This window comes from Nannobrachium achirus (genome assembly GCF_963921795.1).
Source record: "Nannobrachium achirus genome assembly, chromosome: 1".
Classification (NCBI taxonomy): domain Eukaryota; kingdom Metazoa; phylum Chordata; class Actinopteri; order Myctophiformes; family Myctophidae; genus Nannobrachium; species Nannobrachium achirus.
The window spans coordinates 76,430,006-76,502,094 of record NC_137810.1 but is presented as its reverse complement, the minus strand read 5'-3'; the positions used below and the strand labels follow the sequence as shown (position 1 = coordinate 76,502,094).

The window sequence follows — 72,089 nt, the reverse complement described above, 5'->3', positions numbered from 1 at the left end:
AACATTTTAGATTTTTGATTAATTTGCGAATTTCTCATGGAAGAAAGAAATTAAGTTGGGAGGCTTTTATTTTGATGCAGGTGGTTTTATTTTGGTAGGAAGGAAGCTGAAGCCATCTTGTTGCTGAATAACACATAATTGGGGAGGTTGGTTGGCAATCCTTATCCACCTGTCTTCTGTTGTCTGGTGACATTGCGAGTAAGTGTGATTTCTTTTCTGCAGTATCTGAAGAACAAATAGATCATAATATTAGACATACATCAAATGTGTATATTCGTATTATCGTAACGAAAGTGCCTATTGTATTGTTCTTATATCTTAACCAAAGTGGCCATTGTATTGTTCTTGTATCGTAACCAAAATATGTTTGTGCACACTGACATTTGTCAGCTGACATAATGTACAAATGGTGCATTTGTTCACATTGTTAAATCTTTATTGCCAAATGTATGATCCTGAAATAAAACCATGGACGATGAGTGCTAGCTTTGTTTAATTATTTAATTACTATTTTATTAGATCTGTTATGAATGCTTAATTTATTATTTTAGACATTTTTTTTTGGGGGGGGGGGGGTTATATTTAGGGATGCGGTATCGGTACTCGCGGTATCGGTACTCGCGCCGATACAACCCTATTTTGCTGTACTCGTACTCGCCCGATACTTCTGCCGGCAGCGGCCGATACCGAACAGGGGCGTCACAAGGGGGAGAAAAGTGGGACTGGGTTACTGGGGCAGTGGGGCTCAAGGTGAAAGCCAGGGCCTTAATTATTTTATACTTTTGCTATTGAAAAATAGCAGATATGCAAGCTCACAGTGCCGCACTGCAAGCTTGCAGATCTGCTATTTTTTAAATACCCCATGAAGAACATTCATGGGGGGCCAGCAGTGAATCCTTGTACCCAGGGCCCAGAATTTGGTGCGACACCCTTGGTGCACGCTGAGCGGAGTGAACGCTGGCATTCAGCGGCAGTAGGCTGTCTGTCTGTCTTTCTGCAGCTTCAACATGAGTAGGCCTACATTGAGTGATTTAGCAGCATCATTCATCATTCATTAATCTTAAAACTTGCTACGATGCAAAGTTTGTCTGAGTGCTTTGCCTTAGATGGAGAATTCAAATCCAAAAAAGGCGACTGGATGTGAATCACTCACTCATTACCTCGGCAGCTCGGCTCGAGCCTGTTGCATCAGTGTGATCCGTTCATCTGAAGAATAATCCATTTTGAGTGAGATTTTGAGAACATGGAGAAAGTAGTCTCAGTCATAAGTTGGCTGCGAATGCCATAAATAATGGTTTAAAGTAGGCCTAACAGTGATGAGAGATGAGCGAGATGAGAGATGTCGCTTAACGAGGAGTCCTGTCAGTCCAGCTGCGCTGCTGTGCGCTGTGCTGGGGAGTTAATTGGTACTTGCCCTAGTTTTACGTCTTTCACTGGTGATGTAATCAATTATTTTGGAGCAGATTCCAATAGTATAAACATTATTAAAAGGCTTTCATATACTCTTGATATCTTTTTCAAATGAGGTTTAGCCTAATAGATTGAAATGTGCTAGATTTTGGCTATTTTCTGCTTGTTAATGTCAATAAATAAATGCATCAATTAATTTTCGGTTATCCCAATAGGTTTCAAAACTGTCGTGTACATGTCAGTGAAATTAGTCGCTAGGAACATCCCTAATTTTAAGATTTGTGAGGATGACAACACATTGTTTTGTATTATTAATTGTACTCGTATCGGTACTCGGTATCGGCGAGTACTCACAATGAAGTACTTGTACTCGTACTCGGTCAGCAAAAAAGTGGTATCGGGACATCCCTAGTTATATTAACAGCATTAAAGTATTTTTTAAGACATTTTTGGGTGTACAACCCAAACCCAACAGTAGGGGCACATGAACCCAACAGCCAGCCTCTATTTTCACAAAACCTCTTTTGCCCGGAAATAGCCAATCTACAAGCTCACTTATGAGCTTGTAGATCAGCTATTTGTTGTCTAAAGTTAGAATAGGGATGGTGGGGTTCAAGTGGTTATTGTCTATTTCCACTATCAATGTTCTTTTTATAGTGTAAAGTTGTCAAATATGTACTTAATTTCTTTGTATATTTGTGTCATATCTGCCATGTGCAACTTCAAAGTCTACAAGCCAAACAGATATGTAATTGCCAACGACAAAAACACAATTAAATCGTTAATCACAATTATTTGAGTGACAATTAATCGTCATGTAAAATGTTATAATCGTGACAGCCCTGTATATACAGTACATCACAAAGATTTGGCAGGACCTCAGTAGAAACTCTTGACCCCTTGAATACCCTGGGTTTAGACATAACCATCAAGATCAACCTGTGTACTGGGACCTTTTACGGTCCCACCCTAATTTACAGTACACTAATGTTTTCCTGTATAAGTTAAGCCATGACCATCAGGTCACAATGTGCTTTTTTACGGTATAAGTAAAGCCAGCAACATAAAATCACAATGGTGTTCAGCATGTCATTGCAAAGAACACAACCCAAGATTGAACCAGGAAACTTTAGATCTAAAGTCCAATGCTCTCCCAATCGAGCTGCTTTGGCTTGCACTTTTCCTACCCAGGATTTAGTTTTTCCAAGACATAATACTACACAGTAGCCTACACACTACAATACATAATGTAACCAAAACAGACTAAATCAGTGTTGTAAACTTTAATGTTTGCCATTAATCATTTGTGAATGCTTTCATGTTGCTCTCTATTCAGTAGTATCTGCTGCTTCAAACATCAAATTATTTTGTTCGTACATTTCAGTAGTTCAGTCATGTCACCTCAATCAATGTTTTTTATTAACAGTAGGCCTATACAACATTACATTTCAGCAGGTCAATAGTTGTGTAATATCCAAGCGAAGCTTGAGGATATACATATACTGTATATTACAGGCTACATCTTGAACATTCTGTGGAATTACTGACAGTAGTTGAAGGTTTAGACAAATGAACCTGGCTTGGCAGAGCTGTCCTACCAATACACACATGTTGCTTAGGAATATAGATTAACAATATGCAACACTTGACACTTGAGCCGATAGAGGTTAGGTTTCTTGACACTTTTAGTAACCTTCCAATTCCGCAATGGCCACCGACAATTTAATGTTACCAAATTCAGGAACTTCATAGCAATCTGCTGCCGACCCCGCTGCCTGGCTTGTTCTTCATGACAGACTCAGGGTTGTGTTGGTACATTTCATCATCGCTAGGACCAAGTCTGTGACCTCGAGAAAGAATGAGACTGGAGAGAACGGGGGAAACTCGAGGGGAGGGACTCAGCAATACTGTTCATAAATATAGCATGTCTCCTATTGGGGAAATGACCTCCCTCATGCACATAGGTGGAGGAAGCAGAGCAGCGGCTGCTACTCTTCGTTCACATGATATAAAATTCAAGTTTGCACATGCATTCGGCGTGTCCTGAACTTCCACAGCAATGCCTTTACTTTTCAGAAGGGCTAGGACTTTGGGATCAATCGGTTCCACCCGAGCCCATGTTCCTTCGCTGCTTTATCCACTGACGACAGGCTCTTCCTCATCCTCTTCTTCGCACTCATCATCTGCCATGTACTGTAGAAAATGTGTGCATATAAAGTTATAAACATAACACGGAGCTGGTTAGAACAGGTTCACTTGAGTGTATTGCAAGCTATTCGATGTTGCTTGTTGGCTTGCTCGAACTGAGATACTACTGCAAGTTAAGTATCGGGTGCCATACCTGTGGATAGTGAGGTAGAGGGGAGCGTGTCGTGTCGCTGTTACTACATCTCATCTTTTCGACACCCGACTCTAACCCTCACCCTAACCTTAACCTCCGTAGAGTGAGTCGCTAACCCTCCTGTCGAAATGATGGGCGTCCGCAAAAGCGAGATTTCCCCAGGTAGAGTCTCATGAGCTCAGGGAACTGGGCATGCTATCAGTGTAGCATGTTGGTGAAATTGTGGGACCAGTCCAGGTTGGAGTCAATAGGGAATTTAAGAAAACCATTTCTACTACGTTAGAGAGGCAGGGTCTGGAATTTCCAAAAGAGCCTTTTGGTGGAAGCACTGAAAATAGCAGACCGCAGCGCGACGTGAGGCGGGACTACGGCTGCTATGACGCAATCGCTGTTGCGGTCCAAATTGTTAATGACGGGGTCCCACCCCTTTTACTGAACGCCTTGGTTCCGATGGCGACGCGTCTATGGAGCAGATATTTTAGGTGCTAGGCCTACGTGGAAAGGGACCTTCTGCGGTAAAACAGACGGCTGCTATGGCGGCAGGTTGATCTATCGAGCTCTGATCATTTACGGTTGCCGTTGCCGTACAAAGCTTAAATAGTCTATTGGCTCCAATGCTGCTGCCTTCATGGTACAGGTTGTGGTAGATCTTGGCAGCGACGCAGGGCAGCTTAGCGATCAAATACTTGGAATCTTCATAGACAATCTAGGGGAACCAGGAGGTTGAAAAATTATTTATAACAATATTAATTCTGCTTTGTTTTTTTAAATGAGGTGTGGCCAGCAAGAAGGAACAAATACAGACTGAATCATTACAAAGGAATAAAGATGGAATAGGTTCAGATCTGTACCTCCCAGTACTTTGCCTTGTTGACACCCTCAGAATAGGACCGGGCAAAGCTGCTCTCGCTGTTCAGACTCAGAGCTGTGATATCGGCACTGAACTGAGACATGGGGGAGACGTGGGGAAGTTATCCAGCATGGGGCCAAATGTATAATTACACCCCAAAAGCACCCAACAGCCAGTTGCGAGTCAGGCACCAAAAGGCCTTGGGTCGGCCCTGCCTTGCATTCATTTGTGACCACACTGTTGGCCAGGTGGAACACATCCATGGACAACTGATCTGTCTGCAGGCTTATCTGTGCAGGCATACGGGTACAGTAGAGGAACAGGAAGACACACATAGCCAGGTTGTAGACCTGCTCGATGTGCCTAATATGACATATAAAAAAATACGGTGAAGCAGCTTTCTGCTTCTACGGACGGACAGTTTGGAATAAACTCCCACTACACCTAAGACAGGCAGCCTCTATGGATAGCTTTAAAGCACAGCTCAAGACCTATTGCTTTACTCTTGCTTTTAGCTGAATTTGTCATTCCTGTGCTGCTATTGAAGTCTGCACTCTTCTTAAAATGTTCTTAAAATATTTTACATATTCTTCAATGTTTTTGTTTTCTTTCTGTTAAGCACTTCATTTTCAGCTCTGTAAAGCGCTTTGAGCTGCATTTCACGTCATGAAAGGTGCTATACAAATAAAGTTGTATTATTATTACCCTTATTATTATTATTATTTCTGAGGGCCCCTACATTGAAGGTTGTGTCAGTGAAGAAGGAAGACCAAGGCCCCCTACATTGGAGGTTTGTATCTAGTTTGAGTATTGAGCAGGAGACCTATTCTGTAAAGTCCAGTGCTGTGCTGATGGGTGGAGGGATCAAAGCAGCAGCTACTACTCTTCGTTCACTGGATATAAAATTGAAGGTTGCACATGCATTCGGCGTGTCCTGAACCTCCACAGCAATGCCTTTACTCTTCAGAAGGGCTAGGACTTTGGGGTCGATCCGTTCCACCCGAGCTCCTGTTCCCAGCACAAGAATCTCTATTCGTGGCTCCAGCATATGAAAGAGTGAGACACTCTCTTCTGTGATGTCTATATGACTGCCGACATTCCACTGTAGGATAGCTGGAGGCAGCAAAGCGCAGGGCCCAAACACTTTGTTACCATCGATGTTGAATCCTCTGGGGCTGTATCTATGGATCATGACCCCATCACCTGGCTCCTTCTGCATGAAAGACACAGTGGTGCGCTGGTACATCTCATCATCGCTAGGACCAAGTCTGTGACCCCGAGACAGAATGAGACTGGAGAAAAGGGGGGAAGCTCGAGGGGAGAGGTTCAAACTCTGGGCTGATCGTTGAAGGACTCTGGCACCCAACATGCTGTTGTTGATGGAGTCCTGTTCCCCTTCCAGCTAGGAGCAAAGAGAAGAGGCAAGACATGGCAATGTAGGCATTTATAGAGATTTTGCTTAAGTATTGTAGTATATGTACATATAAGGTGTTGCCCGTATATGGGTATGTATAGCGGTAACATACAAGGGACATGGACAGATACTGAGATCTCCCTATATGGCCACAAAAGGGACACAAAGGTTCATACTCCACATCAACCATGACCATACATGGAGTTTTTTTCTTCTTTTTTTAACATGTTAATAGTTTAATAGAAACAGTGAAACAGTTATCTAAAAAGTGCAATGTTAGCTCATTGAAAATGTGCATAGAGGTACCAACACACACACACACACACATGTTTTATATCAGGATAAGAAAAGTCAGTTGAATAAACTTCATATTAGTACACCAAACGTCCCTTTTGGAATCAGAAGTCTACTCGTCCACTGTCCCCGATTTCAACTCTGTCCTGTGTTCAGCATGTGCTTGCACATTTCAGTGTTTAGTATGGTCTTATAAGGTTGACTTTAGATACAGATAAACTCTCATCCTTAGTCCCAAACCAACTGATCTGCAGGAAACCCATGATGTTGAAAATCAGCGGAAAAGACTAACATTCTTACTGTGCTAATCAATCGCTAAGGCAGGCTTTGGTTTATAGTTTGGAGAAGGGTACCGTCTTGGGACTCTTCTTCTCCATGGAGGCCTGAGCTGACTTCATTACATCATGTGTCTGAAGCATACTCATATTCCAGGTGGCTATGTAGTCCAGTCCCTCTGCTACACTGTGGTCTCTGGAATAAATGAGGTTGACTTTGGTTCCCTGTACAGCTACTGGGCTACGACCGGCAATCTCTCCGGCCATTTCCAAGGCTCCGGCCATCATGGCCTCCTTGTCAGCAAACACGCGGCTGACTAAGCCACTGCTCTTGGCCTCATCCGCATACAACTTTCTAGCAGTCAGAGCAAGCTCATTCACCAGGCTGCGACTGCCAATGACTTTAGGGAGTCTCTGGAGAGTCCCGACATCTGCTGCCAGACCAATATCCACTTCCTTGACTTGGAACCAGGCGTCCTGGGTACATAAACGTATATCACAGGCTGTGATCAGGTCAACTCCTCCTCCTACACAGGCTCCATGGACCGCTACCACCACAGGTTTGGGGCACTTCTCTATAACAGAGAAGGTCTCCTGGTATTTGGCGATGACTTTTCTCATGTTCCAGGAGGTTCTTGCCATGTCATCCCCCTCTGGCTGAAGAACATCACTGGCCATGTCCATCAAGTCAATACCTGCAGTAAAAGACCTCCCTGCTCCAGAGAAAACCACTGCTCGGCATTCTGGATCTCCAGCTATTTGGTTGAAGCAGTCCACCATCTCACTCCAGAAGGCCCTGTTCATAGCATTGCGTTTCTCTGGCCGGTGTAGTTCAACATGAGTGATGGACTCAGCTGGACGATAGATGGCTAGGGTGGTGAAGGGAGGGGTTGGGCCCCCCGTGGAGGACATGCTTCTGACTGCACTACAAAGTGGGAGCCACAGACGCCTGTTTTTCACGAGAGCTGAAATGACAGTATATGACAACATTTCCCTTTCAATTCAGGTCTGAGTCCGACTGTCTGAAATGAAACATTGAGGTCACTGCAGGGCAGGTTGCAGTCAGGTTCCTTCTGTCAGAGATGCTAAAGCAGTGTGAGCTGAAAAAGTCACTTCAACCTGTCCAGCTTTCTTGCTATCTACCCTGTAAACTTTAACCTACATCCAGCTAACTGTAGCTACTGCAGTAGAAGCCTTGCCAAACAGCTATATATGGTGGTAGTGGCTGGGTTATTCTGGGTCCTAGCTAGAGGCTCAAGGCACTGACATAAATGTTGTAATAAACGTACAATTAATTATAACAATGTATATCGCATTTCGCATGTCTAACAGCAACAATTACCTAAAGGTGTACGGTCCATACATGGAGTTTTTAGCTCCATATATGGAAACCCAAGGTTGGGACCCAAGGTTTCAACTCCATATATGGAGATCCAGGTGATGTAGAGTCGATGATGTAGTACCAACTTGGACGGTGGTAACCAGACAAACAAGATGACGTCAAAACCGCTGTAACACGGACCAACATACACTGTGTAACACACCACCGGTATCCCGTTAATGTGGAACAGTGTCACGGCGGACTGACAGACATACATTTTTATCAACTCCACATACAATACAACATTTAATTGAAATCTACAAAACAACAGTGTGGATGTGCACAATATGTTATCCTGCAACCTCTCAGAAATCTGCTTAAAGCTCTGATGAATGGCGGAAATCACGGAAAGAATAAATCATAAATGAAAGAAATATTTGCACTTACATTTTCGTCACCTTGATGAGGACAAGTATCACTGCCAAAGGACTGACAACCGAGAGAATTAACTGTAGCAGACACCGGTGCAATGAATCAAGTCAATTATGTTCACATGTAAAGGGCCATTTCACTTCAAATCCCTGTTTTTGTGGCTATATTGGTTACCATTTCAGTGTTTCCCTGTCTCCAAGACAAAATTCTCCCAAGGGAGACACATAAAGCTCATGTTTGTATCCATATGCCGCATGTTTTCTCTGTCTTTTCTTCCAAATTCTCAATTGTGAATCAGGTCTAATGTAGTGCACAATTCTGTTGTCCAGTACGAATGGGGGTTACACTCTGAACACAAACGTTCAGAATAAACATAACAGAAACATAACGTAAATATAGAACAATTAATGAAATGTAACAAATCCAATATAAAGTGTCCTTAGAGGCAAGTGTAAGTAACATTATAAACAAATAATATTTGGTTTAATATGGGTAGTTCCAGAATCACTTATCTGATTGCAAATGAGGAAACTTCATTTATTTCAAGTTGTAGAAGACAAATATATACAGAAAACCAAGACTAAATTAAAATGTGCAAAATATATAAATTGTATGGAAATGTCAACTTGATTCAATATAACTGGTCCATGGAATGCGCCACAGCTTTTTCTTGTCATCAACAAGGGCCAACATCTTCTTGTACGCCTTCCTATGGCTCACCATTGGTATATTGGCCTTGGTGTAAAATGGTCGCACCTGCTCCAGGACGACCTTGGCTGCCATGAACCGTGACAAGGCTGCATTCAAACCGGGTCGCTTTTCATGCAGTTGTGCATCACAGGTGCACCGCAAGATCTGACGACCACTTGGCAGTTTGGCGCCAGTAATGATGCCATCTGCATTGTCTGGCTCTAGTAATAGTCACAGTGATCAAACAGAAAGAAGCAGACATGATAGTATTCTTTTTTAAAAGGGTGAATCTCGCTTTTTCTAACGCACATCATTTCGACAACGGAGCGTCGGCACTCAGCAGGTATCGCTACTCACCCGACGGAGGTTAGGTGACTTGTAGAAATAGCGACACGCTCCCCTGGTAAAAGTCCTGCTTGTTGTTGGAAGCAGGGGCGTCACAATGGGGGGAAAAGTGGGACTGAGTTACTAGGGCCCAGGGGTGGAGGTGCCTTAATTATTTTATACTTTGGCTATTTTTGAAAAGTCGTGAAAATGTTTGCAAATCATTGAATATATGTATTTTTTAAGCAAACATTTGAAACTCAAATGTTGCTTCTGGGGGGTCCCTGGAACTAAACATTTTGAGATGAGGGTCCGTGCCCAAATACATATAATTTTGGGGTTCCTTCACATGAAAAGGTTTGAGCACCACTGACATAGAAATATAGTAAAAAAAAAAATAGCAGATCTACAAGCTCGCAGCGCAGCACTGCTGTGAGCTTGTATAATGCGGGTTAAACCCCCTCCCCCTATGAAGAACATTCAGGGGGGGCCCGTAATGAATCCTTGTACTAGGGATGTCAAAAATGGACTTTTACCAAAATCGATTATTCTAAAGTACTAATCAATTTATAATCGATTACCGGATTTCTTTTCTTCTGATTTCTCTTTTTACTGGAATGCAATGCACCTTCACATGCTTTTTCAAGTTACACATATAAAATGGTTTTCACTTTTTAAGGTAATGATAAACATTAAGCAACAGTTCAAAACAATACAAAATCAATAGCCATCATGTAGCCTGCATTAGCTAAAGACTTAGAGGCAATGGCAGGCACTTCAGAACAATAGGCCAGAACACTCTTTTTTTCTCTTTTTATTTTATTTAGAGTAGCCAATTATTTGTAACCCCACTTTATCCCCAATGTAGTTGTTAATTATGTCTAGAATAAAATGAAATACAGTAGGCCTAGCCTAGTTATTTAACAATTACAAACAAAATGAAATACAGTAGGCCTAGTCTAATCAGACAAAAATAACAAAAATAAAAGTGTCAGTTGCTTTGTTTAAGCATGCATCAAACAACAATAAATCAAAATTGCAAAGCCATCAGTAACAACAAAACGTCTCTTGACTCTTACTAGTTTTTGTTCAAAAAGATGAGCTGGTCAACATGTTCAGGGAGTAGGCGTGGGCGCAGCCGATTAACAACAAGTCCTGCCGCCGGAAAAAAAACCTTTCCGAGGGCACAGATGTGGCTGGCACACACAAGTATGCCCTCGCAAGTTGTGCCATCCTCTCGTAACTGTTCTCATTAACTTCCCACCAGCGGAGGGGATCCAAATTGAGAGTGATGGATTTTTCGTCGCAGTAACGAAAAATCAACTTAATTCCATTTCAGGCGTTAGCGGTTGCTCCGAGTGATAATCGTCGCCAAACAAAGTAAACATTGCAGACTCGTTCTTGTCATATCGTGGTCTCTTCGTGGCTTCACCAGATGCCCCTTTCCCCGTTGAGTCAGTGTCCTCCTCGATGACCACTGGGTCGTCTTCCTCGGCTGCTGCAGCAGCTGCTGTTAAAGGACCTACACCATGAATTTTCACTTTTTCTATTTTAAAACCTTTTTTTGGGGTCCCACTGGCACCTTCTATCCTCACAAAGTCCTATTTCTGACCGTTGTGTCTTTCTCTGGTTTTGGGCAGACAGAGATGAAAAGCTTTCCACGGGTTCTCAGAACAGTGCTGTTCTGAGAGTTGACGAGAGTGACGTCACGTTTCCCGTTTTTTTTTCAGTCAAAAAAAAAAAAAAAAATCAAAAAAAAATTTTTTCAATTTTTTTTTTCAAAACTTTTCTTTTTTTCAAAAAAATGCAATGCAGAGTCAAAAAAAAAAATTTTAAAAAAAAGTTTTTTTTCAAATTTTTTTTTTCAAAACTTTTCAAAAAAAAAATTTTTTCAATTTTTTTTTTTCCAAAAACTTTTTTTTCAAAAAACTTTTTTTTTTTCAAAAAATTTTTTTTTCAAAAAACTTTTTTTTTCAAAAAACTTTTTCTTTTTCAAAAAACTTCTTTTTTTTCTGGAAAAACCCCACTAGATGCGCCCCTGAGCAAACAGAGGCCGTTTTGGTATTGCAGCTGGAGAGCCTCATTATAGTAGAGCTAGAACAAACAAAAAGAATGGTCAGAGTGTTTTTTGAGGGTTAAAACCTGTCTAAGACTCAATTTTGAGCATATATTTATACAAAAAATATAGTTTTAAAAGCATGGTGTAGGCCCTTTAAGGCTGAAAGCAGTGCGGTGACTTTGGCCGTGACAGCATCATTGAGCACACTGTTGGCAAACTTGAGGTGTTTATGCCGTGGGTAGAGAAATGATGCAATGAAAGGTACTTTCTCTGCACTCTCCACATCGTCGGGTTTCATTCTCCTTTCCAGTGACTCCGTCACGGCTTGCTTGAACTCCACAACCTTTTTCGACTCTCCTGGAGTAAGAGGCAGGTGTGTGTGCAGCAACGTTGATGTAACGGGATAAACCATAGAACAGGAAACTCCCGACTCTCCACTCATATCAGGGCAGTGGTTGCAACTTGCAGGGCGCGCAACACGGACAGCAGCTCTTCCATCAACGGTCAAAGAGTCGTCAGCCAGCTGAAGTGTCCTGGCGTCTGCCAGCTTTGTGACACTTCGGTCCGAAAGGACAGCAGAAACAGCCCAGCGCTGCTCCAGCAGGCGCCCTTTTCATTACATGTGCAGCAGAATCATATTGGGCACACAATAAATTAGGTCACTAATTAAGTCACTTTCACGATCATTTCAAGTGTTTTGAATTATATATAGGCCTATATATATATATATATATATATATATATATATATACTGTATATATATATACTCACGAGGAGTTCAAAACTATTACTCGTTCTCTCCTCTGCCAGAAGAATCCAAGAATCCAAGATGGAATAGGTTCTGCACCTCCCAGTAATTTGAGTTGTTGACACCACAGAATAGGCAAAGCTGTTCAGAATCAGAGCTGTGATAGAAGGCTATTTAAGCTTTGGACGGCTACGGCAGATGACAACGGCAAATGATCAGTGCTCGATAGATCAACCTGCCACCGTAGCAGCTGTCTGTACTACGTCAGAAGCTCACTTTCCAAGTTGCGCCTAAAACATCTTCTGTATAGACGTGTCGCCATGGGAACCAAACCAAACCGCAGTAAAAGGGGTGGGACCCTGTCGCCGACGGCTGTTTCCTTAACGATTTGGTCCGCAACGGCGATTGCGTCATAGCAGCCGTAGACCCGCCTCACGTCGCAGTAGAGAAATTCCCTATTGGCATTGAACTGAGATATGGGGTGCAAGATTGTGGGGAGGTTATCCAGTGACCCGTAAGCCAAATGTATAATAAGATATGCAGTTGGACACATGTACGTACCAGTGCCTAAAGTGGCCTCCATGCATTTTTCAAGCTCCTCTTTTTGCTGTAGCCTAGCATTTGTTCTTGCAAGCTCTGGATAGGCATTTCTGATGAGATCTCAAAAAAGTTAATAAAAACAGCTTACCTGGGGTGATGTTGACACTGTCATGTTGGTCACTGTAGGGTGGTGTTTGATGAACTCAAGCCACTAGAGTGTTCAATGTGGGGTGACATTCTTTTTTCCGCCTGCATCTCCACTTTTCTTTCCCTTCATCCTCTTCTTTGCTTTATTACATTTAGCCTGAAGGGTCTGCCACTTGCCATGGAAAGCTTTAGAGATGTGACGTTCGTGAACAAATTGAATCTTTTGAACGGTTCTTTGAAGTGAACGATGAAAGTCTTGGATAGCTGTCTCCAAGAGTTGTTGGTCATTTGTTTATATCTATGAGATATAACAGCCCATTCTCACCCCCTTTGTGTCACCCTCCCGACACGTTCGCAACTCACTTTCTGCTTCACCCGTGCAACGCTTTGGAACGTCTACTGCGTCTACGGTCTGACGAGAACGGAGAGTTTTGGGACGAGAACGGAGAGTCTTAGTACGCATGCGCCGACATGTGTTTACTGGAATATTTTCCGCTCACGGAGTCACGGGGAATCGATCCCCGGTCTCTGGTTTAGCTGGTTTGTCATCATGCTCTACCGACTGAGCTAACCAGACGACTGGGAAATTCCTTTTTTTTGTGCTTTTATCTTTGACAACGTGGATGATAACGTAGTCCCTTCTTTGAGCCGTATTCGGACGCGGAAGCAGTCCCCTGGTCAAAATTTACTATTCTGTCCATAACGGCACATAATTCGGTAACGACGCTGAGTCGGCTCATGCGCCGTTCACACCGTTCGCCACGGCGACTCGGTCGCTACCGCTCCCTCGGCGGCGTCTCTCGGCGTTCAACGCCGCCTGAGACGGCGCAGCTCCGTCGTTTATAGTGGCGTGAGCGGTAGCGACGGGTGGCTGGTAAACCCGTAAGCTCTTCATAGCGGTATCGAATCTCGCTTCGGGAACTACTTTTTTTTCTTTCTTCTTAGACCACCCAATGCGTCCAACCCTTGACACAGTAGGCAATCCCAAAGCGTCTATCGTCCGACGCAGTACAGTACTTCACAACGCGTCGGACGTATGACGCTTTAGAGGTGAGAATATGTTGGATATAATCTTATTCAGCAATTCCACATGTGTCTCCTGTGTAGCACTGTAGCTTGAGACGATTTCACTTTACGTTCGTCCCTTACCCAAAGCTCTGCTTATTTTTTGTAGCTGTATTACATGTTTTTGATTATTTCGTCTCTGGTAAGCACATTCTTTGCACTTTCACACACAGAGATTGCAAACGGGATTGTCTCTGTCAGCAGGGCATTTTGTGCAAGCACCATTTTATGTCTGACTTCCTCAGCATGCCCATTAGGAATGTAGCCTTTGTAGAATGCCTTCACGCCTCCTTTCTCAAGGAAAGGGCTCTGAGCAAAGCCGCAGCTTTTTCTTGTCATCAACAAGGGCCACCATGTTCTTGCACGCCTTCCGATCGCTCACCATTGGTATATTGGCCTTGGTGTAAAATGGTCGCACCTGCTCCAGGACGACCTTGGCTGCCATGAACCGTGACAAGGCTGCATTCAAACCGGGTCGCTTTTCATGCAGCTGTGCATCACAGTTGTACAGCATGCACCGCACAATCTGACGACCACTTGGCAGTTTGGCACCAGTAATGATGCCATCTGCATTGTCTGGCTCTAGTAGTAGTCACAGTGATCAAACAGGAAAGAAGCAGACCCGATAGTATTCTTTTTTTTTTATCTCCTTCTGGGTGGATGTTTGAGGAACCCCCAGGACCTGGTAAAAGTACTTCTTGTTGTTGGAAGCAGGGGTGTCACAATGGGGGGAAAAGTGGGACTGAGTTACTAGGGCGCAAGGGTGGAGGGGCCTTAAAGTTATCCCTGACTAATACGACAAATATGCCTTAATACATTATAATTGTCCTCTATAACTACAATGTAAAATTAAAAACACCTTAATTATTGTATTTCTTCTAGAAATAGCTAATCTTTCACTCAACAGGGGAAATGCCCGTCGCAAGTTGATGATGTCATAAATGTCATGTGTTATCTATCCCTATGGAATTTATGGCATGCATGTGCAAATAAAAACAAACTTAATACTTCATATGGTTAATATGAGCATCAACTCAATATTTCAAATGTGTTTTTTGCACATGCATTCCATAAATTCCATAGGGTTAGATCACACATGACATTTATGACATCATCAACTTGCGACAGGCATTTCTCCTGTTGAGTGAAAGATTAGCTATTTCTAGAAGAAATAAAATATTGAAGTTGTTTTTAATTTTACATTGTAGTTATAGAGGACACTTATAATGTATTAAGGCATATTTGTCGTATTAGTCAGGGATCACTTTAATTATTTTATACTTTAGCTATTGAAAAATAGCACGGCACTACTCGGTGCCGCGCTGTGAGCTTGTATATCTGCTATTTTTTAAAAGTCGTTAAAATGTTTGCAAATCTTTGAATACTGTATATGTATTTTTTAAGCAAACATTTGAAACTCAAATGTTGCTTCTGGGGGGTCCCTGGAACTAAATATTTTGAGATGAGGGTCCGTGGCCAAATACATATCATTTTGGGGGTCCTTCATATGAAAAGGTTTGAGCACCACTGACATAGAAACATAGTTTTTTTCCAAAAAAAGATATGGGGTGCAGATTTGTGGGGAAGTTATCCAGCATGGGGACCCGTAAGCCAAAAGTATAATAAGATATGCAGTTGGACACATGTACGTACCAGTGCCTAAAGTGGCTTCCATGCATTGGCGTGCATTTCTCTGGGGAAATCTCGCTTTTGCGAACGCCCATCATTTCGACCGGAGGGTTAGCGACTCACTCCACGGAGGTTAACTCTTTTACAGCCACGTGGAGCCACTTAATATTAAAACCGGATTAAACCGTACTTCATCTGTACTCGAATTAGCCGACCAGAATTTTCCGTACTAGGTCATTAAAACCGAAATAAATGATAATTATCAAAAAACAACGGTCGGCAGCTGTCCTCAGTCTCTTCTTCGGCTGGTCTAAAAGGATCATTCTCTCAACCCTTGCACCGGAAGTGCTTCTGGTCACTATCCCTTCTCTATACCCAAATTCCTGTTTACTTTCATTGTAGGAGAAGGCGTTAGCATAGCATCTCTCGGTTATGTTTTCGACCAGATACAAGTTGAGATCGGGGCTTCATACGGACTGGATTACATTTGTTTATCTCCATGTGCACGGATCGTGCACGCGAAACGCACGGGGGGGAAGACGACTCGGCCAAAATCCCCACTATATGCCAATGGAGATGAGACACTTCTGGTGACGGAAGAGAAAAAAAGAATGCTGCCATCCTAGAAGGCTAGTCCACAACAAGCCATTCTGGCCAGGCAGGGAAAGTGTTAAGGTTAGGGTGAGGGTAAGGCTGGCCATACACTAACAGATAATCTGGCCCGACTGAATCGGGTAGAATTAAACACTACAGGATAATTTTTTCTGATTCTCTGACCAGATAATCTAAACGGGCTCACACTTGCCGTTTTGAACAGTCGGGCGCTCCGCACGCTACAGGATTCTATTCAGATTGAGTCGGGCCTGAACAATGCAATAATACATAATATAATGAATACAAAATGTCACAGGCTGTTCTGAGAGCTTCGCCTTGCAACACACGCACGCACACGCACACACAAACACATTAACGTATTATCCACACAACACACCATCGCTTCGCGCAATGGAAGAAAAAATAATAATAAGGAATTTGTGTCCCATTTTGACGATGAGTTCACTTTGACACGTTTCCATCCATGCCTCTGTTCCTCTCTCTGACTTTTATACCCTCTCTCTCCGCTGCTAAACTGGTCTGCGTGCTGTCTGCTTCTCATGGTGCCTGATTTATGATTAGTCGTATGACTGTGTGGCGCACGGAACAGTAGATTTCCAAGATCAAACTGTGTCCCTCCACGCTACGTTGTAGGGTTTGTAGATCAGGCAGTGGGCGTGTACTTGCAAGAGCAACATATAGCGAGTCAGTCAGTCACCCGTGCGCTGTTCCCATGCTGGTAGTGACTATTTCTGCTGATATAAAACAAACCTGTATTGAGTTTTAATTCCCATCGCAAGCAATCATGATACAACCTGGGCGGATGGATGTGGACGGTATGAAAAGTGTGTGCGTGGCTGCGTGCGCGCGCCTGTACATGTGTGTGAGTGAGAGAGAGAGGGAGGGAGGGAGAGATGGAGAGAGAGAAAAAGAGAGAGAGAGATCTGTCGATCAGCAGCTGTCTTTCTCTTGGTCACCCGCTGCTGTTCCAGACGAGGGATCCCAGAAAAATATCAAACATGTTTGAAAAGAGTCGGGCTGGTCCCGATCGCCCTCCGAGCCACTCGCGGTGCTCAGATTGAATCCGTGAGCCCTCACGCTAGAAGACATTTATGCCCGATAGTCGGGCCCGTTTCAGTCTGAGGCAGCCCGATTGTCGGGAGGGTAATTAAAATGCCCGATTGTCGGCTAGTCTGCTGCCGGCTTTAGAGTCAGTTGTCGAAAAGATTAGATGTAGTAACAGCGACACGCTCCCTTTCTCAAGCTCCTCTTTTTGCTGTAGCGTAGCCTTTTGTTGTTGCAAGCTCTGGATAGGCGTTTTTGATGAGCTTTCAAAAAAGTTAATAAAAACAGCTTACCTGGGGTGATGTTGACACTGTCATGTTGGTCACTGTAGGGTGGTGTTTGATGAACTCATCAAGCCACTAGAGTGTTCAAGGAACTGCTGTGGGGTGACATTCTTTTTTCCGCCTGCATCTCCACTTTTCTTTCCCTTCATCCTCTTCTTTGCTTTATTACATTTATCCTGAGGGTTCTGCCACTTGCCAGGGAAAACTTTTTCGGGTGTGTTCAAAGTCTTGGGATAGCTCTCTCCAAGAGTTGTTGGTCATTTGTTTATAGCTATGAGACCATTTTATGTCTGACTTCCTCAGCATGCCCGTTAAGAATGTAGCCTTTGTAGAATGCCTTCAAGCCTCCTTTCTCAAGGAAAGGGCTCTGGACAAAGCTCTGATATTTAATATTCGGGCCGCTATGTCGGGCACTAAATGGTCGATTGCTAAAAGGTTGATGCCTTTGTCAGCACTGTACACTGACTTACCACACCCCATCAAGAAAGAAACAAAGTCATAGTTTTTGTCATGTCTTATAATGTGATTTCTATTGCATGCTGTTTTGTTGCTTAATATGGCTTTACTTTGAAAGACAGAAGTACCTATATAGATGAAAGGCCCTCTAATTGAGTGGAGGTCACTGTGACTAGCAAAGGCAGGTGTGTGAGTTTTGTTGATTGCACTTTTCTTTTTTGATTGATTGAAGAATGTATTAGCAGTTTGCAACAGAAAAAAGTACAGTTTCATTACAGTACAAATCACTGGTACAAGGTCAACTAAAAGGAGATCCTAGAAAGCCGAGGCTTATTTCCACAGGAACCACACTTTAAGTATCTCATATAACATTGAAAGACAGACGGATAGAACATAGTACTTTATCTAGGATAATATCAGTTTCAAAAGCATAACATCAAATACAAAGGCAGAAAAAAAGTTGCCTGGCTCCAGCCAATAGACCCGCCCACTCTCTGAGTGAACTGCTTCAGCGTAGAGTCTGAAATCAGGCTAGAAAAAAAGGGTGGGGGGAGCATGGGGGCTTAGTCTATTTACAAGTCACGGGTAGCAGCCGTCTGAAGGTGACTTTTCGACCCGTAAAATGCTCAGTGGTTTGGTTCAAAAGTAAAGCTGTCATCCCTCCACTATCACCAGAAAATGACAATAAAATCGGACAACGGCATAGGGCATAGATTTGGCTCCTGCTCAGTAAAGATATTAATATTAAAATGTTTTACATCCATTTGTGATCTGACTTGATAATGTCGCCGTGGTCCTGAAGGTCAACGGTCTGCTCTCCGGACGGCGCTACGGCAGACTGTTTACTTGTCAACGACCCTCACTATTTACAAGCTACTTAACCCTTAAGTTCTGTTCAGATTCACTACACCTTCGTTCTGTTCGGGTCATTTTGACCCGGTGGATATTTGGTTTAAAAATAACAACACTAATATAAATTTTAACTTAACAAATCATCATGATACATTGACTTTGACTCAATACCAAACAATTCATATGATATATTTGGTAAATGTTTGCATTTCTGCTTTGCTATATCACATTAAACACTGAAAGAGCTAGGCGTTTTTACTGATTTAGCTGAAATCCATGTAAAAAAAACGACTTCATTTAATACTGGGCAATATTGCTCATGCTTATAGGAAGGGGGGGAGGGTTCGGAATGGGGCTTCGGAAGGGGGGTGTTAGAAGTGGGGGTGACTGTGTCTCTGTGTTTTGGCATAATACTGTGTATTTCTGTGCTTCCGGGTCAAAATGACCCGAACAGCACTTAAGGTTCAAAAAATATGAGGGGGGTGTAGCATGGGTGTAGTGCAAAAATATTTTTTTTACATGTTCATCTCAGAAGAATCTTTAAGGCCAGTGAGTTTCAGGTGGAAACATTTTTAACTTCTACCTTTTTTTTCCAAATGAAAATGTAAAACGGGTCAAAATGACCCGAACAGCACTTAAGGGGTTAACAGAGAAACAAGCCCGACGTTGCTTATAATAAGCTGACTTATTGGATATGGCTTGGATATATTGTGGGTGATTTCCCCCAGAGATTGTAATTGGAACCTACAACGTGCCCCCCTATTTTATAGGGGCGCACATTTCAGTCCTATTTTATAAATCACCATTTTGGTCTGCTGACACTCCACATCAGCGCACTGGATAAAGCTCCACACATGTAATTATTTATAGCAATATAATATTTATAATAGTTATTGTTCTTTTTAAAATTATATTAACATTTCCAGTAAAATGCACACACTAACACATGTATGTACTAATTCAAAGTATTTAGTAAATTGCCATAATGTTTTTCATTAAATAATTAATTCTCTTTTCATAGCATTCATTAACACCTTCTAAGCCACGGGGAGCCCCTTAATGTTAAAACCGTACTATATCGCACATCCCCCCAGGGACTCTCAGCCACGTCGTACATTCCCGGACTTTGTCTTTAAAACCGGAATAAAAACTTTTGATCCGAAAATCGGCGATCGTCTAACCTTCCCTAGTCACCACTCGTGCACTGATAGCTCATGCAGACCGTGCATGAAGCAGAGGTGACGTCAGCGCCTCTCCTTCTCCAAGGCTACTCCCAGCCATCCGTTTGCTGTCTGCACACTCGAGCTCCTACAGCAGCCATGCTTGGGGCTATGCTAGCGAAACCTTTCAGTTCTGTTCTTCAGTCACACATGGACTATTTGCGGGGACATTTACGTGAAAGGATCGCGCACGCGAAACGCACGGGGACATCGACGATCGGCCAAAACCCCCATTCTATCCCAACGGAAATCGAGAAAATCATGGTGAGTTACTGGCCTGGGGAAAAAAAAAAAGAAAAAACAGCGGCGCTGTTCAAGATGGAGGGGCTGCGGGGTCATGTTTATAAACATAATATTATGTCTCAGATCACAATACAATAATAGAAATTTCACGGCTAATCTACCAACCACCATTCTATTTCGGACGTCAAGGTGTTAATACTCATGAATACGTTTTTCATCAAAACCAAAGCAACTCAAAATGTATACCTAATATTGGTAATCCAATTCACTTGAGTGAATAAATAAACTCATGACAATTCCAGCCTTGTAGATCTGCCCTTTTGGTGAGCTCCTGTTAGCATCCCGCTAGCATTACAACAAGCATTTAGCATCGGAAATGGGAAACCCCATGTTAACTCATTGTTTCGCTTTTTTGCTAAATCTGCATGCACAATGTCATGCAGGGGTGATCACAAAAGGTTTTATGCTAGCACAATCCATGGTTAGCATGCTATAAACTCACACGCTAGCAAAGAAATGCTGCAGGCCATGTGACAGGATCTGGAAACAGAGAAAAGCAGGATTGCAAGCTTTTGAATGGGAGCCAATCTCGCGTGGCCAGACTGTTGACTCCTCGATTTGCAAATGCTCCCGTCATACAGTCTGGGGTAACGTAAAAAGAATGATGAGTACCCGGTTAAATTGGAAGTGAAGCCGCCTCGTCACTTCCAATTCCGTCTCACATCGCGCACATTTATCCTAATATAAATAAAAATCATATATAAAAAAAATGCATATAGCTTGCTGCTTAGCAGAAATTATATTTTACAATATATTTTCATGAACGGAAATGCCAGTTTCCATTACTTGCCATTCAGGAGCTGTAGTTCCAGACTCTATAGGCCTATAGCATTCGGAGATTGTGGAATAGTTATCTGGCTACGCGAGACTAAATGGGAGCCAATGCAGATCCAAATCTTGTTTCCGGCCCTGACAGGGAGCATTTTATTTTCTGCACTTTTTTTTGGGGGGGGCGATTATTTTCTAATACATTTTATGAATATGATAGTTAAGCTAGCCACACACTAGCCGACAATCGGGGCATTTAATGACCCTCCCGACAATCAGTAAGTGGCCAGGACAGTTCCTTTTCCCCTGTAAAATTAAGAGAGAGAGTTTTTGAGAGTTGTTCATCAGTTTGTTGTACCCCTTTGAGTGCATAATGTAAATTGGGGTGTATTGTGAGATATTTTGTACTTTTGTATGTTATATTTTGTGATGCATGGCACGGCAGTGTGTTGGTGGAATCTAACCCTCACTGCACCTTTGCTCTGTTTGTGGGTAATTTTGCCCCGGGGGATATTTTGTTTAAAAAAAACACACACACAATATAGGCCTAATATACATGTTAACTTAACAAAATCATGGTCATACATTGACTTTGTCTCAATTCCAAACAAGTCTTATGATATATAGGGTAAATATTTGCATTTATGCGTTGCTATATCACATTAAACATTGAAAAATCTAGGCATTTCTTACAGATTTAACTGAAAATCTTATTTTCCTTTCGGCTGTTACCTTCAGGGGTCGCCACAGCGAATCATGCCTCCATCTCACCTTCATGCTGCCCTCATTGGATAAAAGTCACTACTCCCCCCACAGTTAGAAGGTGAAATTGGAAATTGCAAGTGTGGTTGCCATTGACTACTCTAGCGCAACTTTATTTCTTTCTAGATAAACTTTTAGCCAATGAGGAAGCAGCATTCTCGGGGACATAACCGTTACAGAGTAACCCCATTCAACGGCAACCACACTTGCAATTTCCAATTGCATCTTTCTTATCTAGTTGGAGGTCAGTCTGGAGTCACGTGGAACTCCATATTTGGGCAAAGCTGACATCATATTTGAGGTGCTCTCACTTATATCCTCAATTATATGTGAGTATATTATACTGTAAGTGAGAGAGGGGTGGATCTCACAACCTCTGTTTGTAGCTAATGGAGTGGGCAGATGAGAAGAGAAAGCCATTAGAACCATGGCAGCAGCCACAATGTTGAGGTCGCTCGGCAGATTAGGACGTCCTTCAAAAAGACTCCTATTAAACAGCTCTGTGGTGAGTGCTGTGCCACAGAACAGGCAGAAACAATGGCAGCCAGACGTGGAGTGGATGGAGCAGTACTCCGGGGCAGTGATGTACCCCACGGCCCTCAACCAGAAGTGGGTCCCGCCTCCGTGGAACGACAAAGATCCTCCCGCGGAGAAGGAGGTCTCCAACCTGACCATCAACTTCGGTCCCCAGCACCCCGCCGCCCACGGCGTGCTGCGTCTGGTGCTGGAGCTCAGCGGCGAGTCCGTCAAGAAGTGTGACCCTCACATCGGCCTGCTCCACCGCGGCACCGAGAAGCTCATCGAGTACAAGACCTACCTGCAGGCGCTGCCCTACTTCGACCGCCTGGACTACGTGTCCATGATGTGCAACGAGCAGGCCTACTCTCTGGCCGTGGAGAAGCTGCTCAACATCCAGGCCCCGCCGCGAGCCCAGTGGATCCGCGTGCTGTACGCCGAGCTGACTCGCATCCTGAACCACATCATGGCCGTCACCACGCACGCCCTGGACATCGGCGCCATGACCCCTTTCTTCTGGCTGTTCGAGGAGAGAGAGAAGCTGATGGAGTTCTACGAGCGGGTGTCCGGCGCCAGGATGCACGCCGCCTACGTCAGGCCCGGCGGCGTCCACCAGGACCTGCCCCTGGGCCTGATGGACGACATCTACGAGTGGAGCAAGAACTTCTCCATCCGCCTCGACGAGGTGGAGGAGATGCTGACCAACAACCGCATCTGGAAGAACCGCACGGTCGGCATCGGGGTCGTCACCGCCGAGGAGGCCCTGAACTACGGCTTCAGCGGCGTGATGCTGAGGGGCTCGGGCATCAAGTGGGACCTGCGGAAGTCCCAGCCCTACGACAAGTACGACGAGGTGGACTTCGACGTCCCCATCGGGAGCAGAGGCGACTGCTATGACAGGTATCTCTGTCGGGTGGAGGAGATGAGGCAGTGCCTGCGCATCGTGCTCCAGGCCCTCAACCGCATGCCGGAGGGCGAGGTCAAGGTGGACGATGCCAAGGTGGCCCCGCCCAAGAGGTCTGAGATGAAGGCGTCCATGGAGGCTCTGATCCACCACTTCAAGCTCTACACAGAGGGCTACCAGGTGCCTCCAGGGTCCACATACACAGCAGTGGAGGCACCGAAGGGCGAGTTTGGCGTCTATCTGGTGTCGGACGGCTCCAGCAGGCCGTACCGCTGCAAGATCAAAGCGCCCGGATTTGCCCATTTGGCGAGTCTGGATAAGATGGCCAAGGGACACATGCTTGCTGACGTGGTGGCCATCATTGGCACACAGGATATTGTGTTTGGAGAAGTTGACCGTTAGCGCTGCTGCTTATCCGCCCCTTTCTCCTTAAAAGTCCATATTTGGGTTGCCACGGTTACCCGATTAATATGACCAGATACTTGGAGGCCAGTCTGAAGTTGTGTGACACTCCATATTTGGGCAAAATGTATGTCATATTTGATTCCGTGAGCTTCAAGGAGCTCAGCTTAAAGGCGACTTCGCATAGCATAAGTTTACCATTTCAAGCAATTAGAGCAGGGTTTTTTAATGTTTTTTTGCTTAGGGCATTTTGACCTTTCTCTTCACGTCCAATGTGTTCTCTCCATTTGGAAACAAAGTAGGGAAGGCCTTCGCTTTGAGGTTAAGGACCAGTGTTTGGTATCCTTACTTTTTATAGTAACTCCTTAGGTTACTCTGTTACTGCCTTTAAAAACTAATCTGTTACGTTACTCTGTTAACCAAGTAACTTGTTAGTTTACTTTTCTGTTAGCGACAATTAAAACCCACCTGCGAGGACGCTTGGTAAACATAAAACAGCCTACCGGAGTGTTGTGTATCTATGCTGGACTTCACCATGGCGATTTACACTGACGTTGATCTTCCTTTCACCTGTAAATCCAAAAATAGTGTGAATACTTCCACAGCCTTACTAAAAGGCAACCTAACAAGACACGAGCACAGATAGGTTCTCCTATATATGGCCATGCAACCCGGTGTTTCACCAAAAGTGGCAAACTATATAAAACTGTAGACTGACTACGCAACCAGCACAGACTGCAACACATCTCTGGTCGGTCACCTTTTTTTAACAGTCAGTGGCGATTGGGACCTGTGCATGTCTCTTTTGACAGAGAGGATGAGGAGCGCACGTTGATCCACTGCCCTCGTTATGTCCAGAGCTTCAGCAGAATCCGCTACATCCATCTTCTTGGCCTCATCACAACTGACCATATTTTCGTCTGTGGTTGTGGTTGTGTTCAACAACGGGCATGTTTTCAACCTGGCCTTCCAGGTCTTTATCTCTGATTGTGATATCTTTAGTTTCCTCAGGACAGGTAGTACATCCGCTACATAATTTCCCATTCAAAATAGCTTTGCACAGTTTTAAATATCTTGGTATTCAAATTATAGATAGCTTTGAGGACTTATTTGAATCTAACTTTGGTACCGTACTAACTCATTTCTAGGAGGATTTTGAGCTGTGGCCTTTATTGCCACTGTCTCTCGCTGCACACATTAACTGTGTTAAGATGAATTCTCTCCCAAAATTCTCCTATCTTGTTCAATGTCTGCCCTTTTTTCTCCACCTTTATTTCTTTGGCAAAATTGATCGTTTAATCTTAGAATTTAGGTTCCCAGGATTAGTAAAGCCCTTTTGCAACGACTCAGGTCTGAGGGAGGATTAGCCTTACCTAACTTTAGGTTTTACTACTGGGCTGCTAATTTTACAACACTGGTTGATGTCAGAGAATTCTCCTTCATGTCCTCTGTGGATTAAAATAGTCTTCCTCAGTTAGGCCTGCTTCTTTGGCTGCTCTTGTTCATACCCCCATATGGTTTTCTCTTTCCCCTTACTCTAAGAACATTATTGTTAAATCCACACTAAACATTTGGAATCAATTCAGACGCCACTTTTGTCTACAAGCTCAGTCTTTCCCGGCCCCAATTGCAGCTAACCCCTTATTCCATCCCTCCTTAATTAGGGCCCGAGCACACACAGTGTGTGAGGACCCTATTGTAATTGCAAAGATTATTATTCTGCCGAATGAATCGCGTTTTTGAGGCGGCAAACGTACTCAAAAAGTTGCGCAACTTTGCACACACATCACAAGTGGCGAAAATTTGCGTATTTAAAAAAAAATCAAAAGGGGGCGTGGCCTAATGGTGCAACAGCGCCCCCTACAAAATTTCAACGGCGCAGCCCCACTTTACGGTTTCACCTACACATACGGAAATCGGTACACACCTGTATCATGTCCGGACATACAAAAAAGTCTCTTGGCGCCACGTCTGAAACCAAACAGGAAGTCAGCCGTACTTTAACGAACTCCTCCTAGAGGGTTAATCGGATCAACTTCGAATTCGCTCAGCATACACAAGACACCTTAACAATGAAAAGTTGTGCAAATCGTGAGTTTTCGTAAAACGGTGTGACCGTGGCGAAGCATCAAACCTCCTTCGCCAAACAGGAAGTGCCCCTCGCCAAACAGGAAGTACCTCCATATCTCATGAACTGTTTGTCGTACAGACGCGTGGGTTGTGCCATAATATGACTTAATTAAGAGTCCTTAACCTTAATTGGTGTTTCCTTCGCCAAACAGGAAGTGCCTCTATATCTCATGAACCGTTTGTCGTACCATATGACTTGATTAAGAGTCCTTATCCTTAATTGGTGCTTCCTTCGCCAAACAGGAAGTGCCCTTCGCCAAACAGGAAGTGCCTCTATATCTCATGAACCATTGGTAACCCTTTACTTTCCGGTACAGTAATTACACGGTAGTTACCACGTAATTACCTAACCACCTAACCACCTAACCGTATTACAATGTATTTTACATAGTAATTACCTGGTGTTACCTGGTAATTCCCAGATACATTCCTGAGAACTACCAGGTAATTACTAGGTAATTTAAAGCATGTACCTGGTAATTCCATAGTAACTACCTGGTAATACACTTAGCAATTACTTAATTTATTACCCGGTAGTTCCCTGGTATTTTCTTAGATCCTACAAGGTAATTATTAGGTAATTATAAGTATTTTATTATGTATTTAGCATGTAATTATACTGTAACTACCTGGTAATACACTTAGCAATTACTAGATTTATTACCCGGTAGTTACCTGGTATTTTCTTGTATACTACAAGGTAATTATTAGGTAATTATAAGTATTTTATGATGTATTTAGCATGTAATTATAGTGTAACTACCTGGTAATACACTTAGCAATTACTAGGTTTATTACCCGGTAGTTACCTGGTATTTTCTTGTATACTACAAGGTAATTATTAGGTAATTATAAGTATTTTATTATGTATTTAGCATGTAATTATAGTGTAACTACCTGGTAATACACATAGTAATTACAAGGTATATTGCCTGGTATTTACCAGGTATTTTCTTTGATACTACCAGGAATTTATGAGTAGTTGCTTATGCAATTACTATATAATTACATGGTAACTACAATGTAATATACCTATTAATGTCTAGGTAATTCCTATGTATTTTCTTAGAAATTACTAGGTAATTACCGTTTAATTTCATGTTAACTATCATGTTATTTACCTGGTCCTTACCTTGATAGGTAACCCATTATAATCTGTGCATATACAAAGGTACTTACCTGGTATTTACAGGGAAATTACCCAGTAGTTACTGTTGGTTTGTACTGTAAAGTAAAGCGTGATCAATTCCATGACCTTACCTGGTAATTACTCAGTATTAACCCAATAACTACAAAAAGTATTTACAGGGAAATTACCCAGTAGTTACTGTTGGTTTGTACTGTAAAGTAAAGCGTGATCAATTCCATGACCTTACCTGGTAATTACTAAGTGTTTACCCTGTAACCAGAATAATTATGTGCCTTTCATTTAGCCAGTGTAAGTGCAACTACTGAAAAATAAGTACTTTTTGTTGGGACCAAATGCAATCATGGCCATGGGTGGATAAAATAACCAGGGAGTGGTGAATACTCAAAACACAGATTTTAAATGGCTCAAATGACCAGTGTCGTTCATTTGCGTTCAGTGCATGCTTCTCCGGTGTCCCTGAGTCTGCTTCTCCCCTGGACAGCACACTGCATCTGAAATCCAGTTCCCACCCCAAGCACCAGCAAGCAACCCCACCATAACCAAGGCATGATACAACACAAATATAAATTCATTACATTAACACCTCCTCAAACACCACCAACCTTGACATAACACGCAAAAAACAGGTGAGCTGGCAAAGAGATCTTTTATTGCCAACTTTTGAAATCCCAACAGGAAATATTCTAAATGCTTTTCAATAAACAAAAAAAAAAACATTTGCATGTTCGTAAAGTGCAATACTGTAAAAATACAGTCAAAATTTAACAACATTCACCACAACAACAAAAAGTTAGACATTCCTGTCATGCCATTCACATCTGTTAACACACATCTGTTAACACACTTAAACGTAACACACTTGACGTAAGCGACATATCCATGGGAATTCACATGAAGTGTCTTCTGCAGACCGGTCTGGCCCCAAGCACTGGGTGGGAGTTTTACAGAAACCAAAAAGTGGAAGAGCAAGGATGTGTCAGTCATGACAAAACCCCGGAATAAAGACAGCGCTTCTTCCACCTTTTGGTTTCTGAAAAAAACACCCACCTAGCACTGGCACCCACACGGCCAGACCGGTCTGCAGAAGACACTTCATGTAAATACCTAGGTGGCAGTGCAAGAACATTTTTCCCTACGTGCAAGAACTTTTTTTTTTCTCTACAAAACCTGCAGTGCACATGAACATAAAAAAACTATTTACAAGAACACATATCAATAAAATTAAACAGTCCTGAATAGCGTTGTCCAAAATATATACTTCCTACTTTGGCTTATTCCTATTAATTAGAAAGGCCTATTTGTGCTGCATTTGTAGAATGTGAAATTAAGGCAGGCCTTTATAAAGTCCACTGCCATTCTACCTCAAGAGGTTCTGTATTTTTCTTTAAAATAAAATAAAATAAAAATAAAAATCCACTTAAGAAATCCAGTACAAGCCAAATATATAATCATCATTTAAAGTGACAGATGCACCCTGAATTCCCCTCATTTTGGCTTTGGCAATTTGTAGGTTATTGGGAGCAGGTCTGTGGCCTCCCTCATCTCCTCTATCTTTGCCTGAAGGGGCTGATTCCCATCCAGAAAGCCCTTGCATAGTAGGGCAAACTCTGCCAAACTCTGTTTTTTGCCAATAGCGGGCAGCTCACCGAACTTGCCCCCTTGCCCTGCGATTAACACATCAGCAATTACCGCAGTCCCTGCGATGGTGCCGCGGTCGACATTGAGCAGCTCACATGTGGTAGAGACGCTACGGTTCTTTTTGTACATCTTCACACATTTCTTGTAGCGGTGGACGACATCTTGTGGGTTCAGAGCTACAAGACAAAGAATATACACATATAATCCTGAGTATACATGATCAATACCATTTCCTCCTCCCTCAAGGTTAGTCAATACATGCATATTAAATAAGGGCAGCCTTAAAGATGGAGAGCCATATTTCCCCCTATAAAACATACTAGGAAGATTCCCCCCCTCCCCAAAAATTATGTATTTCTCACCCAACAGTTCATTGGTATGTGTGGTTGTCATGGTAGGTGGTGACCCAGCTGAGGTTAACCACACCCACATGTGTTGGGTGAATGGTAATTGGGGGAGAGGTTGAAGTAGTGATGTAATAAGTGTGTGTTTTTGGACCGTAACGTTTGACCCCCCTGGTTGCAGCCTCCAGCTAAAACCCCAAATACATAATGGCTCATAACAACCGCACTAGGGGCTCTAATGAAGTACTGTCAAACTCCTAGACACAAAAGAAAAACAAAACAAAAAAAGTACAAAACTAAAGCACCACCTTTAACTATGGTAAATGTAGCAGTTATGAGATTGTGAGTGAGGCAGAAGGTAGTGTCTTAGCATTATTCCTGACAGAAAGACACGTGACCATGCTATACAGAATTGATGATGAAATGTGACTACGTGTCACAATAGGCTATAAAAGGGGTGCATTTTCAACATTTTGGGGCCACTTTAAAAAAGTGCATTTTAGAGAAGTGCATTATGATGCTAAAGTATTGTGTAAGCCATTGTTTCTCAACCTTAACAAGGTATATTCTGTGATTGTATTTTATTCAAATAGAAATATAATAATGGTACATTTTCCATTCATTTTCCTCGCTAGAATGTGTGCTGACCATATAAAAACTTCCACCATTGCAAGTGTGTCAAGGCCAGTCCTCGACCAAACAGGGTAGAGTATGTCTGTATTTATGTTATGTTTAGTTAGGATGGTCAAAATATAAGTCTTTAGAACCACAGTCACTCTGAATTAAGAACGTCTGCCAAATGCCTAGATTGTAAACTACTGAACTCTTAAAATGTCAGTCTCGTAGTAAATCAATACCAGTAAGACTCCCTAAATCAGGAGATAAGCGACCGTCAGGTCGCAGTGTGATTTTAGGGCAAAATGTGTAGGTGTAGTGCCCAAAAATGTGTTTAAAGAAATCATTGTGAAGGGGGCGCTACATGGGACAGATCCATTTTGATGTGTAGACATGTAGTATCATACATATCCTGAAGCTGGAGACGTAGGCTTAACGATATTCAGTGATTGGGTCTAATGATCAAAACGAGAACAGAAAAAAGAAATCCACGCTGTAAGGCCAGTAAGGGACAAGATGAGCCCCGACCACATATTACCAGTAATAATAATAATGAATTGCATTTTTATAGCGCTTTTCCAAGTGCTCAAAGCGCTTTACAATGGTTCATTCATTCATACATTGGGAAGTAAGACTCCCTAATCGGGAGATAAGCGACCGTAGGTGGCTTATCTCCACAAATAGGGCAATACATCTTCAACTCTGACAGCACACAAATTGAACCAAATGGTCCCGTTAGGATTCATTTGGACAGGGTCAGTTACAGACTTGTATGGGTCATTTTAGAACGCCCAAAAGAAAACCCTAAGTCCCTGGAATTCAATTTGAGATCCACTGACGTAAGCTACCTTTCTTTCCAAATGAAGTGCTCTTGCCCCTGGACCTCTTTGTCCTGCGGTCGTCCGAAGAGTAATCTTCTGATGATGAATGTTTCCTCTTTCTCTTCTTACCCTTCCTTTTTTCAAAGAGGTCGTCATCGGAGTCCGAAGAGGCTCCAATGTCCGAATCTTCTGGCCTCTTTTTGCGTGCCCCTTAAAGTTAACAAATGTGGAAATTAATTAAACTAAATTACAAGTTCTTTATTACTACAGTACAAAAGAAAACTAAAATCAAACCTCGGTTCGAAGTGGAGCGGTGAATCTGAGCAGCTATACCCTGTGTGTGTTGCTAAATGCCTAAACTGTAAACTGTAAACTGTGCCTGTGAGTGAGTGGTGAGTGTGCCTGGCCTGCACAAAACAGCGCCCCTCCTTTAACTAGTGTGTTGTGTGTGGCCACTCAAGGTATTGCCAGGCTACAGACACGGCCAGCCAGCCAGCCACCCAGCCACCCAGCCACCCACGGACATACCCACGGACATACCTGTCTATTGGGAGCGCTTTCACCGCTCCAAAAAAATAGACATGAAACCGAAGCACCACTAAACCGATAAGATGGGGGAGTACTTAAAAAAATCACCCTACCAATGAAATAGTGTGTCCCTACCAATGAAATAGTGTGTCTGATTGTCTCCGGGACTACACGATAGAGCAGTGGTTCTCAACACAAACCAACAAAGTATAGAGGGTAACGGCACATTTCTAATGTGACAATTTAAGGACTAAATGTATTAAAGGACTCAATTTAAGGACCCTAAAAGGCCAAATTTAAACATTAAAACATTAAAGACTGATATTGTGTTTTCACAATAGAACCGTTGTTATACAAAATGTAATGCCTCAACTCTAGGGCTCGCCAGCGTGGGGGGTCCCCGAGTTTACATGTTGGAGGCCTTAAAAGGTTGAGAACCACTGAGACCGCATGTTGGTATTGGTAGGAACCATCTAGTTACCAGTACCTTTTGATGTCGTGGGGAGACTCGGGGGAGCCGCAGTGACCGGAGCCTTCTCCTTCAGGTGGTCTCGCTCCTGTTTGAGGAGCCTGGCCTCCTCCTTGAGGAGCCTTATTTCCTCCTTCAGGAGCTTGTTTTCTCCTTTAAGTTGGAATAAATCCAACTTAAATTTCGCCATGGTTCCGCTCATTTGAACCTCTTCAACTGAAAAAGATGCAAAGATTTATTCAATACTTTTTTTTAATCATGTTTATTTAACCATGTTTAATCTCTAATTTGTGGTCCCTTTCAGTTAGACTAAGCATTGCAAGGAAGCCTTGTCGAGGCCATACATAAGGCAGTTGCCAATCTCTTTTTCCCCCTTAGCGTGATGCAGCATGACGTAAAAGTACACCCCCTTGACATGATGCCAATAGGTTTGCAGGTGCACTGAATACCAATGTTGTAAACTAACATTAAATATGTTTCGGGGGGTTTAGCTTGTCTTTAACAATAGGGCCCCTGACAACCTGGCAAAACCACTGCACTGCATTACTACTAAGACACCTCAGGGTCACATGGGTGACACCAATTCTTGGCCATCTGGCCAGTGATGTATATGGGACCAGTTACTCATACTGTATTAATGATAGTCAGCAATGTCATGTCCATATATGGGCATAAAACGCATGTTAATTAGTAAAGCCAAGCAGTGGCCTTGGCGAGTTAGGGCCTGGGTTTGATGCCTGGGGATCTCCATATATGGGCATAAGAAGGTAGCCTATAACAGAGCATCATCTGGGAATGCCCATACTATTATGGGCATTTTACTTATTTTATCCTATATATCCATATACAACATAATTATATAGCAGGGGTCTTCAACAGGGGGTCCGTGATCCCTAGGGGGTCCGCGGCGGTACAGCAGGGGGTCCGCGAAATTGTTGCTTGATTTATTTTTCAAAAAATATATTTTTGCCATTTTCCACATTTATGTTAAAAATAAATCATGATTCTATCAATTTTGAATAGCTTGAATATGTGATTACTATGTAATTGACAGATTGTTGATATTGACATTGGTTCTCAGTTAATTTGTACAGTACGTTTAGAAATGGTAGTGGTATGGCCACCCTGCTCGCTTCTACGCATTTCAAATGAAATACGTCGTAGCCCCGACCCCCCCAACCTACGACGTGGTAGGGGGTCCCTGTTCCATCTCCCCATCAGTTTGGGGGTCCCCAGCCTGAAAACGTTGAAGACCCCTGCTACTTGAATGAAAGACTAAAGGACTGACAAGCCATGACATCTTTCATGGTATACTGTGACCTTCGGTCACCAAACATTTTTGAATAATGAAAACCGTACCTTCTGTATCAGACTGGATCTCCTCCATAGGGTCCTCCACTGGCACTGCCACTGCCACTGGCACGTTGGTCCTGTTTTCCGTCCTGTTTTCCTTCCTCTTCCTTCGTGTAGGTTGTGGCATGATTCTATAGGGGGAAAAAGATAGATATCAGATGTGATTCTGTTGAAACATGGCCATGTTGGGAGCCAATTATATGGTTTATCAGTCACTTAAAAAAAAACAAGTCTTGGATCCCTAGGGGTGTTGTCAAAGTTACAACAGTAGTGGGACCACCAAATCTCAGACTTTGTGTTTACATTAACTGCTTGAACTAGCATCCCTATACTGAGGGGAGAATTAGCCAAAAATAACAGGTCTGCAAGCTCAAGTTTTCTTCAGAAAAGGGGGTTGGGGGGGGGGGGGGGGGCTATGAACAGGTTGTGGAGGTCCCTGGTTCATTTCTCTCAACTAAGGGGTCCTTGGCCTGAAAATGTTGAAGAGCCCTGTACTTAAATATTAGCTCCGTCGTGACGACCAGTGTATGGAATGGGTCCTATTTCTCAATAAAGCAAATTTAATTGCATAATATAGGACCTATAAAAACAAACGTTTATCATTGCCAAAGCAAGTGTTAAATACCGGTACAATAAAAACAGTTGAAATGGGGAACATAGCCTATATACATTGGGAGGCGGTACAGCATTGTGCAAACAGGCAGTAGCGTTGTTAGCTTTAGCCCTTTTAACGTTAGCAACTATGTCGTGCTAAGTTCTGCTAACCACCGCCAGCTAACATTAACTGTAAATGTTACATTTGAGGCTCGGGTAGCATTGTCACTTACCAAGCCACGGTGACTTTCTTCCGCGGTGGACGTTCAGATATATTTGATGAAGATGTGCTTTGTGCTCACACACACGCAGCTGAAGATGTGCTCAGTGCTCACAGTCACACACCACACGCAGGCTAACGCAGCTGTTTCCAACTTGTAAACTGTTCAGTGTTCAATCCTTGCCGCTTATCCCCCTTGCGTCATTACGTTGGTGAAGTTGCACACGTCATTCCGCTCTGGAGACATTCAAGAGCCCATGGTGAAAATCCGACATTCCACAATCCATACTTCATGAACTGCTTGTAACTCAAGAATTTCAAATCAGTTCCCAACATTCAACATTTAATGCAGTGCTCCAGCAAACCTGATATTATTCCAATTCAGTTCATGCTTACTATAGTCACTTTTCTCACTGGTCACGGCTGATGTGTAATGTGTGATGTGCATTTCTTCTCTCCGAGTGTTGTGAACGCAACATCACCCGCGAAATCAGCGCACCAACTAAACTACAGGACCGGTAAACTATTTGACTGTGCAGTGGAGTGGCAGTGCCAGTGTGCACTTAAAGACATATTCCGAACACAGTGATAAATGATAACATGACTTTAACAAGAAGACTACTTCAAAAGACAGCACAAGGAGGTAAAAAGTTGATAATATGGCTTCAGGAGGAGAGGCTATTGGCAAGCAAAAAAAGATGCCCTGTTTGCTACAAAAGAATGGAGTTCAAAAGAACCGACACGACAAAGGATGGATATCGGTGGTAAGTGATGAAGCATTTTCATTGCATCACAGTCAGAGCCACGGATGTTACAATAGTGGACGGCTGAGCTGAAATATCTGTATCTGAAGTATTGTTCAATAAAAAGCATTTTAATCCTATCAGTGGCCATTTCTAAACATAATATATACTGGATCAGTGTGCAATACACATCCCAACCCATAGGGTCTCTTATGTGAAAACAAATGGAGAAAACCCGGAGAAAATGGCCGTGATCAGAATCACTTTTTTAATTTAACTATACTATACAGAAAATACGGGTAATTCAGGACCGTACGATATTGTAACATTTGTGGCCCGGGGATAAGCACTTTATATTTGAAATATGAACGTTTATGTAGATAAGGGGCAAATGTTGATAGAGTGTGTAAATCTGGTTCAAGCGCACCCATGACTGTCATGATTTGACAGTCACGTTTCAGGCCAGGGTTAAGGCAACATCCTTTCTGTATCCACAGTCACAGATAACATTAAACATCTGATTGGAAATGCTTTTGTTTGGTTATTTAACATTGAAGTCGTTTGCAAGTGGCTTTGGGTTTTCCTCATAAAAAGGAGCAGGAGCATATTGACAATCTGATGTATGTCACTATGTCTAATCATTCTAAGCTGTTACTATTTCAAACACAGTGCTATAAAGTAAAGTACTTTTAATTAACTAATGTAATTAAGTACAGCTTAGAGGCCTTTGTACTTTAGGGTTAGGGTTAGTGCCACGATGCAACACATTGTGAGCTTGTAGATCTGCTATGTTCAAAATATGTAATACATTTAAAACTTGAAATGGGACATTATACTGTCTATATAATGTGTGCTATTACTTTTTTTAACTTTAACTTTAACTAAGTACTTTTTGATATCAATACTTTTGTACTTACTCAAGTATATTTGGAATTCAAAACTTTTATGTGTAACAGTATTTCTACATTGCAGTATTTTTACTTGAGTACGAAATGTGAGTACTTTTTCCACCACTGCATATATGTTATGTTACAGGATCTGCAGAAATTCAACCCACAGGGGCAGGGCTGTCACAAGGTCCATCAGAGCCGGTTCAATATTCAGCGGGTCGCACATCCCATTAGCATCGTGGATGCAAATTATGCACAGGTTGGATGTTCTCTCTCCCTCTCTTCTACTATGGAGGGTATGCGACTGCTTAAAGTGAATGGCAATCAAGTGGCAAAATGAGGGGCAAATTGAGTTTAACATGGTTTAATGCAATCAGATAGGACTTTTTTATTTGGATGTATGCACTGTAAGGTCCAGAAAGTAGTCTTCTGCCATTCAATAGGTGTTCCTGCATAACTTCGGGGTCTGATGATTATGTCAGTCGCATACCCTCTATTCCAAAGCCCCCCTCACATACATTTTTTGGGGTGGGTAGATCATGCTGAGCTGGGCATTCTAAAAGTAGCTCTCAAATCAAAGAAATTGTGGCCACCCTGCTATTATCTACACAGTGTCTCTTAATATTAATAAACACATGCATTCTGTTTAACAGAGTACACAATCCAAAGAAATACAAGACATACACAATACAACAATGGATATGTCAACCAAATTCTATAATTATTACCCCTCCCTGACAACAAAACTATACCGTCCCAGTTGCTAATATGTTGATCCTTTTTTATTTTTTTGTCTCAGTTTGTCACAGGGATTGAGGAGAAGACAGGTTGACATGCTAGAGGATGGAGTGGCTGGAAGTAGTAGGACACTGACCAAGGTGACTACACTGCTACGACAAATTTGCTGCAAAGCAGTCCAGCGACTGGAGAGAAAACGGGAGATGAGAATGGGAGGAAGAAGGGCTTTCGTTGCAATCGACGAGAGCAAGTTCCGACATAAAAGAAAAGTAAGGTTTCATTTTTATTCCTAAAGTGTTGTTGCGACTGTTAGGTTGCAGTTATACTTATACTCTTATACCATCCAAACCTCCACCGGCTGTCAGTCCCTCCGTCCCTCAGTCAGTCAGTGCATGATGCATCTGTCCCAAATGTGTAAAATAGTAAAACAAAAAAAAGGCAAAGAAGTTAAGGCATAAGGCATAAGACCTGCTTCATAATAGGGCCCAGTATCTCTACAGTCATGTCATCAAAATACATCTGTCCCCTCTAGCACCACCATCTGGCTAATTTTTAAAAACACATTTTGGACACTGCTCCTACAAATTTGGCCCTAAAATCACACAAAGGAGTAAACTTGTCAACTCTAGAGTTATGTCATTAACATGGAGCTGTACCATTTAACCCAACCATCAGGCTGAATATTACTTATTACTTGATAGTCGCTTATCTTACTAGTACTATCCAAACCTCTACCAGCTGTCCGTCCGTCCATCCGTCCCCTCATTTCTCACATGGCCCTCTTCTATCGTCACAATGAGGCAGATTCTTGCAAAACACATTTTTGGACACTGCTCCTACAGATTTTGCCCTAAAATCACGCCAACCTGTACACAGTTTGTCTAGAGTCATGTCATCAACAAGGATCTATACCATTTAGCGCCACCATCAGGCCTATTTTTACCTGACGGTCGCTTATCTCCCGATTAGGGAGTCTTACTGGTCGTACAGCTAAAACAGGGACAATAGGTTGTTACACCAATGTAACTACAACACTCTAATTATGCATTTTAGGTGGACTGCTGTTAAGCGTGACATTTTGTTTATTTTCAGTATGGACGTGGACGACGTGGTCGAACCTGGCGGCGGCGCTCCTGGGTGTTCGGCATGATGGAGGTCAAGGGGTCCCGTCGACGGCCTGTGATGAAGCTGGTGGAGGATCGCACCAGAAGAACCTTGAACCCAATCATAACTAAATATGTCAGACCTGGAAGTGAAATCATCAGTGATTGTTGGCGGGCATACGACAATCTGGCCCGTGATGGTTACATTCACTTCCAGGTCAACCATCGGCGATATTTTGTCCACCCTGCAACTGGTGCCCACACACAACATATAGAGCGGGCATGGAGGAGTTGCAAGGAAGACATCTATAGGTACAGGGGGAACCTCACTGAGAAGGCACTGAAGATGAACCTACGGTTCATCGAGTGGCATTACTGGCTGGGGAGGGAACACAGGGAGGGCATTCTTGGACGATTGTTCAAGGATGTCAGAGCATGTTACTAAGTGTAATGGCCCTTTCCCACTGCGCCCGATAACGATAGCGTCATGTCGGCGATGGCGTTCACGTCAATTATGACGGCTATATCGTTGTGTTGTGGACGCTGCCATCCACTTCAATTGAAAATTGTTGTGGTGAATGTTGTTAAATTTTGACTGTATTTTTACAGTATTGCACTTTACGAACATGCAAATGTTTTTTTTTTGTTTATTGAAAAGCATTTAGAATATTTCCTGTTGGGATTTCAAAAGTTGGCAATAAAAGATCTCTTTGCCATCTCTTGATCTCTTTTGCGTGTTATGTCAAGGTTGGTGGTGGTTGAGGAGGTGTTAATGTAATGAATTTATATTTGTGTTGTATCATGCCTTGGTTATGGTGGGGTTGCTTGCTGGTGCTTGGGGTGGGAACTGGATTTCAGATGCAGTGTGCTGTCCAGGGGAGAAGCAGACTCACGGACACCGGAGAAGCATGCACTGAACACAAATGAACGACACTGGTCATTTTTGAGGCCTGGTTATTTTATCCACCCATGGCCATGATGCCATTTGGTCCCAAAAAAAAAGTACTTATTTTTCAGTAGTTGCACTTACACTGGCTAAATGCAAGGCACATAATTATTCTGGTTACAGGGTAAACACTTAGTAATTACCAGGTAAGGTCATGGAATTGATCACGCTTTACTTTACAGTACAAACCAACAGTAACTACTGGGTAATTTCCCTGTAAATACTTTTTGTAGTTATTGGGTTAATACTGAGTAATTACCAGGTAAGGTCATGGAATTGATCACGCTTTACTTTACAGTACAAACCAACAGTAACTACTGGATAATTTCCATGTAAATACCTTTTGTAGTTATTGGGTTAATACTGAGTAATTACCAGGTAAGGTCATGGAATTGATCACGCTTTACTTTACAGTACAAACCAACAGTAACTACTGGGTAATTTCCCTGTAAATACCTTTTGGAGTTATTGGGTAAATACCAGGTAAGTACCTTTGTATATGCACAGATTATAATGGGTTACCTATCAAGGTAAGGACCAGGTAAATAACATGATAGTTAACATGAAATTAAACGGTAATTACCTAGTAATTTCTAAGAAAATACATAGGAATTACCTAGACATTAATAGGTATATTACATTGTAGTTACCATGTAATTATATAGTAATTGCATAAGCAACTACTCATAAATTCCTGGTAGCATCAAAGAAAATACCTGGTAAATACCAGGCAATATACCTTGTAATTACTATGTGTATTACCAGGTAGTTACACTATAATTACATGCTAAATACATAATAAAATACTTATAATTACCTAATAATTACATTGTAGTATACAAGAAAATACCAGGTAACTACCGGGTAATAAACCTAGTAATTGCTAAGTGTATTACCAGGTAGTTACACTATAATTACATGCTAAATACATAATAAAATACTTATAATTACCTAATAATTACCTTGTAGTATACAAGAAAATACCAGGTAACTACCGGGTAATAAACCTAGTAATTGCTAAGTGTATTACCAGGTAGTTACAGTATAATTACATGCTAAATACATAATAAAATACTTATAATTACCTAATAATTACCTTGTAGTATCTAAGAAAATACCAGGGAACTACCAGGTAATAAATTAAGTAATTGCTAAGTGTATTACCAGGTAGTTACTATGGAATTACCAGGTACATGCTTTAAATTACCTAGTAATTACCTGGTAGTTCTCAGGAATGTATCTGGGAATTACCAGGTAACACCAGCAGGCCCGGATTTATATGACATGAGGCCCCTGGGCAAGGGGAAATAAAGAGGCCCTCGTGCGCGCGCAAAAATTCCACCTCCGGTCCACCTGACCACACCGTGACCTCACCTTCGGACCGGCCCGTGCATAATCTGACTGTGTATCCTCATTGGCTCATTGGAAGGGTCTAAAGCGGATACAGAATTGGAGTTTGCGTGCATGTGTGTAGCCTATGTGTGTGGAAAGTACCGGATACATAGAGTGGGCGGGCTTTAGACTGCACTAAGCTTTCAGAGCAGCTACATGCAGTGCGGCCAGCAGAGCAGAAGCTCTCAATAATAAAACAAAATGTACTGTAACTAAACACAAATATCACTTTATTTGGATTGCAATATTTTAAAATGTCATCATTAAATTTACTCATTCAGGGTCTTTTCAAAATGGCTTCCAAGTTCCACAACGCCTCCCTCTCCATAGACTTCCATGTAATTCATAGTGCACGGATCATGCACGCCCATGCCTAGATCATGCACCACGTGTGTCCACACTGTTCACAGCTTTCAAACAAAAAAATCCGAATGGAAATCCGTTCAGGCATTCATGAGCTAGCAGCCATTATGTTTTCTTGAAATGTAAATGTTTGTTGGTATGGGGGTTAAACATGGAATTTCGCGATTGCGATCATGCCTACTAAATTTTTTGAGGTCCAAAAAATATTTTTTGAAAAAAAAAAAAAAAAAAAAAAATTTGAGGCCCCCCTCCCCTGAGGCCCCTGGGCTCGTGCCCACCCTAGCCCAATGGTAAGTCCGGCCCTGAACACCAGGTAATTACTATGTAAAATACATTGTAATTACCTTGTAATTACTGTACCGGAAAGTAAAGGGTTACCGAACCATTTGTCGTACAGATGTGTGGGTGGTGTCATATGACTTGATTAAGAGTCCTTCAGCTTAATTGGTTTAACTAGCCCCACCCCCTCTTCTGATTGGCTGCTGCCCCTTGTGACGTAGGTAGAGCTGCGAGGGCCCGGTCATCACTATTTGCAGCTTTAATTGATAATGCATTTTCTAGGTGGTCAACCCTTGGTATTAATACTCTCAGAGATCTGTACATTGATAAGGTGTTTGCCTCTTTTCAGCAGTTATCTGAAAAGTACTCCCTCACAAGCCAACACTTTTTACGGTATTTGCAGATTCGCAGCTTTGTGCGTGATATTAGCCCTGCATTTCCAGATCTCCCAGAGCCCACGCAAGCTGACTCTTTTTTAACTCCACTACTGAGCACCAAGGGCATAATATCTACTATGTACAGTTGTATTTTATCTCTGCGTCCCACCTCAATACAAAACATTAAGAATAAATGGGAGGAGGATCTGGGCGAGGAAATCTCTGAGGATATTTTGCAACATGTTCATACTTCCTCTATATGTGCAAGGCACGGATTAATCCAATGCAAAATTGTTCGGCCCCTGCCACGCATGTTCATATGTTTTGGTCCTGTCCTTCCACGTAGGTATTGGACTGAGATCTTTGAAACCATCTCAGTGTGTATCGAGGTACCATTTGAACCAAATGCAATGACGGCTATATTCTGAATCCTTCCCCCTACATACACTCAAATTAACCATAGGAAGTATTAAAGCTATACTGTGTAAGTTGCTCAACTAGTGGTCAGTAGCGTTATAGCAAACCGCGGTTGCGTCTGCTTTTTTCGGCCGTTTTTCGCCGCAGACCGGGCCTTCAGACCCCCGCGTCCGCCTCGCCCGCCTCGCCAAGTCGCCACGCATCCGTAGTGTCCCTCTGCGGACCGGCGTTGGGGAGGTTTACAGGCTAGACTTCTAGACCAGTGTAAACAAAGCTGTTGAAGCAAGCTATTTCCTGAAGAGACCTCAAGATGCACTGTCATTGGCCGGTAGTGTATCATGTGTGTATGATCTGCAATGTGATTGGCCAACGTATACACAACGTATACGGATGATGCAGATGACGTCATTTTGCCGCGAAACCCTGCCCCTGTCATGGCTAAGTAGAAAATATATAAAGAAAAGGCTTTTGGGGCTGAAATTAACGGAGTGGGGGTTCTAAAACTTTAGCGATTTAATAGTTAGGACAATTTTAAGATATGTTTTATAAAAAAAGTTACATAGTATAACTTATAAGTTTGTTTTTATTTGCACATGCATGCCATAAATTCCATAGGGATAGATCACACATGACATTTATGACATCATCAACTTGCGATGGGCATTTCCCCTGTTGAGTGAAAGATTAGCTATTTCTAGAAGAAATAAAATAAAGGTGTTTTTAATTTTACATTGTAGTTATAGAGGACAATTATAATGCATTAAGGCATATTTTACATATTAGCCAGGGATCCTTTTAAGTGTCACCTCACTGAATGGTACTCCAATGCCATCATAGCTTGTCATTTACATTGTTCTTGTTATTTTTTTCTTGTTTTGCCTTATTGCTACATTGCTATCTTTGACACTTATATGACTGCTTTAGCTTTTTTATTTTCTATATGATTGGTTATCATAATATGTGAACAAGTCTTGGTTTATTGTATGCCCTGAATCTCAAATAAACAAAACTGTAAAAAAAAAAAAAAAAAAAAAAAGGACAGGTAGTACAACATTCCTCATATTGACAGTGTGCACAGCCCGGTGACATTTTGTATTCATTATATTATATAGATATAGAATCCTGTGTGCGGAGCCCCCGATTTTTCAAATTGGCTAGTTTGAGCATGTTTAGATTATCTTAAACGATTATCCTGTAGTGTGTAATGCTACCCGATTTCATCGCGCCTGATGATCTGCTAATGTAAGGCCAGCCTAAGGGAGTGTTAGAATCTTGACAAACGGTATGTGCAAAGCCATGATTTGTATTTCCAGCATATTCAGTTTGACAAGCTCTGAGGGAATGGGTGCTAGCTCTAAATTATTCTTCCAGCTTTTAGGGTCTTACGACAGCAATTGCATATCCACTCGCGATGCCTTTCTTTGGGACAGTGCAGTCTTCCAGGCATCCACATTGATCGTCACATGAATAGACATATTTGCCTGTCAAACAGGCTCACAGTTTGTTGTGACTGATGGCAAACTCACACTTTTTCAGAGAAAAGCGTCCTATCGCACGTTGTGCACACATAAGTTGGGCCATATTTTATGTCTTCCTAGAAAGTCACTATATGCTTTGTTCTAGCCTTTTCTGTTTTCAGCAGCTTCAGCTTTCCTTTTCTCTTCTTCTAAAGCAGCTTCAGCTTCCCTCTCCTTTTCTTCTTGTCTTTCTCTGAGCTGGTTTTGACACAACACCTTGTATCTACATTTTATTTTTAATGCATGGTGAATATCGCGGCGCATCTTGAAGTACTCGTCCATTTCGCATGTACAAGCCATGTAGAACTTCATTTCTTTCTAGACCTTATCCCTAAACTCAACATCTTCATCAAACCTTGCTTTCTGCTTCACCAATGCTGAATTTTGAATTTCTCATCTTCTCTATACCTCTTGTTGGAACATTCCTTCAATTTGTCCTGATGCTTTTCTCTAAACTTCTCATCTTCTCTGTTCCCTCTTGTTGAAATATTCCTTCTGCTTGTCCTGATGCTTTCCTCTAAACTCAACATTAGAGTTCTATTAGGGTTCCATATGACATGATATGATGCAACCCTTTTATAGAAGTCTGTCAGCTTCAGCAATTGTGAAATCGGCACCAACAGCTATCCAGCCATACCTCCGGCTAATGAGACTCGATAAACCAATAGCCGGAACATGGCTGTTGTACCTGCCATGCACATGGAGCATCGGTCTAGAGGGTAGCACGGGTCCAAAAAATGGGAGCCGAGCCGAAATGGAGCCGAGGAAATTTGGACCGAGCCGAATGGCCCAGAGAAAAATACCGATTTTCTAGCCCCGGCAAGAAGTGAGAGTGATTGGATCCGACCCTAAAATGGAACCGGAGGAAACGGACCCGATCTGGCCAGGTCTTTGGCCCGAACCGTGTCCGATGCTATATAATGCTTGTTTTTCTTTTGAGACTAATAGCCTAGACACTAGTGCGCAGTGCAGCAGCAGCGCACCGTAGCAGCCGCTCCGAGGACCGAGAGGTGAGAGCGATTGCGGAGGGTTGCGTGTGCCGTGCGTTATGCAGAACAGTTATTTTCAGCTCAGTCCCAAGCTGAACAATCACAGTGATATCCACAACAAACACCAACCTGTCCAGTGAGTGTTACTGTCCAGTTAGTGTCCACGACAGCACAGCTCGCATCACAAAACTTTCCTCCTCCTGTGCTCTCGGCTGCCCATCAGAATAATCACAGACAGGGACGTGCACAGAATGTTAGAGAGGCAGAGGCTGACATTTCTAAAAGGGCCTTTTAGAAATGTAACTGAAGCTTGAATGCAGCCTTCAGTTATGGTATGGAAAGGGCCTGGGGACATTTGCATTTATTTTACCATAGTAAAAAAAAATGCATTCATGGTCTGAAGAGGGCACTTTTTACAGACGGATAAAAGGGCAGGGACTCAAGCCCCCTTTGATGTCTATGTGCACGTGGCTGATCACAGACTGAGACGAGACTCGGCTTGCGTGCGTGCGTGCGTGCGTCGGTGCGTTTGTGATGCAGATAGAAAGATTTTCGCTGACTTTATGTCGCCCATACCCGCAGATGATGTCCAGAAACATGTGCCATATAGGCTAGGCTAAATGACGTTCCAACCTGCACTTCCAGCCAGGTAGCCTTTGTTTGTGTTTCACCTCGCTAAAAAAAGCCCTCCATATGATTTTCACTTCAGCAGTAGCGCAACGCTTGAGATTGGATGCGCTGAACGGGACTCATTCAATAAGCGAGAACAGACGATAATATGGATTTGGGAGCGTAATTACAATGCATGTCTCATTAAAAACAATATATATTTTAAAGTTGAAGGATATATGTTTAAATCTTGGGTCCTCTCGGATCCATGTGGGTAAATGCATTTTGGAATGCCCCGAACAGACCCGAGGCAATTAGACCCTACCCTACCCTACCCTAACCCGAGGGACAAGTGAATATTTTAGACCCGAAGCGGCTCGCGGCTCGGGTCTCGGGTTATCGGGTCCTGGAAGACCCGTGCTACACTCTACATCGGCTGCAGACCCAGGATGCCTGCCGACCTACGGATGCTAAGCTTGTTTGGTACTGGGGCTCTGCTGATGAGAGGGGCCGGCTGCACTATCAATGACATGTGGGACAAGGACTTTGACAAGAAGGTGTCCAGGACCGCTGCACGGCCCATCGTCTCAGGGGAGATCTCGCAGACACAGGCTCTGGTTTTCCTTGGAGGCCAGCTGTCACTTGCACTAGGTGTATTGCTGAGACTTAATTATTACAGTATAGCACTTGGTGCTGCTTCAATGCCTCTGGTCATCAGACTCATCACCTATCCATTGATGAAGAGGATCACCTACTGACCACAGCTTGTGTTGGGTTTAACCTTCAACTGGAGAGCACTGTTGGGCTCCTGCAAGTGGTCAGTCTCCCTCTATATTTCTCAGGAGTTATGTGGACGCTGATTTATGACACCATCTATGCTCATCAGAACAAAGAGGATGACATCCAGATAGGACTCAAGTCTATGGCATTGAAGTTTGGGCACCAAACCAGACCATGGTTGAGCGGCTTTATGGTGGCCATGATGTCAGGACTGGTAATGGTGGGGGTCAATGCTGAACTGGTTCTACCTTATTATGCTGTACTGTCCACAGTGGGCCTACACCTAATGCATCAGGTTTACACGCTGGACATCAACAAACCAGAGGACTGCTGGAAGACATTTGTCTGGAACAGAAACCTTGGATTGCTGTTGTTTTCAGGCATTGTCACAGGCAATTTGTGGAAAAAAGTATAAACTAATATATTATAGAACGAAGGACAGTTGTAAGAAAGGACATTCAGAGGAAGAGGTCAATATTTATACAACTGGTTCTGAATCTTTAAGATCTAGAACCAGTTGTATAAGAATACCAGCCGATCCAGTCTGTCTTTCTTATCATCCCTTGTCCTGCAGACTTTCATCCCACCACCCTCGGTGATCCCTCCCCCATGCCTACATCCACCTCAGTTTTCCTCCGTTCCTTTCTCCCTTCCGACCACAAGCACTGCCGTGGCAACAGGGTGGCCGCCTCATGCAGGCTTTGTAGCAACCCCTGTCCATCAACCCCCCAAGCCACCACTTCCCCTCCAACCCCAGACGCACCCTCCCTACTCAGCCTCCCCTGCTTTCCCCCCAAACCCATTTCATGGACCTCAGATTTAGGAATGATTGAGCATATGGAGCTGCTGACACATCTATGACATTGTTGACTCCATATATGGGCATGGCTGACCTTGGAGCTTGATATATGATATGGAGGTATGGAGCCAATTCACTGTGACATCACATACTGTAGTTGACAGGAGCATTCCAGCCAACACTATAAAGACTAGAGGTCAATTGTTAAACAACTGGTTTATGTGCCAATGGTGTACTCTACCACCTGCAGTCAAAATAATGCTTCTACCACTTTTTCTAGTCACATGTTCAAATACTGGATTCTGATTGGCTAAATTCCGGAGGTTATGGCAGAACAACCGCCGCAGTTGTGTGAGGACGAGATCAATGCGCCTCAGTGTACATCCGGGGACTTCAGGAGGTAGTCGGAACACCTTTCCCCCAACCAACATATGACGGTTGTAGCGGTCCTATGTTTACTAACGTGCGTACGACGTCGCCGATTTATTTGGATCCAATGCAATCCGCCAACTTTAAAGCCCCTTTTCTCTGAACCTATGCCTTTCTGGAAGCGAACAGCCTCTATTTACGGCCGGAACGGTCCTTCTAACTGACGTTAGCTTAGCTGTATGCTAGACATCTTTCTCTGCATGGAGTTGGCGTCATCTGGTGGTGAGTAGAAGATGTTGTTTGTGGAACTATTTGCTGTCGTCGCGGAAGTTTTATAGGCAATAATGATTGTAACTTAATATCCTTGCAAGTTACAACTATGTTTTCTTTCATGTATACAGAAAAAAGTGGTAGAAAAGCTATTTACCACTCGGGGTCGGACATTATGCTCTGATAATGTCCTGTGTGAGGGTGTTATCGGACTCGGCTTCGCCTCGTCCGATCACCCCCTCACACAGGACATTATCAGAGCATAATGTCCTCTCACTCGGGGTAAATTGCTTACTTTGATACCTTAAGTAGGCAGTGCCATGATTTTGTACTACAAATGTCTGGTTCAAACTGCATACTATAGCTACAATTATCCTGTCGCCAACCTATTTTAGCTCTCCGATTTGACGCAAAATTGGTCTTTGCTCGCTGTGTTAACGGTTTAAATATAAAACCTGTACGTGATTCTAGCGCTCTGGGATTCCTCTCGTGAGTGCCTCCAGTCTCTGCAAAACATGAACAGAGGGCTGACTACTGTTTTATATTTAAACCTTCATTTGTATTGTATTGTTTAGTTAACAGTAGGCACTGCACGGTTGTGTGTGTGTATCACCATGGCAACGCCAGCCATCAGAGCGTTTCGTCGCTTGGAGGGGTTGTTTTGTGTTTACAAACCTCCTGGTGTTCACTGGAACCTGGTCCGAGACACCATAGAGACCAACCTGCTCAAAGGTGTGAATTCGAAACCCTCTCAGCCTTCTCCACAACTGGTGAAGTTCTTGACAGAACCAATAACTGAAAACGCATCCAAGGAACTCTCCATCTCTGTCACCTCTGTGCCTGCACTGGCCAAACACTCCTTAGTGAGTGGACCTGAATCCCGGAAAATCCAAGTTGGAGTAGGACATCGCCTGGATTCTGGAGTTCTTGTTCTCGGAGTTGGAAACGGCAACAAAGCTCTGAATGAGCTCTACAAGTCACGCGTCACAAGGGACTACACACTGGAGGGTGAATTTGGGACTGCAACTGACAATTTCTGCAACACTGGACGTGTCTGGGAGAGAACCACATATGATCCCATCACTCAGGACAAGCTGGAGAGAGTGTTGGCCATGTTGCAGGGAACCAATCAAAAGGCCTTGTTAATGTATTCCAATGTGGGCATGCAGTCACAGGAGGCCTATGAAATGGCGGTGCAAGGCTCACTGGGTCCTGAGGAGAAATCTGCCCCCATTTTAACAGGCTTGCGCTGCATACGCTTCCAACCACCCCACTTCACCTTGGAGGTCCAGTGTATAAACGAAACACAGAAGTACCTGTGCAGAATTGTGCACGAGATCAGGCTGGAGCTTCGCAGCACAGCAGTGTGTGAGGGAGTGTGGCGCACCAGAGACGGTCCCTTCACCCTCCGGGACGCTCTGATCCGTCACCAGTGGACCGCTTCAGACGTGGAGCTCGCTATCAAACATCATCACTCCGCCAAGAAGCATAGAAATCATAAAAAACAGCAGGCCCAAATGGGCCCAAATACAGAAATGAGCACGGTGAGACCAGACGCCCATCATGTGTCTGCCTGCTTGACAGGCTGATTTATTTATTTTTTCTGAAGATTGCTTAGCACTTGCATATAAAATGCTGTTGAAGGGTTGTCAAAGCAGAACTGCAAATACAATATTTGATTGAGGACCAATCCATTCCTGGCCATACGAAGTATTTTTGTGCAGCACACACACACACATGCTGGTGTAAATGTTGTCATGAAGTCATTGTTTATTTTCTACATTCCTGGTTCTGTATACTCAGACTATGGATGCAGTTGGATGAGAGGGGCAGGCTGCACTACCAACAACATGTGGGACAAAGACATTGATTAGAAGGTGTCCAGGACCGCTGCACGACCCTTCGCCTCAGGGGAGATCTCACAGACACAGGCTCCTTTGTTCCTTGGAGGCCAGCTGTCACTTGCACTAGGAGGTTTGCTGTGTCTTATAGCACTTGGTGCTGCTTCGATGTCTCTAGTCAATTGATGTCCTATCAATTGATGAAGAGGATAACCTACTGGCTACCTCTATATTTCTCAGGAGTTATGTGGACGCTGATTTATGACACCATCTACGCTCACCAAGAAACGGATGACGATGCCAGGATCGGAGTAAAGTCGACAGAACTGAGGTTTGGGGATCAAACCAAACCATGACTGGGCGGCTTCATGGTGGCCATGATGTCAGGACTGGTCATGGCCAGGATGAATGCAGACTCTATCGCACTATGGTATACTTTCCAGTGGCCCTGCACCAAATGTGACAGATTAATACACTGGATATCAACAAGCGAGAGAGTACTGCTTTGAAGATTTGATAAAGGAGAAAATGGCAGCCAAGAAGAGAGACCTGTCGTGTATGATGCCCCCAACAAAACCCCCCACAAAGAAAAACTGTTTGCAAGTAAATGTTGTTTAAAAGATGATATAACAGGGGTTTCCCCGACTCTCCACCTCTTTAGTAAACCAAATATACATTTCCAGTCTTTTATGTCTTTTGCCTGCACTGGCCAAACACTCCTTAGTGAGTGGACCTGAATTCCGGAAAATCCAAGTTGGAGTAGGACATCGCCTGGATGTATTCTCTTCTGGAGTTCTTGTTCTCGGAGTTGGAAACGGCAACAAAGCTCTGAATGAGCTCTACAAGTCACGCGTCACAAGCCAAACCATGACTGGGCGGCTTCATGGTGGCCATGATGTCAGGACTGGTCATGGCCAGGATGAATGCAGACTCTATCGCACTATGGTATACTTTCCAGTGGCCCTGCACCAAATGTGACAGATTAATACACTGGATATCAACAAGCGAGAGAGTACTGCTGGAAGAGATTTGTCTCCGACAAAAACCTTACAGGATACACAACAACAGGCGTGAGAAAAGACATTCAGAGAGACCTCTCAACAACACAGACACCTGGACAGAGGAAAATTCCTGGCTACGGTACCTCAAACACTCCAGCAAATATTACATTTATGAAATATGTACATCAACTCAATTTTATAATATTGCAATATTATAAATCTGTATATGGTTATGCACTGTATGATTAAACCATGCATTATTTACAGTCTCCTCATATACAAAGATGCTCCCAGTTGGTTATGTAATCATTTTCACACATCAGGAAACAGTAAGTAATGTTCTGAGAAAAGTGGGTATGAGAATGGCTACCTTCTTGGGAGGGTTTTAGCCTTCTAACAAATAAATAAATACAATTCTTGTTTTATCACTTGCACTCTCTTCAGACTCGGACTCGCCTGAGTATGGTGGAGACGATGTTCGGCCAGAGGAAGGCCAAACAGAGTTGGACCTACTAAGTAAGCAATGACACATTTTAACATAACAGTTGCATGAGTTTGCTCTTCTGTTTAGGCCATGTTAATTATTTGTTCTAATGTTTAACTTAGATTTGTTTTCTGGACCACAAATGTGGAAAAACTATATATATATATAGAAAGCTTGTTATATGTGTGGATATGAGTGGATAGACGCTAAGTTCACTATTAAACTGGTCTGCTAATATTGAATACCTCAATTCATTTTTTTTCATACCCCATCATGCTTTAAGATGCAACTAATTAGAGGGAGGGAAGCAAACCCTGGAGGAATGAAGCCTAGCTACTTCAAAACAGCTTTGCAGCAGAAGTGAGAGCAACAGATCTTGTCCAATCACACATTTTGATCACATAACCTATGCGTGTCCAAAACAGACTAATGGACAATTTATTATTACACCTTTCTGACTTTGTAGAAGAGCCAGAAGTCATCAGCTGCAGTGGCCAAAAATAAAGGCTTTGAAGCTAAAGGAGAAAATGGCAGCCAAGAAGAGAGACCTGTTGTGTATGATGCCCCCAACAAAACCCCCCACAAAGAAAAACTGTTTGCAAGTAAATGTTGTTTAAAAGATGATAGTAATCATTGCTGTATAGATTGTTTGTTCAGTAACAGGGGTTTCCCCGATACCTCTTTAGTAAACCAAATATACATTTCCAGTCTGGAATATCAATTATATCCAATCAGAACTCATACAGGATACAGGATAAAGACGTGACATTGTAAGTGATGACAATATATACACTAAAATTGAAACTATAATAATAGATACCCCCCTGAAATTGGCAACCTACCTGAAACTGTATTTTCTCCTTATTAACTTGCCTCTTCTACCCTGATTTTAACCTGGTTTCCAAGTGTTTTTACCAGGAGATAAGTTAGCAACATGATTCAGTTTTTGACGGCCTCAGGTCTAAATGGGTAAAAATGGTTGTACTATACTGCCCTACAAAGGCAGAGTGCAGTAACTACGTTTTCGAATTTCACCAAAAAATGGGTTTAAAAGTGTTACAGCTTATCAGCCAAATGAGATAAAGATATAAAAGTGATATTACACTGATTGTACGTCTGTTCTTGAGGTAATTGTTCATCCCCCAATATCAAGAAGGCTAATTTGACCGTTGGGCGACACAAATAAGTCGGTGTGTCCCAAAACGTAGTTACTGCACTCTGCCTTTGTAGGGCAGTATAGTGCCACTTAAAGGGGAAGACCACCCATTTTCAATATTGAACTCTGTCATTAATATACCTTAGAGGAGTTGTGTGGAAATAAAAATAAAAAGTTCCCCCTCTTCTGTGTTGCCTAGAACTGGAGGATTGATTTTGGGGTTTGTATTGTAAAGTACAACGGTGTGATGTCATCAAGTTGTACTTTACAATACAAACCCCAAAATCAATCTTCCAGTTCTAGGCAACTCCTCTAAGGTATACCAGTAAGGCTCCCTAATCGGGAGATAAGCGACTGTAGGTCACTTATCTCCACAAATAGGGCAAAAATGTGTTTTGCCAAAATCTTCCTGATCCATGTTGATGACATGAGTGTAGACATACTGTGTAGTGATTTTCGTGATTTTAGGGCAAAATCTGTAGGAGCAGTGTCCAAAAATGTGTTTTTAAAAATCGGCCTGGAGGTGGCGCTATATGGGAGAGATTCATGTTGATGGGATGAGTGTAGACATACTGTGTACCGATTTGCGTGATTTTAGGGCAAAAATTGTAGGAGCAGTGTCCAAAAATGTGTTTTGCAAGAATCGGCCTCATGGTGGCGCTAGAAGAGGGCCATGTGAGAAATGAGGGGTGGGGTCTCCGCGCCGGCAAGGCGGACGAATAGGTACCGGCCCCGGCTGTCCCGGTCACTCCTAGCCGGAGTTACGGCATTTTATGTGAGCTGCAGTGTAGGGGGTCCTCCACTGGGGGCGCCACCACTTTTGCATCCGTTCTGGAGCACCAGGAGTCGGTGGTCCCCGGGAATTCCCCGTGAGCAGCCCCGTTGGGGTGGTCATTTGGTCAGTTTAGCACATTTGGTAATTTTTTACATCTGGGGGTCCCCCAGGGACCTGGGGGTCCCTGGAGCTCCGGGGGTCCTTGGAGGTTGTAGTTTGGCAGGTAAGGAGTGTGTGTGCAAAATTTGGCATGGATCGGGGCAACGGTTGCGGAGATATGAGCAGGGCAAGAGTGTGACGTGTGAGGTGTGACAGACCAACAGACAGACAGACAGACTGACTGACTGACTGACTGACTGACTGACGGACTTACACTTTGTGCAGGGTTTGATAGTAAATGCGACCTACGGTCGCAATTAATGACATAGTTCAATATTGAAAATGGGTGGTCGCACTCCCTCACACACTGCTGTGCTGCGAAGCTCCAGCCCGATCTCGTGCACAATTTTGCACAGGTACTTCTGTGTTTCGTTTATACACTGGACCTCCAAGGTGAAGTGGGGTGGTTGGAAGCATATGCAGTGCAAGCCTGTTAAAATGGGGGCAGATTTCCCCTCAGGACCCAGTGAGCCTTGCACCGCCATTTCATAGGCCTCCTGTGACTGCATGTCCACATTGGAATACATTAACAAGGCCTTTTGATTGGTTCCGTGCAACATGGCCAACTCTCAGACATTGATTAGAAGGTGTCCAGGACCGCTGCACGACCCTTCGCCTCAGGGGAGATCTCACAGTCACAGGCTCCTTTGTTCCTTGGAGGCCAGCTGTCTCTTGCACTAGGAGGTTTGCTGTGTCTTATAGCACTTGGTGCTGCTTCGATGTCTCTAGTCATCATCTATCAATTGATGAAGAGGATAACCTACTGGCCCTCTATATTTTTCAGGAGTTATGTGGACGCTGATTTATGACACCATTTACGCTCACCAAGAAACGGATGACGATGCCAGGATCGGAGTAAAGTCGACAGAACTGAGGTTTGGGGATCAAACCAAACCATGACTGGGCGGCTTCATGGTGGCCATGATGTCAGGACTGAGAGTACTGACATCATGTATCATCAGAGTACTGCTGGAAGAGATTTGTCTCCGACAGAAACCTTACAGGATACACAACAACAGGTGTGAGAAAAGACATTCAGAGAGATCTCTCAACAACACAGACACCTGGACAGAGGAACATTCCTGGCTACGGAACCTCAAACACTCCAGCAAACATTACATTTATGAAATATGTACATCAACTCAATTTTATAATATTGTAATATTATAAATCTGTATATGGTTATGCACTGTATGATTAAACCATAAATAATTTACAGTCTCCTCATATACGAAGATGCTCCCAGTTGGTTATGTAATCATTTTCACGCATCAGGAAACAGTAAGTAATGTTCTGAGAAAAGTGGGTATGAGTGGGTACGTTCTTGGGAGGGTTTTAGCCTTCTAACAAATAAATAAATATAATTCTTGTTTTATCACTTGCACTCTCTTTAGACTCGGACTGAGTATGGTGGAGACGATGTTCGGCCAGAGGAAGGCCAAACAGAGTTGGACCTACTAAGTAAGCAATAACACATTTTAACATAACAGTTGCATGAGTTTGCTCTTCTGTTTAGGCCATGTTAATTATTTGTTCTAATGTTTTAACTTAGATTTGTTTTCTGGACCACAAATGTGGAAAAAACTATATATATATATATATATATATATATATATATATATATATATATAGAAAGCTTGTTATATGTGTGGATATGAGTGGATAGACGCCAAGTTCACTATTAAACTGGTCTGCTAATATTGAATACCTCAATTCATTTTTTTCATACCCCATCATGCTTTAAGATGCAACTAATTAGAGGGAGAGAAGCAAAACCTGGAGGAATGAAGCCTAGCTACTTCAAAACAGCTTTGCAGCAGAAGTGAGAGCAACAGATCTTGTCCGATCACACATTTTGATCACATAACCTATGCGTGTCCAAAACAGACTAATGGACAATTTATTATTACACCTTTCTGACTTTGTAGAAGAGCCAGAAGTCATCAGCTGCAGTGGCCAAAAATAAAGGCTTTGAAGCTTTGATCAAGGAGAAAATGGCAGCCAAGAAGAGAGACCTGTTGTGTATGATGCCCCCAACAAAAAACCCCACAAAGAAAAACTGCAGTAAACTGCAAGTAAATGTTGTTTAAAAGATGATAGTAATCATTGCTGTATAGATTGTTTGTTCAGTAACAGGGGTTTCCCCGATACCTCTTTAGTAAACCAAATATACATTTCCAGTCTGGAATATCAATTATATCCAATCAGAACTCATACAGGATACAGGATAAAGACGTGACATTGTAAGTGATGACAATATATGGGCATACAAAGTTGAAACAGGAACACTAAAATTGAAACTATAATAATAGATACCCCCCTGAAATTGGCAACCTACCTGAAACAGTATTTTCTCCTTATTAAAGAGATTAAAGTAAATTGCCTCTTCTACCCTGATTTTAACCTGGTTTCCAAGTGTTTTTACCAGGAGATAAGTTAGCAACATAATTCAGTTTTTGACGGCCTCAGGTCTAAATGGGTAAAAATGGTTGTACTAGTGCCACTTAAAGGGGAAGACCACCCATTTTCAATATTGAACTCTGTCATTAATATACCTTAGAGTTGTGTGGAAATTAAAAAAAAGTTCCCCCTCTTCTGTGTTGCCTAGAACTGGAGGATTGATTTTTGTAAAGTACAACAGTGTGATGTCAATCAATCTTCCAGTTCTAGGCAACTCCTCTAAGGTATATTAATGACATAGTTCAATATTGAAAATGGGTGGTCTTCCCCTTTAACCTAACAAATATTGTTTTATCACTTGCACTCTTTTTATGGTGGAGACGATGCGGCCAAACAGTTAGCGTTGGACCTACAGCATCTAAAAACAAAGAAAGTGAAAGAGAAGGGGGCACGGTGGCGCCTGCTGTGACTTCTCTGTCGAGGTTGGCGGGCCAATCGCTGTCCCCGTTTCCCTGGAATGTGCTGGAAAACGGACCAGTCAAATCTCTCGCGCGTCTGACAAAACGGCCAATCGTGGCAGCACGATCCTGGGTTCTCCCCATAACGACCAATCAATTTGATTCCTTGCAGCGCAGCGCTTGATTCCCTGCAATCAAGCCCCCCCACCTCCAGAATAGACACTCACTCAGTCTCAGACAGCCATTCTTCCGCGTTCCTGGACGCAGAAGCCAGCCAAGGAATAAATACAAAATAACGTTTGATTTTGATAGATTTTGACACTTTGTCAGCTTGTTCTTTTGTCATTCTATGGTCTAGTTGCTGTGGTTGTTAATGTGACCCTATTTGGAAATCATTTAGCTGTTCATTGCAACGAGGAAATGTTAGGCTATTTACCTTTCTCATTTTGTTGTCATGGCCTGCTGTATGTGATGCACCGGACCTGCCTCCCTTCCAAAATACACAGACTGTGTGGGCATCATTTTAATATCCAATTTGATTGACTGATCATTATGTTACATGCTTGCTTTGATTATTTATGGACAGCTGCTGCTGCTGCATGCATCATTTCATTTGCAAAAAAAAAAAGAAAGAAAGAAAAACACTGGTTTAAACGGTTACCGCACATCACCCATGGAATTAATAATCCCTGCTGCATACCTAAGCTCCAGTTATTGTATTTGTGTAGTCTATTTGAGAAGCATGAGCACTTTATTTATAGCATTCTAATAAAACCGTAGGTGGGGTTTCCTTGCGCAATTTGGGTCGGCTGTCTTCGCACGATTAAATAATGAATTAATGCTTGTTTCTGCTTTCAATTTAATTATAAATAAAATCAAACCAACCACTCATTCAGTTAATACTAATACCTAGTCCTAGAATACCTATTAGCAGAAGTGATAGAGTGTCAGTTCATTGTGTCAATTCTGTTTATATAAGATGAGTCTATTCAAAGAAATGATTTGTGTGGCATGCCATTTTGCTCCATCAGTTTCATTCATTAATTGCACAGCAAATAAAGACCTGATTACTAACGGGACACAGTCATTGTCATGCTGGGCTTTCCAAGGAATGATGAGACCTTTTTTATAGCTTAAACCAAACCATTGTTGAATCAAACGGTGGAGTCTTTCTTTTTCTCCGTGATCGTGCGCGATGCGCGGTGCGCCACACCAAAAAAAACAGAGTTGCAAGATATCAACGCATTGCGTCATGGCGTGTCGACAGTTTATACATCTGATATTTTGGACACATGGAGAGATTGGAGACGGCAGCGCATCAACCCGACATTTCATTGAATGACTCCAGAACGCAAGTAGATTACGGTTAATAATATCTATAGAATAAGGCTACAAAACACTTAACACTTGATTTATTTCTGAGCTAGTAAAACACTTCATAGGTGTTTCCTGAATCTAAAGAACAATCAATGACAACAGCTTCTAACAGAAATAGTGTTTTTATTGGCTATAATACAACGCACCAAATGCAAATGATCACGCCATGGTTTAACCATATCATAATAAATAGCCAAACATTTCATTATGAAATGTAACAGTAGGCCTATTTAAACCAAACAAAAATATAGTCTGACAGCCTACCAATGCAAATAAAAAGCTAGTATAGAGTAAAGCCGGGTGGAGGATAATGTTGATCGCCCCATAGCTGCTTCAGTTCCCAGACCCTGGTCATTTCTCAAGCAATTGCTCTTATTCAAATTTGTATTTATTCTGTGAACTCTCTATGTATTTGTTTGTATGACCTGTGATAGTATCTCCCTCAAAAATCACGCCTATGGCTGTGGCGCTCTGGCGCGCCATGGACATATAGGCTACCCGTTGTCTTTATAAAGAAATATAGCCTAACCCCGATTGTAATAACAGTGGTCAGTAGGCCTACATGCAGGCTATAGTTTTGTCTGTCAAATTATCTTTTATTTCAAGACTATAAAAAGCTACAGTAGGCTATATGGGTCCAGTGTATAGGCCTATATTATGCCTCCTCCTTGCGTCATTTCACCGACCGGCCGCATAGCCTATCCTACATGATTATGTATTCATATTGTTTTAAAACAAGCAAACACATTTAAGAAATTACATATAAAAAGAATAAGAAGAGGCCTCGTGAAAATATCCAATCTACAAGCTCACAGCAAGTGAAGAGACACGTTGTGAGCTTGTAGATCTGCTGTTTTCACTAGTTGAGGTCCCTGCAGGGAAAACTTCTAATCAATTTGTGTCGGATATAAATTGCGTCTGCTATCACGGTAATTGGACAATATTTAGGTGGTTGTCAGAAAGAAACATTCATGCATGCACCGTGGCGCACGCACTGTAAGTCACCCAGATAAATCTCTCGTTCTTTTGATTGATTACTTTATTAGCAGTTTGCATATTAAAATCACAGGGACAGGGCAGTAACATTACTTCAGATAACATGTCATGTTAATGTTAATGCGTTATGGTTACGTTATGGTATAGGCTACAAAGGCTCTGTCTGGACACGATCTTGTTATCCAGTGTGTGTGGTTTACTCTGATTGGCGGATCGTTTCATTTTCTGTTGCCGCAACCTCGACAAAAACGCGATGGCCTTGGCGCAGTGGTTAGCGCTTCGCCTCACAGTTAAAAGGTCCTGGGTTCGATTCCCGCCGGGGGACGCTGTGGGCGCTGGGGGTGTGTTCCTCCCTCCGCGTCATCAGCACCCACACCCTAGGTGGGGTTGGCGATAGGGCCTTTTTATGTGGAATTTGCATGTTCTCCCCGTGTCTCCTAGGGTTGATACCCTCACAAAAACATGCAGTAGTCCTGGTTTCTATATTACCTCCCCCTAGCCAGCCAGGCGCTCCCCAATTCCCCTGGTGCGGCAGGGGAGAGCGGAAACCAGGACTACAGAACTGGGTGAGAAAATGGGTTGCAAAACCGTGGGATAAAAATGATATACCGGTATAAAAAAAAAGAAAGCAATAACACATTTTAACATAACGGTCGCATGAGTTTGCTCTGCTCTTTTCGTCTACTGTACGTTCATTATTTGTTCTAATGTCCTTTTAACTTGGATTTGTTTTCTTCACCACAAATGTGAAAAATGATACAGGCCTATAGAAAGCTTGTTATATGGAGTGGACAGACGCCAAGTTCATATTAAACTGGTCTGCTAATAATGCGTACCTCAATTCGTTTTTTTCCCCGTACCCATTCACGCTTTAAGATGCAACGAATTAGAGGGAAAGAAGCAAAACCTGGAGGAAGAAGCCAACATGTGAAAGGGTCTCGATATAGCCCTGCAGCAGAAGTGAGCAACAAATCTTGTCCAATCACACATTTTGATCATATAACCTAGTATGCGTGTCCAAAACAGACTACTGGACAATGCAGTGATGCAAGAAGTATTTTTTTGGTAGCACTTTATAATAACTATACACTATAAAGCATTAGTTAAGCATTAGTAGCTAATGAATTCATCATGAATTCATGAGTTCATAGTTTATTAATCACAAATTCATCATTAGTAAGGCATCATTTATACATTAACTGAACATTAGTAAACACAGTAGTTAAGCATTAGTAACTATTGAATTCATCATGAGTTCATACTTTATTAATCATGAATTCATCATTTGTAAGGCATTATCTATACATTTACTGTACATTAGTAAACACAGTAGTAAACACAGTAGTTAACTCTCCTACTGCCAGATCATTTATTTATTTATTGGGTCTGGCGCCATCAAAAAGCGGCTTACCTTTGCGACGTTATAGTAGATAGACAGACAGACATTTATTTATTTATTTTTATTTTTTTTGGTTGTGCAATAGTGCACTTTGGTCTGCCAGGCAGCAGAGGGCGGCGTCATGCGAGAATGAATGTGAATTGTCCTGCTATGTGTTGCCGTACATTCAGAGCAGTCACTGGCTACAGAGCCTCCGGGCCAGAGGAAATCAACAAGGAAGTGAATTGTTCTCCGTTGATCTAACGCATAATGGATTTTTTACACCATCACAGCGGAAAATGTGTTTACAGTAAACGGCCGCGCGACGCCTCATCAGCTTACAGTCATCAGACGAACGAACCGAACGAGCGCCGTATTGGCATCGACGTTCTGTAAAAAATGGGGCGAGCGTTATCGTTCGAAGCGTGGGGAGAGTTAAGCATTAGTAACTGCTGAATTCATCATGAGTTCATACTTTATTAATCATAAATTCATCATCAATTAATGATTCGTTAAGGTAGTTACTACTTGTTAGTTAAGTATGTTCCGTGAGCCCATCTAAAGTGAGGACTATTCATGCCTTATAAAGCATTTATAAATGAGATAGAAGCAGTGATGTAGAAAATGACCGTATTTATTACAAAAGCGGACACCTGAAACATAGTAATAATAAAACAAAACATTCATGATTAATAAGCATTAGTAACTGCTGAATTCATCATGAGTTCATACTTTATTAATCATGAATTCATCATCAATTAATGATTCATTAAGGTAGTTACTACTCGTTAGTTAAGTATGTTCCGTGAGCCCATCTAAAGTGAGGACTATTCATGCCTTATAAAGCATTTATAAATGAGATAGAAGCAGTGATGTAGAAAATGACCGTATTTCTAGGTTCGTGAGGAGGTGACTAAAAGAATAGACCAGAGACAAGAGCTTAAATGTGAATAATAAAGACGTCAAGTTTACTGAATGAAATAATGAAGCAAAAATAGTATGCATACAATAAACTATTTACAATGATGGAGGTAGGTAGACAAAATTCTCAAAAACCATTCAACACCTTTCTTTTTTAGAGCAGGTTCTTAGGTCAGTTTTTCTATTTAGTTTACCAACTAAATATTTAATCCAGTTAATTCAAACTAAAGATAGTTTTCTATTTAGGACCGGTCAATCTTTATTATATTTTCAGCCTATTTAAACAGGTAAGACCTATTTATTTGAGCTATTTTCAGCAGGTTAAGTATGCTTTCAAAATAAAAAGTGCAGGCAAGTACCTTTAAACTCCCCTTTAACCTTAATATGACCTTTAAGTTCAACCTTTATGGAAAATAATAAAATAAAATATCAAAAACAATCAATTATCAAAAATAGTGCAATATCAATTTTAGTAACAAAACAGTGCAATATTGTCAATATCTAACTTCCAAATGAAATGTCACTGTCTTTTCCTCTTCCTTAGATCTGTGTTCAGTTAACTCAGTGGATGATCAAAACAGTTCAGTTGCTCGGTCCAAAGTCTCAGTTCAAAAATATTAGTTAGTCAGAGTTCTGTTCAAAGTCAAGTCTCAGTTCCAAAAAATAGTCAGTCAGAGTCACTTGTGCAGTTGGTCCAATAGATGGTTTCTGTAGATTCAGTTCCTGGGTCTCCAATAGCTTGCCATCCGATGTATTTCCATAAGCAAAATGTAAGATTTACAATAACTACAACATTAATGCCATACAGTAATGAAGCACTTAGTCAGAAACATTTCCTTAGCCCTTAGCTGTTTACATCAAGCCAACAACACAATACTGAAATAACTTCAAATAAAACAACACAAAAACGTCAGAATACAGTACAGTACCTTATTAGCTGCATACATTTACAAGGAGGGAATTATTGTTTAAATTCGCGGACTTTATAGCACTTTAAATAGTTAACTTTTACAGCAACACTGTTTGGCTAGTGTTCAGAACTGACGCTGGTTTTACTGTGTGTGCAACATTGAAATACGGCCGGGTAGAAACGTTGCGTTGCCGCTAATTAGTTCCGCCCCATTCATCTGACTGGAGGAAGGTAGGAACCAAAATTCCTAATGTAAATAGTAACCAAAACGAAAGTACTGACTGACCACCGACACAGAGGCAGTTACAAAGAGACTCTTAAAGGGGCAGTGCTCCTTTTATAGTGGAGTGCACTTAAAGGGATTTGTTCAAAGCCCGATTTTTTAACCTCACATATAAAATGTTTTCAACCTTTTTAAGCATATTTACTGTAGATGAACCAACTATTTATTGTTGTTTTTAGGCAAAATCATATGATGCAATGAATTAACCATGAGTTATTTAAACCAGTATGCATAACCAGGTAGTCATTTATTTGACTTTTTATCACCATATAATTGACCCTTATTTGGAACCTGGGTTATATAATGTACAGTAAATGTATAAATAATGCCTTACTAATGACAAATTTATGATTAATAAAGTATGAACTCATGATGAATTCAGTAGTTACTAATGCTTAACTACTGTGTTTACTAATGTTCAGTTAATGTATAAATAATGCCTTACTAATGATGGATTCATGATTAATAAACTATAAACTCATGATGAATTCATGATGAATTCATGATGAATTCATCATGAATTCATTAGTTACTAATGCTTAACTAATGCTTTATAGTGTATAGTTATTATAAAGTGCTACCTTTTTTTTTTTTTTTTTGTGCCAAGAAGAGGTTTTAGCAACCTGCGAGGCTGTCATCCATCAGTCAGGCTAGAACACACAGGTGATTGATACTAATAGTCTTTCGGTGCCAGCAAATGTGAATTTGAGACTTGATAAACCAATTGGGACATGGCTTTTTGCTGTGCACATGGAGACAGGATACCTGCCCCACCTACAGATGCTAATTGTGGCATTGCCATTTTTAAAGTTGTACTTAGTTGTCATAACTCTTGTCACAACGGCCCATTGGGTGAGAACACTGGCCTAAACCAAACACCACATAATGCCTGTAAACAAACAAGTACAAACAACATGGGTGTGAATTTGTTCCAAGATTTGTTTGAAAATCATTCATAATAGTGTATGAAGCAACACCAGTGAGTTGTGGCCAGGGGTGTAGTTGTCCCGATTTAAAATGAATCAAACACGGAAATGAACGTTCCTATGATTGGCCGCTAAATGTGCTGTTCTGGCAGCATAAGCAACATGTTCTCCATTCCATTCCACTATTCCCCCCGATATTTTACATTAGATTTTCTTACCTTAAACATTGTCATGAATACGTTATGGTTCCTGTCGCTAGTTTAAAGCCTCGTTTCAATCACCATGACATGTGTTTTTTGAAAATATGGTCCAATTTATGTTATAATTCATGTTAACACATCGGATGCCCACGTGGTGTCTACAAGTCAATTTCTTTGATGTCGCTGGAGGCCCAAAATAATTTAAATTTCGGAATGGTGGTGTTTCGGAATGGTGGTGTTTCAGAATGGTGGTGTTTCGGAATGGTGGGGTTTCGGAATGGTGGGGTTTCGGAATGGAGGGCCGTCCCCATGAAACAAACTCCATTTCCCAACATGCAGCGCGCAATTACGTCACCCGGACGTGCTGTGTGTCTCGTTGACTTCCTGTTTAGCGGCTGCACAAAAATGCTGTTTTCTCCGGATTCTCTTCCTTTTTAAATTTTTTTCTCAAAACGGCAGCCTCTTCTACATGCCGTAACATAAACACTGTGGCTTAGAAATGATAAAAAACGGTCCTGACTGAAAGAAAAGATTTTCGCGAAATAAACAGGACATACTCGGATTACATTTACTCGGATTACTTTTCTCACCAGTACTCTCGCCGGTAGGTAAAATGACGCGTTGCCATGGGCACCAGCAAATTAAGACATCAAAACCACGTGGGCGTCCGATGTGTTAAAGCAGGGTATGCTAATAGGAGGGGCTTGTGATCATAGGCTTGTGTTGATTATTCTTCGTGTGCTTTATTTTTGGCATGCTCAAGACAATGTCCCATGTATCCCTGCGGTGGCATGTGACCGTTGGCAGCCAATAGCATTCGTTTGGTAGCATTAAAACAATGATGGCGGCACCCACACAACGGCCAAAAAAGGTTAATTTGCACAGCATAGAAAACAATGGCTTTCCACCGTCTATATTTTTTTTACAGTCTATGGTCGTGGCACTGTTCAAAAGGGCACAGTTTCCCCCCTTTCTAGTGGTAAGGCCCATGCCAATATATGACTAAGACTTGATACTGTTTACCCCCTTAGCTAATGATAAGACCCATGTCAGTATGACCTGGTCCTTTGATCTCCCCAGGTCCCACCTAATCATGACCAATGTACCTAACTAGTTTCACCTGCTGCCTAGGGCTAAAAACGGCCTCACAAGACTATGGTTTATGACTCATCAAAAGATGATGAGTCATCACTTTTCACACTTTTGTGTACCGACGCGTCGTCTTCAGCTTGGACAGGAAGCGGTCGTTGGTGGTTTTGAAGTTGCGCAGCCAGGCGGAGGCCTCCAGCGGCTGGTCAAAGCGAGACGGGTTGAAGGATGACGCCAGCAGCTCCTTGCAGTTCTTCACCCACAGGTGAGCATTGTATTTGTAACACCAGCCATCCTTGTGAGGAGCAGTAGTGGACCGCGTGACAAAGGGACATGGTCTTTCCAGAGCCCTTCAATCCGTACAGCAGGTATCTGAGGGCAGGTTTGCTGTAGTCGGCTCTCTGCAGGTAGGAGATGATCTCTAGGGCAGGTGGTCTGACCATCACGCAGGCTTCGTTGAACGTTTTAATCTGCTGTTGGAAGCGAGGCGGCAGGCCTTGGGGGAACAGGGTTTTGAGGGTTGCAGGGGGCAAACTGTAGTATCGTCCAGCATGTTTCTCTGAGTGACGTGCCGGGTCCATCTCCTGGGTTCTGAACACGGACAGAGGTTCCTGTTTGTGCTCGGGCGCCAAGGCCAGAACCTCCTGCTGCTCACACAGACCGCTGTGCATGAGCCGGACCTGTGCTGCCGTCGGCCTCAGTCTGTAGAACAGTCTGTGTAGTGCCATGTGTGTCAGTGGAGCTGTCAGTGGATGCAGGGACGGCAGAAGGTCAAACAGTGCAGTGTGGAGCAGAGAGGAATGTGCTTTCTAGGTGGTGGTGGTTAAGAAACAGAACAAGAAAGGATTAGAGAAAATGTACTAACCAGAAGAGTAGTAAGCGTAGTAAGAGTAAGCATAGTAAGAGTAAATCCCAAATCTCCTATCGATCTCATATTGTATAGGCTACTCAATGTTAATTACTACCAAATAAGGACTGTTATTCAAAGGTTGGAACTAGGACCCGCCACAGTGGTGTCCGACAGGACTTAAACCGGGATGTCTTAACGATATGGTCAAGGTAGTCGAAGGTTTGTGCGGTACAAAGTTATCTGGGTTGTAAGGCCAGATATCTTGGGAACTGAATATGAGTTGGTTGAGGTTGAAGTGTCCTTGGATGGATAGGTCTGTGTCCGTTGTCCATTGTCCGATGTCCTATTGTCCAGTGTCCGATGTCCAGTGTCCGACGTCTTGTTGTCCGGTAGTGTGCGGTGCTGAGAGGATTCCTGTTGGGAGATCCTGTTGTATAGTAGACCTTTTTAGCTTTGTTTTCCTAATTACTTAAATGTTCAACGCTGCTACAATGTCTGACCAATTGTCTATAGTGTCATATAACCCTATGGAACACCGGTACTGCTGAACTCTAATGCAGTCGGAATGGCCCTAGAGAAATCTTGGAGTTGGGGAGCCTGCGAGCATAGGGTGAATGTAGTCTCTCTCTCTTTATACTGTTGGCTGGAATGCTCATGTCAACTGCAGTATGTGATGTCACAATAAGTTGGCTCCATACCATGGAGAGTTAGGCCAACTACGTTCACTTCATGGGGCGAGTCCAATGGCGGCTCGGGAGGAGCTTCTATAGTGACAAATATCTAACCGGAAGTCTGCTAAATGAATGAGAGCAGCAGCTCAAAACATTATTTCCTAACGACTTTGAACTTTATAAAAATAATCGATTCAGACAAATGAAAGAAAAAATATCACAGGTTATTTCCTGATATCTTATTCGAATTTTATTAACCATGTTATTTTACATCGTTTTTTGGCAATAGTACCAAGTAAATATTACAGAGACTTTAGTTGTCACTGTAAATACTTTAAAACCGTTCTAATGTTGTATATTTACCTAAAAATGCCGATATTCGCGACGCTGCATCACTTTAGAGCTGAAAGGGGTGACGTAACGAGTTCATTTTCGGACCCCTCGGTGACACCACTCTCTGATTATACTGCTCTGTCCATACCATATCAAGGTCAGCCATGCCCATATATGGAGTCAACAATGTCATTGTGACCGTAGGTCGTAGTTTACTTTGAAGAAACGGCACATCCTGTCTGTCTGTCTGTCTGTCCGTCTGTCAAGACTGCTGACTATCATCACCTGGATATCCATGCCCATATATGGAGATCCCGATGTCATCAATTACCTTCCAAGTTGGAACAACACATACGTAGATCTCCATATATGGAGCTGACTGATCATCACATGGATCTCCATATATGGAACTGACCAACATTGACATCATCAACTCTACATAACCCGGATCTCCATTATGCTATGGCTGACTCATTCTGACATCACCAGGATGACTTGACCAGCTCAGAGGAAGGGTATAAAGGGACTTCAACCAGTCTAACCAGTGTGGTTGCCTTGTCCCTTTTATCCCTTACATGGAGATCCCTGATGCCATCAATATATTGGAATACCCATATATGGACATAGTGTCATAGTCTCATGTGGTCTATGACATAAGACATCTATGACGTTAGACGTCAGTCATATCCATATTTGGGAAAATTAAACAACCAACCGCAACTCGAATCACACTTGCAAATGAATTCTGTCCTGTGTGAATTCTCGCCCTTAGGGTTGTGTTTAAAAACGTTTAAAAGGCCCAATGAATGATTATCTACATGTATAGATAATATATTGTGAAAACTAAATATGACCAGAGATTAAGTCCTCTAGTGGGGCACAATTACAATTTAGGCATTTAGCAGATGCTTTTAATCCAAAGCGACTAAGCAAGATAATATATCAGTACATCAACAACAATACAACAAATGCATAGGAATACAAATCTAGAAAAAACAATAACACAGGTAGACCACACACCTAATCAGTAAAACACTTTTATAAAACCTAAAAATGCTATCTAAATTCATGTATGGTCATCTAGGGAAGGGGGGAGTGTTACAGTAGTGCTATGGGTTTAGGTGGAGTCTGAAGAGGTGAGTCTTCGGTCCACGGTGGAAGCTAGGTGAGTCTGAGGTTCTAGTGTGGCAGGGAGTTTATTCCACAGTTTGGGGGCCAGGAGGGCAAATTGTCTAGGACGGGTGAATTTTTGTCCAGGTGTTTTTTTAGCGAGGGTTCTGTCAGCATCCCTGTGCTGGCTGATCTGAGTGAACGGGTGGAGTTGTAGGGGTTGATCAGGTTTTGGAGGTATGGAGGAGCCGTACCTTTGGCTGCTTTGAAGGCCAGTATCACTGCTTTGTATTCAGTGCAGGGCGCAACCGGGAGCCAGAGGAGGAAGCGGTGAAGGGGGAGACATGTGAGAATTTTGGCTGGTTGAAGACCGGCATTTTGGATCAGTTGGAGAGGCTTAAGTGCACATACCGGGAGGCCAGTGATGAGAGAGTTACAATAGTCAAGTTTTGATATGACAGATGTCTGGATGAGGAGCTGGGCTGACTCCTGGGTGAGGAAGGGTCTGATTCTACGGATGTTATAGAGTGTGAACCTACAGGACCGGGTGACTGATGCAATGTGTGCCTTGAATGATAGCTGGCTGTCCAGGACCACACCAAGTTTTTATTTGCCCCCAAATATTGACTAATTTCTACAGTTGTGGATAGAAGCCCACAGTTGGATGCAATATATATAGTCATATTAGTTTAAGTCTGCATAGTTTCACTTAGGGTAATGAAACATGGAGTGTGTGTGTGTGTGTTTTGTTTAAAGGGAGGAGAGGATTTGAGGTGTCCAGCAGATTCTCTTCAAAGAAACAGTTCAGAGGTGTACCATACTTTCTTTAATTTAGTTAAATAATTTTAAGAGTTGAGGTACGGTTGAGGCATGCCATCTGAAATATTCTCCTTCAAAGTTGGATGCATTAAAAATGTGTCAGAAAAGAACACAAGATTGTTGATGTCTTGATGACTTCTGGTTACTCAGTTCCTTCTTGATGCTTGCTGGCAGAGATTTCATGTCACATATCATATGTGGATAGGGATCCATCTTGCATAATTGGTTCTCTACAGTGCGAAAAACCAATGGACCAATGCCTCCAGAACCTCCACGTAAAGATCAAAATCCCTGATTCTTTTTTTTTTTTAAATTTTTATCCCACAATTTTGTAACCCATTTTTTCACCCAGTGCCAATTGCCTATGTAATCCTGGGCTCTGCTCTCCCTCTGCCAACCTGGGGAGGCAACGGACTGACCTCATGCTTCCTTCTATGCATGAGGAGTCCAAGTTGCTTCTTTTCACCTGACAGTGGAGATTTCCCTGGTTTGGACATAGCGCGTGGAAGGAACACGTTATTCCAACCAGTTCCTTTCCCCTCCATCAGGCGCCCCGGCTGGCCAGGGGGAGGCATTATTGAGACCAGGATTACGTGCATGTTTTTGTGAGGGTATCAACCCTAGGAGACACGGGGAGAACATGCAAACTCCACACAGAAAGGCCCTATTGCCAACCCCACCTAGGGTGTGGGCGCTGATGACGCGGAGGAGGAACACGCCGCCAGTGCCCACAGCGTCCCCCGGCGGGAATCGAACCCAGGACCTTCTAGCTGTGAGGCGAAGCGCTAACCACTGCGCCAAATCCCTGATTCTGTGAGCACTGTGAGCTTCTGTGAGCAGAACAAATTTGTTTGATCATGTCTGCTCTTCATAACTCAAAGGAAGTACTTGTAGATTCCCATGCATCCTTCTGGAGTTTTGATGACTGTGGCGTGTGAGTGTGCTGCCTCCAAGAAGGAGTCTGCTGTCCCAGAGGTGGCCACCCCAGCATCACACAATGCTGTTGTCCAACCACTTATCTAATTCTAAGAGCTCTCCAGTGGTCTGCCATTAAGCCATTTCTATGTGTAACCCACCAGACATAACAACTAACTCTTTCTCTCCACAGGAGTCTGGAAAAACTCCACTGAACGTGTTTTGCAAGGGTGTTCAGTGGTTGGTCAACATGCCATTACTGGGGCTTGACCAGGATTGAGGTGTTCTGTAATCTGTTTTAGTACATCCATCCCATGTTTGACCATAGCAAAACTATCTGTTTTCTCATCAAAAAGAGGAAGATGTGAGTTAATGAACCTAGGCTGCAATGCCGGCCAGAAAGTGTGTCGCAGGTTAGAATAAAAATGTAATAAATATACAGCACCATGACCTCCAATATTTACTCTTTTTCTCTCTAAACTAAATGCTCTCTATAGAGCTCTAACCTGTCTACGCTGAGTGCAATCACTAAATAAATACATAAAATGAAATAAAATGTGTCATGGCTGGCTGACATGAATTAAAGGCTTGCCTTACTTATATGCTAGCTTTAGTTAGAATGAGAAATTATATATCTCTGCTGTCGGGGCGAAACCTCCTAACTCCAAAAAGTTCATTTTCGGGAAAATGAGCTCAAGTGGAGTTGGGAGGTTTTGACCGAAGGGCTTTTTACTACTTTTCATTGGTTCAATATTATTTTAACCAACCCTCAGATGTAAACCCCTCACAAATAGAGTTATAAGGTTTTCAGTGACGATATGCAAATGCAATTGACATCTGCAGTTAATTACAGTATGATCTCCAGTTGGTTCATTTTGAGGGAGGGGATATTAGAATGATCCGAGCTAGCATAAACGTATTTTCTGATATACAGTATGCACAGTATGCTGCATAATTATGGGAAACATTATACATTACAGAGTCAAGGAATGTGGGTGTCCAAACCCTTTACAAAGGGGGGCTTATTAGGCCACATTCTCATAATATAATTTGGTTTAGTCGTGCGAATGGGAGGGGTGAAGTTGCCACATTCTTGCATATTTAATTGATAAGTTTGTGCTCACACTGCACTTTGTCATCCGAAAGGAATTGCTGAGTCCACGTCTGTCCATGGGAGTCGGGACATGTATCCAAGCTGCATAATAATGCCTCCTCCATCTCCCTATGTTTATTAAAGAGGTGGTGCCATAGTTTTGTACTTTTTTCTGTTTTTCATGTGTCTAGGAGGTTGAAAGTACTTCATTAGACCCCCTGGTGTGGTTTTTATGAGAAATGATGTATTCTCCTAGTATTTGTTTGTTTTCTCTTGGAGGCTGCCACCTTGTGGTCAAAAGTGTCAGTTAAAAAACACAGATACTAAGTATGTCACAGTATCAACTCCTCCCCTAATTACCATTCACCCAACACTGTGGGGTGTGGCTAACTTCAGCTGGGTCACCACCCACCATGGCATCCATGCATACTTAATGAACTGGGGGTGTGGCCACATAAAAACCCAATTTTAACTCTTTCTGTATACTTTTTGGGAAAAGATCTTCCTTCTAGTATAATCATAATACCTGATAATCATGTTTTAGAGGGGGGAAAAATCATGGCACCACCTCTTTAATTCTTCAAGTTCAACTCACAATGTAACCGCAGGAGGATCCCTGCAAAATTCTTTGATTCGAAAAAGAATATGGATGCGTCTTCACACATGCCCAAACGTTGTGTATTTTCCGACAATACGTTACAGGATTCATTTTAATCGCAATAAAACGTGCCTGTGTGAATGCCGCCTTAGAACATATCTCCTGACATAATGTACTTTCAGTCAGACCATAACAAAGGCAAGTAAATATGCATCAATATTTAATGCCAATGGTCTTTTGTCAGGTGTGTGCTCTGAACAAAACAAATAACTCAGTCTTATTTCACATTAACATAAATACAGGTTAACCCATTTAGACCTGGAACACATTTTTATGCATCATCACTTTAACCATTATTTTATGCTTTAACCATGAAACAATAGCAGATCTACAAGCTTGCAGCGAATGCTGTATGAAGCACCCTAGGAGGCCGGCCTCTTCGATGTGGGACCTGAGACGAGGGCGTGGCTGTACACTACTGATCTGAACATCTGATGACACACGGAAGAGGAAGCACCGAGTGCCACGCTGCAAGCTTGTAGATCTGATATTTTTGAAAAATCTTGAACATCTGTGCAAGTCTTTGAATATATTGTAAATGTGCAGCATCACATAAAATGGGGTTGATGTTTTGATAGCATAGAGACACCAAGGGTTTTCACATTGAAATGTTGTTGTGGAGACCTTGAATGGTCCTAAATGCTAATTAAGAAATATTAAGCAAACATTTTACATTGTTTTCTGATTTTATTTATTTACTTATTGCAATCAAATCCACATCAACCTTTCAATAAAATAAACATATGTATATAAATTAAGTAAAATAAACACAAAACATACAGGGTGTGTCGAAATGGAGGTGGGGTTTGGAGGGAACTACTTTGAATTTATGTTATTGTTTATACTCAACAGAAACCAAGGATTATATATTTCAAGAGAGATAACAGTAATTCTTCCTCCACACTGGGAGAATACAGCATCTGAAAGAAGGGATGCATTTTTTACATACCAGGCAGGCCGGGTGAAGGACATCTCCTGTACTGATCGTCTGTTCGCTATGAACATCGGAATTAAGTTCCTCACTCCAGAGGAGTACTTCAAGGGCAGGCATGCAGATCCCTACAACATGCCTGGATTTGACCCGCGCACGCTGAACCCCGATGGCCCCCCTCCCCCTTCCCCCTCCACCGCAGGCAGAGTTTTAGTCATAGGCTGTTTCTCAATGTAGATTCTTGTCTAGACTTGGGTCCTCCTGAACTTGTGATACGTCATCAGTCTCTGCCCAAGTACGCTTCCAATCTCAAGTCTGCATTTGACCAAGTAGAGACCAAATTCCCGGATGTGAACTTGATCCTCCCACTTTACCGAGGATGCATTGGAGCTGACTTGTGGAGACTTTCCACAGCAAATTACCCAGCATGCCTTCCACCCCATCGCAGCAGCAGCAAAAATAAAACAACATGGCGGACAAGGAGAACAACACGCCGGAGGAGAAGACGCACATTTGTAAGTTTTGAGAAAATACGAAATGTTAGCTATAATTATTTTAAGATAGAATAGGGTTGTTAAGATTGCGAAACTGGTCGTTTTGTCGGGATAGAGCCTACTTAAAAAGACGACGGTAGCGCATAGCGGCGCCGGCTCTGTCTCAACCATCTACCCGGCTACTGCAACCGTACTTCGGCTTAGTGCTTTTATCAATTACCGTTGTCTCTTATGTGTCTGTACTGTAGTGAAAATAAATCACTTTTGTAGCTTAGAATTTAATATAGGCCTATATATCTTCGTCATCACACCGTGTTGCGCGTGCCAAAAGTAGCCATACAAGCTCACTGCAGCTCACATCTGCGACGCTGCAGGATGCAGTCTGCCCGGAGGACTCAACCGGGCGGCGGGCCGCCTCGACTCGGGGACGCCACTCGGGGCGCCCCGCCCGGGGTCGCTTGCTCTGTGCTCCCGCCGGCCTCACTTTCTCCGCGGCGGTGCGTCGCGACCGGCTCTGGGTCGGGATGAGTTTGCAGCGAGTCACAGCAGTGCCCTCACGTCTCTCGGTCTGAAAAAATATGCCCCATCCCAGCTCTGTCTGTCCTCTGTGCACTGTGTGCAAGCCCGCGGGAAGTGTTTACAGCACGTCGGTTAGACGGACCTAGGCAAGATCTCCCAAGAATCGCATTTCACCAGTTTAACGGAAACGGGCTAAATTCGCGTTGTCCTAATACGCATTTCTGATAATTAATCGCTTCCCTAATTTTATGGAAACATGGCTAAAGGTGGCAGCCCCTCGAAACTGGTTACAATAAACCTAGGCTAACCTTACCTTCCCCCTGACCCTTCTATTGTAAATAACTGTGATTTTGCACTGTTTTGTTTGTTTTTTACAAGTGCTTTTCTAGCGTCTGTGTTCTATCCGTCTTTCATTCAATGTTAAAAGTTAAAGAGAAAGATCTCACTGGAAATAAGCCCTGCCTTTCCTGAGTTTCCTTTTAGCTGACCTTGTATCAGTGAACTGTACTGTCATGAAGCTGTACCTTTTCCTATGTAAAACTTCCAATAAATACTTCAATCAATGGTCTCTGGTTTGGCCAAATCAGTTGTACTGAGTGCAAAGTTAGGATTCATAACTTTAAAGTTATACCATGTAACTTTTTTTATAAAACAAATCTTAAAATTGTCCTAACTGTTAAATCGCTAAAGTTTTAGAACCCCCACTCTGTTATTTTCAGCTTCTGAAGCCTTCTCTTTATATGTTTTCTATGAGTTGTGAGGGGGGGAGAATTTCCCGGCAAAATGATGTCATCTCCCACATGATACACTACCGGCCAATCACAGCGCTGATCATACACCACCGGCCAATCACAGCGAGTCTTGCTGTCTCTAAAGGAAGTAGCTTCCCTCAGCAACTGTGTTTACATTGGTGAAGGAATCTTGCTTGCTACTCCCTCAATCCTGGTCTAAAAATGATGGGAGACGGCTCTACGGAATCGTATCGGCGAGGCGGAGGTGCTCGCGAGGGCCGCGGGGGTCCGCGGCCGAAAAAAGCAATACCGCTACTCCGGCCGAAAAAAGCAATACCGCTACTGACCACTAGTTGAGCAGCTTCCACAGTACAGCTTTAAATTAGTATCTAGCTTTAAAATGGACGTTACTGCTGCTTTTGTGTTCTCAATTTACATGTCATTATTTATTGTACAGTTGCTACTAATGTGCATTTAAATTAACATACAGTATTCCAATATTA

The 72,089-nt window shown here is 42.6% G+C and overlaps 4 protein-coding genes and 2 pseudogenes across 6 annotated transcripts; 3 read left to right on the top strand and 3 right to left on the bottom strand.

The window, feature by feature from the left end:
- Positions 1-5,424: 5,424 nt before the first annotated feature.
- LOC308289997 (NADH dehydrogenase [ubiquinone] 1 alpha subcomplex assembly factor 3-like) lies at positions 5,425-6,572 on the bottom strand (the record flags this gene model as incomplete). Its single annotated transcript, XM_080731776.1, has 2 exons — positions 5,425-6,003; positions 6,522-6,572. 2 exons carry the CDS (start codon positions 6,570-6,572, stop codon positions 5,425-5,427), a joined length of 630 nt encoding a protein of 209 aa, XP_080587902.1.
- Positions 6,573-6,641: 69 nt separating this feature from the next.
- On the bottom strand, positions 6,642-7,574 carry LOC308284876 (delta(3,5)-Delta(2,4)-dienoyl-CoA isomerase, mitochondrial-like; the record flags this gene model as incomplete). The annotated part of the gene is made up of 1 exon (XM_080725600.1): positions 6,642-7,574. One exon carries the CDS (start codon positions 7,572-7,574, stop codon positions 6,642-6,644), a length of 933 nt encoding a protein of 310 aa, XP_080581726.1.
- Positions 7,575-22,270: 14,696 nt separating this feature from the next.
- On the top strand, positions 22,271-23,665 carry LOC308289986 (NADH dehydrogenase [ubiquinone] iron-sulfur protein 2, mitochondrial-like; the record flags this gene model as incomplete). The annotated part of the gene is made up of 1 exon (XM_080731765.1): positions 22,271-23,665. One exon carries the CDS (start codon positions 22,271-22,273, stop codon positions 23,663-23,665), a length of 1,395 nt encoding a protein of 464 aa, XP_080587891.1.
- A 19,192-nt stretch (positions 23,666-42,857) lies between these two features.
- LOC308289975 (4-hydroxybenzoate polyprenyltransferase, mitochondrial-like) lies at positions 42,858-45,085 on the top strand (annotated as a pseudogene). Its single transcript has 2 exons — positions 42,858-43,011; positions 44,333-45,085. The product of its transcript is annotated as a 4-hydroxybenzoate polyprenyltransferase, mitochondrial-like (transcript).
- A 1,637-nt stretch (positions 45,086-46,722) lies between these two features.
- Positions 46,723-47,697, top strand: LOC308303642 (pseudouridylate synthase TRUB2, mitochondrial-like; the record flags this gene model as incomplete). Its single annotated transcript, XM_080748079.1, has 1 exon — positions 46,723-47,697. One exon carries the CDS (start codon positions 46,723-46,725, stop codon positions 47,695-47,697), a length of 975 nt encoding a protein of 324 aa, XP_080604205.1.
- A 14,871-nt stretch (positions 47,698-62,568) lies between these two features.
- Positions 62,569-63,190, bottom strand: LOC308303558 (small ribosomal subunit protein mS29-like; annotated as a pseudogene). Its single transcript has one exon. The product of its transcript is annotated as a small ribosomal subunit protein mS29-like (transcript).
- Positions 63,191-72,089: the final 8,899 nt, after the last annotated feature.